General features: G+C 57.7%; 8 protein-coding genes across 14 annotated transcripts; 5 read left to right on the forward strand and 3 right to left on the reverse strand.

The window, feature by feature from the left end:
- Positions 1-1,748: 1,748 nt before the first annotated feature.
- On the reverse strand, positions 1,749-17,359 carry PGPEP1 (pyroglutamyl-peptidase I). 3 transcript variants are annotated; one of them, XM_054805622.1, is made up of 5 exons: positions 17,301-17,359; positions 14,734-14,786; positions 9,129-9,245; positions 8,399-8,631; positions 1,749-8,055 (listed from the first exon to the last, which is right to left on the reverse strand). In XM_054805622.1, the coding sequence occupies exons 1-5, from the start codon at positions 17,332-17,334 to the stop codon at positions 7,863-7,865; spliced, it is 630 nt and encodes a 209-aa protein (XP_054661597.1). In that variant the 5' UTR covers positions 17,335-17,359; the 3' UTR covers positions 1,749-7,862. The 3 variants fall into 3 exon arrangements, with proteins under 3 accessions (XP_054661597.1, XP_054661599.1, XP_054661596.1); XM_054805624.1 differs by lacking the exon at positions 1,749-8,055 and having other exon boundaries at positions 8,062-8,525; positions 8,607-8,631; XM_054805621.1 differs by lacking the exon at positions 1,749-8,055 and having other exon boundaries at positions 8,062-8,631.
- A 113-nt stretch (positions 17,360-17,472) lies between these two features.
- LSM4 (LSM4 homolog, U6 small nuclear RNA and mRNA degradation associated) lies at positions 17,473-25,099 on the forward strand. Of its 2 annotated transcripts, XR_008574289.1 has the most exons (6): positions 17,473-18,027; positions 18,170-18,211; positions 18,363-18,461; positions 20,939-21,122; positions 23,562-23,778; positions 24,627-25,099. XR_008574289.1 is itself a non-coding variant. In XM_054805626.1 (5 exons), exons 1-5 carry the CDS (start codon positions 18,025-18,027, stop codon positions 23,648-23,650), a joined length of 417 nt encoding a protein of 138 aa, XP_054661601.1. In that variant the 5' UTR covers positions 17,474-18,024; the 3' UTR covers positions 23,651-25,099. The 2 variants fall into 2 exon arrangements, 1 of the variants encoding a protein (XP_054661601.1); XM_054805626.1 differs by having other exon boundaries at positions 17,474-18,027; positions 23,562-25,099.
- Positions 25,100-29,559: 4,460 nt separating this feature from the next.
- Positions 29,560-30,943, forward strand: JUND (JunD proto-oncogene, AP-1 transcription factor subunit). The gene has a single exon (XM_054805615.1). The coding sequence runs from the start codon at positions 29,716-29,718 to the stop codon at positions 30,673-30,675; it is 960 nt and encodes a 319-aa protein (XP_054661590.1). The 5' UTR covers positions 29,560-29,715; the 3' UTR covers positions 30,676-30,943.
- Positions 30,944-32,260: 1,317 nt separating this feature from the next.
- On the forward strand, positions 32,261-35,277 carry CIST1 (colon, intestine and stomach enriched 1). Of its 3 annotated transcripts, XM_054805617.1 has the most exons (4): positions 32,261-32,377; positions 33,684-34,490; positions 34,940-35,085; positions 35,164-35,271. In XM_054805617.1, the coding sequence occupies exons 1-4, from the start codon at positions 32,320-32,322 to the stop codon at positions 35,209-35,211; spliced, it is 1,059 nt and encodes a 352-aa protein (XP_054661592.1). In that variant the 5' UTR covers positions 32,261-32,319; the 3' UTR covers positions 35,212-35,271. The 3 variants fall into 3 exon arrangements, with proteins under 3 accessions (XP_054661592.1, XP_054661593.1, XP_054661591.1); XM_054805618.1 differs by lacking the exon at positions 34,940-35,085 and having other exon boundaries at positions 35,164-35,277; XM_054805616.1 differs by having other exon boundaries at positions 34,940-35,266.
- A 737-nt stretch (positions 35,278-36,014) lies between these two features.
- PDE4C (phosphodiesterase 4C) lies at positions 36,015-46,093 on the forward strand. Of its 2 annotated transcripts, XM_054805603.1 has the most exons (16): positions 36,015-36,191; positions 36,765-36,985; positions 40,860-41,048; positions 41,130-41,166; positions 41,277-41,341; positions 41,475-41,524; positions 42,145-42,257; positions 42,406-42,499; positions 43,051-43,229; positions 43,313-43,411; positions 43,484-43,648; positions 43,740-43,839; positions 43,931-44,085; positions 44,188-44,310; positions 44,516-44,698; positions 44,771-46,093. In XM_054805603.1, the coding sequence occupies exons 1-16, from the start codon at positions 36,150-36,152 to the stop codon at positions 45,287-45,289; spliced, it is 2,334 nt and encodes a 777-aa protein (XP_054661578.1). In that variant the 5' UTR covers positions 36,015-36,149; the 3' UTR covers positions 45,290-46,093. The 2 variants fall into 2 exon arrangements, with proteins under 2 accessions (XP_054661578.1, XP_054661579.1); XM_054805604.1 differs by lacking the exons at positions 36,015-36,191; positions 36,765-36,985 and adding an exon at positions 39,759-39,956.
- Positions 46,094-47,736: 1,643 nt separating this feature from the next.
- On the forward strand, positions 47,737-51,564 carry RAB3A (RAB3A, member RAS oncogene family). The gene is made up of 5 exons (XM_054805620.1): positions 47,737-47,839; positions 48,831-49,058; positions 49,339-49,457; positions 49,582-49,706; positions 50,117-51,564. Exons 2-5 carry the CDS (start codon positions 48,831-48,833, stop codon positions 50,305-50,307), a joined length of 663 nt encoding a protein of 220 aa, XP_054661595.1. The 5' UTR covers positions 47,737-47,839; the 3' UTR covers positions 50,308-51,564.
- On the reverse strand, positions 49,484-54,669 carry MPV17L2 (MPV17 mitochondrial inner membrane protein like 2). The gene is made up of 6 exons (XM_054805625.1): positions 54,534-54,669; positions 53,904-54,107; positions 53,493-53,663; positions 53,100-53,176; positions 52,872-53,000; positions 49,484-52,776 (listed from the first exon to the last, which is right to left on the reverse strand). The coding sequence occupies exons 2-6, from the start codon at positions 54,076-54,078 to the stop codon at positions 52,711-52,713; spliced, it is 618 nt and encodes a 205-aa protein (XP_054661600.1). The 5' UTR covers positions 54,079-54,107; positions 54,534-54,669; the 3' UTR covers positions 49,484-52,710.
- A 142-nt stretch (positions 54,670-54,811) lies between these two features.
- IFI30 (IFI30 lysosomal thiol reductase) lies at positions 54,812-56,917 on the reverse strand. Its single transcript, XM_054805619.1, has 7 exons — positions 56,692-56,917; positions 55,750-55,929; positions 55,596-55,670; positions 55,420-55,515; positions 55,187-55,339; positions 55,031-55,099; positions 54,812-54,944 (listed from the first exon to the last, which is right to left on the reverse strand). The coding sequence occupies exons 1-7, from the start codon at positions 56,824-56,826 to the stop codon at positions 54,879-54,881; spliced, it is 774 nt and encodes a 257-aa protein (XP_054661594.1). The 5' UTR covers positions 56,827-56,917; the 3' UTR covers positions 54,812-54,878.
- Positions 56,918-59,016: the final 2,099 nt, after the last annotated feature.

The following is a 59,016-nucleotide window of genomic DNA, read 5'->3' on the forward strand; positions in this document are numbered from 1 at the left end:
AGAGCTCTGGGGTTGCTCTCCAGAAAAGCAGCACGCAACGGTGCACCCCAGCAGCTTCCAGACACGCTGCTCATCTTCTCACGATCCTCAAAGGAGCTCTTCCTCTAGAAAAGAATAAATGGCAGAAGAAACCTGGCTAGAAAATGCCTTACAGGGGGTTCCCAAGTGGCTTAGAAAGCCTGTGAGGGATTTGCAGGCTGCAGATCAAAGCCAACTGCGGAATCACAGCGGTCGCCTGGTGCATCCCACAAGTCTTCGTTGCCGAAACCCCCTTTGGTCAAGACTAGGTCTACAGAGAGGGGGAGCTGCTACTGCTGCCAATTAAGGCCATGTGAGAACAGTAAAGGGTATGTAAAGCAGAAATATTTTATTAATTGACAGATCTGGAAAAGCCTGAAAAAAGGTTTAGGGTTCACCGGGCAATGCAGACTTTGTGTGATGTGGCTACGAAAGTCAAACTAAAAAGGAAACCGAAGGAGTCAATCGGATGAGCTGTGATCACCAGCTCCTCATGCATCTGACATTGCACGCCCCAAAGTGTTACCAGACTTTAACGCCTTCCCCCAGGAAAGCGACTGCCTGTCAGGCCCTGTGGCACACGGGTATCTCCCAAGAAGTTTTGGGAATCCCTCTGAACCCTACCGGAGCATGCCATTCCCCTTCTGGTCTTCTGAACAGACCTGCTCACCAAGAAGCCTCATGGCCTGTTCAGCCTTGCTCTTCACCAACGTGCAGAACGCAGCCCTGACGCTCGTGCTCCAGCCGCTGCGGATCCCAGAGCATCAACATGTGCAGACTGGGCCATGCAGATACTTCATCTAAGAAGAAAGAAGAGGTTTTGGAGTTTTTGTGTTTAAAGTAATGCTGTGGGGGGTAAACCCAGAGTTAGTCTTGTCCTGATTCCAGGGAGGCAACTCCAATCGCTGGAGGACCGCAGCTCCAAACTCCACTCTCCAAGACCCAGGGAGAGCTTTTATTAAACCTTTCCTTGGGAAGAACAAGAATTAAAACCCCCAAAATTAGTAGAACTGGTGTTTTCAATGTGAGAAGCGTACAAGGGGGGTTATTAATCAGATCTTTTCACCACTGCCTCTGGGAATTACCCAGCTCGAAGTGAGATGTGTCTCAAGCTAGCAAAAAACTGTTAAGTGGTTTTTGTTCCCCAAAGTTTTCAGAATTACAGGGTCTCAAGAACTAACTGTGCTGCTGCACGCTTTAAAGAGTCTTCATCAAATCAGGGGAAGGACACACTCCCCGGGCCTCTGTATCTTCACACCAGTAATGTTGAACAATTTTTGCATAAATATTCCAGTGCAGCACTCTGTTTAGAAGAGTCTGTTGCTCCGTTAGGCTACACGGTCTAAGCTAAAGCTGGCAAATTTACCTCAAGGTACAAAGAAAGAACAGAACGGATAAAAAGAAACACACATATAATAGATGATGGTAAGATAAAACTTCCAAAGACTCTTCTGAATAAAATGATACACACATCTGAGATACGCAGCTGAGGTCTAAGAGAACGAGCCTAGATTGCATCTGTTCCCGTGCCAAAAAACAGCCCCACAGGACAGGGCAGGGGACCCTCAGAGTCCAAGGGCTCTTCTCCAGCAGCAGCAGGTGCTTAGGGGATGGTAGAAAACCAAATACGCTGTTATCTGGTCAGTCCACGATCGCCAATATGTAATTACTACCCTAAAAAACCATCTTTAAAAATGACTTCTTCTGCCGACTGTTAATAACACCAGGAGTCAGAGTTAAACTCTTTATTTACTTTGAAACATCGGTTTAAATTTTCAGTTACAAAGTCCAGTCTAGCAATAGCAAGCTGAAAGTATGTTAACGGTTCTTTATTACACAGCCCTTTTGTGACACACTAGATTGTTTGGTTTTACAAGGCACTGCAAGAACACACTGAGAAAACCAGAAGCCCCAACAGATTTAGAATTGTAGCTCCAAGAGTCCTGCTAAGCGTGACATCGGCAACACCTGAGATACCCAGACAGACAAGTTATTTCACCACAATTAACGAACAGAGGAGCCAAGAGGCTGAGTGATGCTGTAACGTGCACAACAGAGTCCAAACAAAACACCTAACCTTAAAGAAGAGACAGAATAACCCTCACGGATTTGGCCAACCTAATTGAGAGCGACAAGTAGGAAATATTCTGGTTTTTCCTTTGTCGGGTCCAAGAGTGTGTCAGAAAAGCTCGAGAACCCAATTCAGTGCAGTTTCTGAAGAGCATCCTTGGATAAAGGGGATACTGACCAAGTTCAGCAGTTTCTCCCAGCACCGAAAGCCCAGCCTTTCCACCCACCTCACGCGCAGATGGCTTGTCCGTCCCCATCACCACCACTCTGCTTCCCAACCGCGAGCCCAGCACAGGACAAGGCACTCCCTGTTTAATCAAAGTAAACATTTGCAATTTAAGAAGCTGGTGCAATAGAAAACCTGAACGTGTATTTAAGTAGCACAGAGTTTTATTTAAGGGCAGTGTATAGTTTAATTTCCTATATTTAATTCCTACCTATGTGGAGGCATTTTCTTCTCTACTTTGTCTTAAAATAGACTGAGCAGAAGCGAATCTCGGGTTTCAATTAATACGATGAAGAATCAACAATATCCTCAGCTTTGGAGGTTTGGCAGAATATCACTTTCATCACATAAGACACTAATCAGACATGAATACAAGTTTTTGTTTTTTTAAGAAAAAGTGCACTTCATACTACAAAACATTAGGGTTTCTGGTGCAAAAATAACAAATCCATCTACATCAAGATGTGTACTTATGGTATCAGCTAGGAGTATTTTATCCAAGCCAACAGATACAGTTTGAAAGAAAGCCTTCGCAACTCTGAAATTTCTCTCCTTAAAATATTATCGGATGGCATATTAAAGAAAGGAACGGAAACAATAGGAAGGAAGTTACTTTGTGAAAGTTTGTACAAATCAATTGCCGACAATTTTTTTTATCTGCGCTGCGGGATCAAATCTGAAAATGGTAATTAAAAAAACCCAAACAACAAAACCAAGAACCCACACCAGTGTACATTCTACATCTGAACATACTGGTTTCCAGTCAGCTTTCAAACACTACCACTCACTCTTAAAGTAGCTTTAGTGTCTGAGCATCAGCTGCACTGTGAGTTAAAAAAGATGCAGGAGTCACAAGTTCAACCATGAAATAACACGGTCGGACCACAATTGCTGCTTTAGTCTAGCACTAGCTCTTGTGTTAGTGGGGAATTACCAATTCAACTCATTTACATGGTTTTCCCATTTTTGCTTTTAAGAAGCTCCTCCTACTGTAATTCCTCTTACACATTTCATTAGAAAGCCTGCACACGAGGTCAACAAATCACACAATCAAACGACGATTATTTATTAGAAGAAACTTTGGTGGATTTTAAGTTTTTTAGCCTTTTAATTAACAAAAATAACAACACTGGGAGTCTGTGCTGCCCATTTGCAAGTCTGCAGGCCTGGAAGCTCTTCGGCTTTTATTCCAGGCATGGCACTACGTGACGGTGGCCCGGAATAATCCCCTTTGCCAGCTGACTGAGGCACTAAAAGGTTAAATATTGCCTGCATGACCAGCAGAACAGTGAGAGACACACTGGAGTTTGAATGCTACATCTAAGCGTGACTGTCTAGGCAAGTAAATACAAATAGTACAGTTTCCTACCAAACTTACCACAGTACGTGCAGTACAAACCCTACAGAGATATATTAGATCAGAGCCCTGGTTCAATGAGTCTGTTTTCCCCGCTGTGGGCAGCAAGCAGTACCCAAAGCATCAGGCTACGCTTCACAACGTGATGCTGCGTGCAAACGCCTTCTCAATTTCCGCAAGGAATCAGCCAGGAAGCATTTCTCTCAATTTTACTCTTGCCTGGCCTTTGAATTTCCCTCCTCTTCGGGGTGAAAGCAGAGCAATCGGTTAGTTTTCATGAAGTCTTAAACTTTTGAACGCCCTCAGTCAGGTCCCTCCTGGAAGGACTCTTGAAGCTCAGCAGTTCTCAGCTGCAGTCTCATGTCACAACCACACTCAACACCTCTAACCATCTTCATGACCTTTTCATCCTTTCCCACTACTACCACCTTTAGGAGGAAGCAATCAGGTTGGGGAACACTCCAGATAAACATAAACTGCTCCAAAATCTTACAGATTTTGGCATCCTTTCCAAGAGCTGACAAAAAAAGAAAAAAACCCAAAACAAATAGCTTCTGTAGAATGGGCGTTTACCTTCAACCATACCGTAAAATCATAGAATATCTCAAGTTGGAAGGGACCCAGAAGGATCAAGTCCCCCATGAGTCTTTAAGGTACAGAAACTTTCAAGCTCACAGTTTCTTTTTTGCTATGTTTTATAAAGCAGATTACCATGTTTAATTCAAAGGAAACATCTCACAACATCACAGTCACCAAATGATGAAGGAGTTTACGAGTATCCGGAGTCCCTCAAAATCCTCCGCAGCATTTAATAACAGAAACAATTAAGTTGTCACCAACAAACTTCACCAACACGTTAGCCAGTCCCTACTCCAAGCTGTTGGCAAGTAAATAAAATGACATCAGACCCGATACAGTGGAACCTCCCTAATTCTCTCTTCCACACAAAATATTCTCTCTCCCGTTTCTCCGTAAAGCGTATCCCCAGAGACAATTTTGCAGTCACAGGATTCTAAAACTCTACCAGTTTTTACATTTTACAAATTGCAGGCACAGTAATTAACACTAAACCTGGACTTCCTACACTTACTCACTAGCATGGAATTTTTTTGTGGTTGGCAACAGGTTCCCCCAGTCAGTGCAAATTAGCAAATTCTATTTATTGATGATCTGGAAGAGAAAGCAGACAGTAAGTATTACACAAAACATCGGCTCTTTGAAGCTCTGCATCGGTTTGACGTCATATTTCCAAAGAAAATATGCACTTATAGAAAAGGCATTATGAATTAATGAGTTTAACAAAAAGCTTTCAAAAAACAAAAAGTATTTAATTTAGGTCAGATTAAATAAAATTAGTTTAATGCCATTTTTAAAAGTTTCACTATACAAAACTTCTCTACCACCAAGACACCCTTTACAAATACAATCTCTGAGGACTAATTCTCAAAAAACCCCAAAAGATTATAAAATAAATTATGTTTTCTAAGAAACTGATCACATGGAAGCTTCACAAAAACAGACTATGAGGAAACATACAGCTCAAAGTGACACCCAAAGCAAAATTTTTCCCAAAATGAGATTTTTAACACTGACATGTAGAAGGTCAACCACTGCAGTCCTTAGACAAACAGCAGTCGCAGAAATCGGCTCAAGATTTTCCCCTTGAATGGCAGAGAGCACCCAAGAAAGAATATGTATAGGTGTTGAACAGGACATATACCCCACAGGCTGAATAAACTAAGGCGGAAAGCCGTTCTCCCCACGCAGCCACCGCTGTCTACCTTCCCTGCCGATGAATTTGGAGCCACTTCTCCTCAGCCACGTCCAGTGAGGATCTCTGAGGCTGTCCGCTCACACGCTCAGAGGAAGAATAAAGGTTCGACAGACACGGACAGACGGCCATCTCGCTTAGAGACATTTATCATCCAGAGAGCCTGACCGGCGACCTGCCTCCACACCTTCCCCGGGCATCGCTGGGCCAACCAGCCCTTCCTACGGCCGCTTGGATTCCACAGTTAGGTTGGTTTTTTTTTGTTATCACCTCACTAAGCTGTTCATCTTCCACTCCCATTTTATTCACAACTACATTACACGTAAATTAAATAGCATTACTGAAAATTACTTAAATCAATTGCTGAACTTAGCTTAATATGTAAATTACTCCTCTCTTAAAAGTTTAGCAGCTAAGATACACTGATGACAAAAACTTCTTACCAGATAAAGGAATAAACCTACAAGATAAGTAGCTCAACTATTTGCAAAAATGCGTCAAACCACGAATATTTAAACAAAATATTAAATATAATAAATTACTAATCAGAAAGTCTGCCTGCCTGCTGACAATCTGACAAGTGCTACTTCGTATCTGAATGCAAAAGAGAACATTTACTTTGAAGGCAAATTCTTTTGATCAGGAAAGCCTGTAGAGTAAATACAGCGGTAATTTCCTCGGTAAACCAGAAGTCTATCCAAAAATCTTAGTTATTACAACTGCAGAAGTCTTCGTCCTCTCTCAAGGGTTACAAGGAGAAGCCTTATTTCCTTTGTCACTAGACTTCTACTGGAAAACAGCAAGTTAATGGCAGCTCTCACTGAGAGATACTATAGCAGAATCATTCATAATTAGAAAAATTAAAATAATGGTATTTTAAAACGTTTCAAAATGTTGTTTTATATATATCTATATATATTTGTAGAAGTATTAGAATCAAATCACAGACCTCTTCATTTAAATGGCTCCTCAATGAGACCTACCGGTCATCAATTACCCATTTTGCATCTGTTCCCACTGTAACATCATCTGTCTTTCGCTGGAGTCTTGTCATTTGGAAGCAAACCTACACGCAGGACTAGCGTCAACCGCTTCTAAAGTCCTGCTTAGAACCTGCATGTACACTTCCCCAAATTAATTACTGGGGAAAGTTCACATAAGAAGCAGCTCTTTGTACCCTCCCATTGGGAGGGGGACACTAATGAACAGCCCAAAATACTCATTCTAAGCAAAATTCCTAGTTTTCAAATAATCGCCTCTGGATTACAGACAGTGGGAATAGGTTTAAGATTTTAGATTTGATTTGGCAGAATGTCTTCAAATCCGCACGTTCGCATATTTACGCCTATAATAAATCAAGGTGGCAACTTAAATTCTAAGTCAAACATTACTCTTCACCTAACCCTTAACGAGAATGAAAATTTATAACCAATGAAGTTATAAATTACTCAACCTTCACCTTAAAAATAACAGCTAGCACCAAAAGTCTAGGATAAAGATCTCCTGTGGAGAAAGTGGCCTTTAGCAAAGCTATTTAACTGCTAACAATCTGCTTTATACACATATGAAACAATGTGTTTTGTACAGGAGGTATATGGTTGACTTGAGTGAGGAAGGTGGCATCGAGAACATAATAAAAAAAGACATTTGGAAATATTAGGCGCAAATTAGGCTTATACTGTTTACAAAAAAACCCAGAAAAACAACGACCAAAAGCCATCTCCTGCTCCACAACAAAAGGAACCCAAAACACATCCCTTCTATCTGCAGCTACCAGTTAACCAGCACATTTCAGAGGACCCTACGAATATTTGGACCATGCGGGGTGAGAAATCAGTGCCTAAAATATTTTTCCATTTCAGCAAAGCAATTTCAAAGACTCCTTGTCTCCACCAAGCGCTGTTTCACCACAAACCCACACCACTCCAACTCTTTTCAGTTATACTTCTACATTATAACCTCTAATTTGGGCCAAAGAGGAGAAAAAAAAAATAACCAACAACCCAAAACAAAGCGAAAGCAAACCTTTCAACTTAAGAACTAGTCATTAGAAGACTGGGTGATCAATTCCCTGCACCTGAACACCAAGTCCAGATGAGAAACTTTCCATCTGCGCTGTATTAGACCGGTCAGTAGCTGTCACTTGGCTGACAGATAAGCTCTGGATAAAGCACAGCACACACACTTCAGTCACTTCAGAAATGAGTAGTTGCAGGTGTTTTAAAGAAGAGATTTTTGAATCCTCTGTTGCCTAGGCTGAAATGTACACATTTGACAAAAAAACGTCAATTTCTAGAAGTGGAATTTTCCTTTTTTGAAGTCTCCAATTCTGGGTCTGTAGGTTTCAGACTGTTTTCCCCAGTACTTCAGTAACAGGGAAAATTTTGGAAGTGCAATACTAGAATAGCTTCTGCCTGCTCTCAGTGTTCATGCTGACAATTGATTTTGTCTTCAGAATGCTCCAAAACATCAAGCATTTCTTCTATTATAGCCTGTAGTGCCCGACCCAGCTGTTCTGCGGTATATGGTTTTCCCAGCGGAGGCACATGAACAAAAGCCGACCTCCCGCGGCTCTGGTATAAGGAAGTGTAGTAAGTGAAGTCACAGAGGTATCTGAAATACAAGAATAGAGTTTATTTAGCAACAAGTGACAAAATACAGGACAGGACGAACTGTATTCTTATTATTCAGCATTGCAGCAACATCCTGCAATAGAGTGGAATACAAGCCAGGTATTGTGAGTCCGTTGGATCGCTTTAATCAAATTGAGGACAATGAAACGTAAAGATCTCTCGTTTTCCCCTGATATTTGGTTGAGCAGTGGAAAATAAATGGCATTGCCAGCCCTATGAGAAGCGAAAAGCTACGGATCATATGGGCCTCATGAGTTGAGCACGAAGGGAACGTACATTGCAGCAGGAGTCTATTTTCCCCATCGATACCTGGCATCCCATACCTGCCAGCATCCTTAGATATAGTGACCGTGACATCCAGCCCCAGCGCTGAGACTCTCTTGCAAACCGTGTCCATGTCAATAATGGAATCGATGCATTCTGGGCCACCTTCTACGCAACACTGAGAGCCTGGGCAGAAACGGCAGTTGTCTAAACCTTTATAACCTACGTTATGGCCACACTTCTCCAGAGTTACAGTCGTAGCCATACCCGAAACACCTACATGAACCACCAGCTAGAAGAGAAAAGAAGCAAGTTAGATCAACCAAAATACAAATGGTGGAAAACCAACAGCCTGCTATTCCCAACTAAAGACCGATGGAGTTGTTACAGGAGTTCTTGCATGAACATCACAGTACCAAGTCATTTTCTCAATGAACTCGTGGGTCCAGTTCAGAACAATTCTTCTTGTTTCGGCCTCTCCTGGCCTAAATTGTAATTTACTCAGGGCAAAAACAAGCGTTGGAACAGGCCAGGTGGCACAAACTAATGGCGAGCTGTCTAGACAGCCCTTTGCAGTGGCCTCTTCACACCAACTGCTCCCATTAATCGGGGCGCTCTGTTCTGAGCTATGAAATTCACATGTTCTCATGACAAAAGAGGAAAAGATCTAGCGAAGGACTACGGGTCTGAACATACATTAAAAATGGGACTTCACATGATGCTTGCTGCTGTAAGAATGGCAGATTTGAACCATTTGCCATGTCTTTTCTCCTCCCTTTACTCACTCACTTGCGGACTGTGCTTTTTCCACAATGCAGGAATGAGCCTTTGCACTGTCTGGTATTCAACTGGGACTTCATAGACGTGCAGATCCACGTCATCTCGCAGTCCTAGCTTCTCCAACTCCTAAGAACATAAGGAAAGAAACAAAGCCAAGATGGTCAGACACGAGCTCAGCAGAGGATATACTTCTGGAAAGTTTATTAGCAGAGCGAGTCTGCTGTGAGGGACTAACATCAGCTTACACTACCGGCTGTATAATCTTGTAAACAGCACTGTGAAAAAAAAAACCAAAAACAAACCCCACGTAACGGGGAACGAAAAAGGCATCTCTCCACCTGCATTAACAGCCTTTACCCACAGGACCGTTTGTTTTGCTCTGATGTGTGTATAACAAAGAAATCAACATTTAACTGACAATAGTTATCAGCAACACCCACACTCAAAAGAAAAGTTGGCTACATTATTTATAGAAGTATATAATCATATTCACTTCTTGAAAGAACTAGATATTACGTAGGGAAAGTAGAACTGGCAGGATTATATTCATCGACTAATTTCTCCTCTCTTAGGACTGCTGGCCTGGAGAGCAAATTCCCATTTGTTTGCAGGGTGAGGTGACAGTACTACCGACAGCAATTCTGTGTCTGTGAGTCTCCATAAATATTAGCAAACACTCATACAAGAAACTGAAGCAACACTGGCACGCCCTCCTCAACATATTTGTTTTATTTTGGCAGAATCCGGAATACAATACAGCCTGTTTCCAAAATGTAAAACGAGCTTCCATCGCTAGCTTTACCTATAGGTAATATATTGTACTTAATTTTGCAAAATGAGCTGTTACCGTTGTAGTGATTCAGCTAATACAGTAGATTATTTCTCCCTCTGTAACATTAACTAAAGCCATCCCAAATATCCAGGCAATAAACTTAGCCAATTTCCTTTAAACCTTTTAAAACACAAAGTGCCAGTTAAATACCTGGCAAAGACTTCTTTAAAACCAGGAGGAAGAGGAAAGATCTTTCCCCACACCGCCCCCCCACCCCAGTATACCTGACTGGAAAGCACACAGTTTCATCCCATCCCTCTAAATACAGCCCATGTCCTGGAAACTTCTCCCTCGCTATTCTTTGGTCTCCATTTCAACGCACTCTAGTCTCACCAGAGCCATCAAACCCAAACTTGCAAGAACTCAAGGAAAGGATACCTCTGAAAGGAAGCCTCTGAAAAAAAAAATTAAAAAAATGTTCTTAAACAAAATCATCAGCTGAGCTCAAACTTAGGAACTTTGTGCAAGCTTACACCAGGAGGCACTTTTCCAGCAACTGAAGTGACTTCAGCTATCATGTTTAATGAGTTTCAACAGCATCTAACTTGGATCAAGTTTCCCTCTGATGAAGACAAAATTTTTTGGCACACTGAAAAACTTTACAGCTGCTTTTCAAGACTGCTAAGTGACCATACATGCCATAAAGCTAACAGCCTTCATCAGAGTCTTCCCATAGCTCTGTCTCCTCTGGAAAGAAGCTGCAAGTGCATCTTTCTCTGAAGGCAGAAGCAGCCGTGTGCTCCCACATCTCTATCACCAGGCCTGTATTTCAGTTAGTAGAACCAACTCCAGCTTTTCACAAGTTAATACACAGCAGAAGCTTGTCATCTGGTGCTGCTCTTCTCCTCCAAGATATATGTCAGTTGAAAAACGCAAGCTTTCTCGCGCCGAAAGCTTGAAATGATTACTTGTGCTAACATCAAAGGGCCGCATGCACGGCAAGAAAATAACCTGCAACTCTCACATCCATGTGCCGGTGTAGTTGTTCTCATGGAGCTGAGGTAGAAACAGCAATGTAAGTAGCCATCAAACTATCAAAGGACACTTTTAAATATTCTTCAACGATCACGTTATCTCTATTTCAGGTTCAGTTCAGTGATCAGAGCCAAAACCTGCTCTTCCAGGTAATTCTTAGGCTTTCTTTTCCCATGCACAGAGACCACACTTGCAAACTGCAGGCTAAGAAGTGCAGATTAGCTATTTTCGATGAAGCTTACTCAATTTCAAATCTTGTATTTCCTCGGGTTTAAAATTCTTCCAAATGAGACAGTTGAAAGGAGAAGACAAGTTGAGGTTTTTGGACTCCCCCATTACAATCCTATCTCCTCTGTATAAACGTGAGCAGTATCTTAGTACCCTTTTTTCTGTAGCTATCAGTAAGTCATGTCTTTACCGAGAAAAAAAAACCAAAACAAACGTTTCACACTTGTACAGACCACAGACAGTGCAACAAGATTTAAGATAACTAAAACACGCAGCAAAGGCAAGAGTAAGACTTTCATGGACCAGCAGATATGAGCAACAACAATGATAAATCACTTGCTCTGGCTCTGAGGGCAAGTCTGATATTAAAGGCTTGCTGTATTGATTCGTGTCTGGCACACACAGACATTCATTACCAGAGATGGATGCTAAGTGATGTTTCATCACATCTTCTTTACACAAATCTGCCTTCAAAATGTTAGCTGGTTTATGTGGTGCATAAATAAAGTAAGTAGTTTACAAATGAGAGTATTCAAATCCAAGTCAGTCTTTTTAGGAAGATCTCCAGAGCGTTAATTGGTAGGAATTCATCACCACTTCTCTAAAGAACGTGAAACAGCTCCTAAAGATGAATTTGACCGTGGAAAGTTTTACTGGCTGCATAGAACGAGCATCTACAGCGAGCAGGAAACCTCGGGCCACGTGAGCCACACCATCTCAGTGACAGCTACCTTCTCTAAACGCAGGCACATTAAACCTTAGCTTTACAAATCCACCACTTTCTTTTAACCAAACGCAGCGTTCACGCGCTTCCATTCAATAATAAAGATGTACGCTGGCCCCCAGACAACTTATTACCCACAGCCTTGTATACCTGACAAATATAGAAAAACGAACATGTTTGACCGATTCCCTGACCCCTCAACAATGGTCGTCTTTGTGAGCCTTTAATATCCTTATCAGGTCTGTCTAGACACCCTGACAGCAATTGTCCTTAGTAATGTCAAAACGCACTCTGACCTCTCTCCTCCTCCTCCGGCTCAGCCAGAAGCACTTCGGGGGGATGAAGGCAGGAGCCCATTAGCTTCACAGTCCACGGGGCCCACCTGTGTCTACACCTAAGTCACATCAGGGAGGCCAGAAAATGCACTGAACACAAAGTCTGTTTCGGTAACAACTTCTTTAAAGGAAGGTCCCTTACAAGCAAAAATAACAGCTGAAAAATATTCCTCAAATGAAATATTAAAACAAAGAAAAGGTGGAACGGCAAATCCACATTAACACAGAATGTTTTTACTGTAAGCCTCGAAAAAGAAAACAGAGAGAAGTTATTGTTCCTTCTGAATTTATAGGAAATCTCTCCCCCATGCGTAAAAATCTCCAAACATTTCATCTTCACATTAGTAGATTGCTACTGCGCTATTTAAGGTACCCTATATGTTAACTATGTGTAGAGGTCATTTAGCTTTCAAAAAGATGCAACTATACTAGAAATTCACTGCAGTCAGAGGGAAAAGATGCGTATCCGTGTTCTAGATAAGAAGCCAAATAACACCAAAAAGAGGACTGCAAAGAAAAGCAGAGAATTTTATCCTCAGGATGCAGGATAATAAAAGATGTAATAAACCAGAACTAGCTTAGCCCTAAAGCTAGGAAGGATTTACAAAGATTGTTTAATTGATTTTTCTTCTATTAAAATGCAGATCACACTGTCTGGGATTCAGAAACTCAGACACGCCTTTGTGTCCACTCAGCTCCATGAAGTCCCCTGTCTGAAACTTGCACAATGCCCAACTCGCATGTGCTCAAAGACATGCTGTTCCTTTTTGTCTGGGCCTCTCAGGGCTGAGACGGGGTAAGGAAAGGCAAATCCTCCCTGCTGCCTGAAAGTTTATGTTTTTAGTTAGAAGCTAGCGCAAGCTATTAAACAGGACTTGGAGGAAGATGGGCTCCAATACAGCAGATCGCGCACCGCCGACTGTAGTTTCATACTCCTAAAACACCCCCAAGCCCATAAAACAAATTTAAAATGCATGTGATTACTTCATCTATCAGCCACACAGCTGAGGAGCCATCAGTGCCTCGAGCTGCTGGCTGAAGCAATGACACGCCATTTCTCTTTACAGGAATTATACGTTAGGTTTGTTTTTGTAAGCAACATCAGGACACCCACCACTCTTCCTGTCCCAGAAGCACAATACCCTTTTGTCTATCACCTCTAGAATAAAAGTAGCTTGTTTACAATAACTGACATTACATGACTAAGAACAAACCAAATCAATTAGCCTCACTGCTAAATTTCAGTAATGTGCAATTTTTTTTTTCCCCCCCAACACACACAGCTTGCATTTTTCCCCAAACTTAATCCGAGCAAACCCTAACTCAAATATATTCATTTCCAAAAGGCTTCTTGGAGGCAAAGGTTTCGTCTTCTCACACCAGCCAACACATTAGACATCTGGACATTAGTTGACTGTAATTGATTAGAGTTTGTGATTTAATTTAAAAGCATTCTAAAGAAGATATTAATCTCAGAGCTCTGAAGGGAAGAGAGATGTGTTGGGGAGAAAAATAGATTTAATTCCCTGGGCAACTGTACTAAAAGGTACCCTTGAATTCCCAGTAGCTTTGTCATAAACCACATCCAGAAGTGACAAATAAGGAAGAAGCGGGATAATGTGGCAGCACTGTCGCTAGCTAATGTTTTTACAGCAAGCAACCTTAATTCCTTAGTTTAGCTGGGCATCTAGCAAAAGTTTGATTTCTATTTCTTGCCTTGTTCATGAATAGATCAGCATTACACAGACGAGTGTGTTCATGTAGGTATCCAGCTACAAGTGGCATAAACTTGATTTGTTCGAGCGCGTACGATCTGCTTGAGCAATGATGCTCTGCCAAGCACTCCTGTCTCCAGCAAGTTCCAACTCAGTCAGTCAAGCATCATTTGGAGCTGCTTCTCAGCAAGAGAGGAGGCTGGCTCTGGAGCAACAAACACTGCCCGATCCCCCTGCCGAAAGCAGGCGCCGCAAAAGGAACTGAGGGGGAGAAAGGAGACAGCAGCAGCCGCTTTGCTTTAGAGTCAGAGTCCTGATGTTCAGACCCATGTTGGACAACTCCACAGTACGCTTGACTCCACAAGACTACCAGGTGGAAGTCTCATCACGGATGAGACTTGGCTTAAAGGTTAACCAACTTGCCCAGATTCAAGCTAGAGCCGAGAGAAAACATTAAAATTCTTCTGGGTCTGTTTGTTTATTTTGAATTATCTACTGCAGAGGAAGATTCCAGGCTCCCTGCCCCATTTAACATCTTTCAAACCTAGGGAGTTCGCCTATGAATTCCTTACTTGCCTCAGCTACATTAACTCAATCTCATTAAATTCTACTAGCTGAGGGATTGTTTTCTGAGAAGTGAATAAAACATTATCCAGCTGACCATCTGGATATCTGGAGTGAGCTGGTCTCAGTTAATAAACTGGGAAGACAAAGTTATAAAAGAGCTGCAAACTAAAATTTCTACAGATGTGTTATCAGCACAGCTCTCTGTTTTAACTTGTTAAGAATGGAGTTACAGTGTTACCTGAACTGCAATCCAACTGGCGTTAACAGCGTGCTCTCCAAACGGACCAAACCCTGGAAGAGAAGTAAAAATCCACAGTGATGAAGTCATCCTTACAGGTCTGACAAACTTAAAGTTGCAAAGCGGTCTGTGCTTTCCTTGTTTATATATTCTGAAAGAAAACCCACTTCTTCCAGTGCTCAATCCTTATTTACTTCACATCCAAGTACTAAAAAAGAGACCGTCACAGAAACGTCTGAACTATACACCTTTTACTCTGAAGGAAAACAATAGCTTGCCTCAAAAGAAACTCTTTTATCCCCAACAGACACCAGGGAAGCATATTTTTTCCTTCCTGACCAGGTTAGAAAAACTTGTTATTAACAGATAAGTTGACCAATGTCATGGAATGAGAATCATTATTGGATTTTCTATTCCCAATTGTTTTAGCCCCCAGCGGATGCTTCCACAAATGCAGACAAGCCTGCCTCAAATATTTCTTCTCCGCTCAGGTCTTCACCAAGATCTCTGTTAGCATTAGTTACGCCGTATGAGGAAATAAACAACCCACCTACACCAAGCCACAAAGGTTATGATAGCATTATCAAAAATACTTACTCACTGTGTCCAAATTTCCTAATGAATAACTTGGAGTTAACTAGTAATCCATAACATCTTTTCCTGAGCAAGCACACAAAGGTTAGGCCATTTATCTGGGTGTAACGTCAATATGCTTTAATTTAAAATGTCAGAGTTACCCTATGAGCCTAATGCAATTAGGAGACATAAATTTTGTCTACCTCGTGAAAGGGTTTGAGAGGGACTACAAATATTATATGACACATTAATGGAAACATTCTATTTGCTATCAACACTAAGTCTGAGGTTATACTGTACATGACGACGTAAGGAATTTGCACAGCATGGGCTCGTCCACAAAATCAAAATTAGGTGTGTTTTCCTGTAGGCAAACCTCCAATGTCACTAAGACAATCTACCACTGCAGCACGGGTGAACAAGCTGAATAACCAAATGCCTTTTCAGATGCTTCTGCAAGTCAGCGAGGTCCTACACGACTCTCTGGAAACAAACAATTGTGACCTGCTAGGCTTCATTCCTAAAGAAACAGTAATAGAAGAAGAAATAAAATACGTATATCTCTTAACGATTCAGCCACTGGAAGGCTGAAATTCTACAGGTGCCCACGCACGTAACGTAAACCTCTTGCTCTGAAGCCAAACGCAAACTGGCACAAATACAACTGTGGGCTATTGCTCCTCTGACTCATCTCCTATATAGATCCCTCGTGTTATCTCTTTCGCAGAAGATAAGCAACTTTGTCGGCAGCATGAAACTCCACCGAGCATGCCCAGGAGTTTCTCTGCATCCACAATAGGGCCCTCCAAGGCTCGTTAGCAGTAAACCAGCTGTAGAGATCTTTATGGGATTATCTCCTTAGAGTTCTAAAAAAGAAATTGTGCACAAATAATACTTATCCTCAGCGAGCACGTGCTCCTAACTGAATGGGAACACAATGCCATTGCTAGTTTTAAAAAGGAATTTAGCGTGACATCGATGACAGATTATCAAATATGGGTAGAACCGACCAGATAACCACTGCATTTTAGAAACAGGCTTCCCTGAAAACAGGGAAAAAAAAGAGCGGAGAAGTGTTGCAACCAGTAGACTATTTACTGATGCAAGTTTTCTGTTTAGTCACGACCAACTGCATCCGCTCAGCACTAGATAAGGGTTTGGGAAAGCCAGAATTTGCCACCTGCTTCTTCGCTCTCCGCAACTGTTCTCTGCAAAGACACTTGCCTCCAATTAAAACCGCTCCAGCGCATCGACAACAACGAACCCCTCGCCCCCATGCTCGCTATTCAAATGGCCTCAACTTCAGCTGCTGGGGTGGGGGGGAATAGTTTCACCGAGTTCCCCATTTGTCACAGAACTGCCTTCCTCACAAATCAAGCCATCCGTCCTTTGTACCCCGGGGAAAGGAGCCTGACAAGCTCTTGCCTGCGATGCCGGGGCCTTTCATTCCCTCGCTTATTCTTCCCTGAGGCGCTTCTGCCGTGCTGCGTGGGTTATTTTGATAACGGCTTTGACACCTTGACGGCTCAGGATGGGGTGGTCAGCAAGCAAATCCCCACCACTACCACGCTCTGTTTTTCCTGCTCCTTGGGAGATTCAGTCCCCTTCTTTCCCCAACCAGCAAACCCTTGGGGAGGATCAGGGATGGAAGAGGGGGATCCCAAAGCCCCCCCTCCCCATGCCTGGCCAAGCGTTAGGAAAGCCACTGCAGTGCCCCTCACCAAACCACACACCCCTCAGCTCCTGACACCCACACCACCACTGCAGCCCCCCGTTCCCCAAAGCCCCCCAGACCCTGCCCCCCCATCCCCAGGGCTCCCGCTTATCACCCCACACAGGGGACACCCCCCGAACAGCCCCCCAAGGGGACAATCCCCACATCCATCACCTCAAGAAAGGGGTCCCCCACCTCCCCCCCTCCATCTACCCCTCCCAGCCCCCCCCCCCAAGACGCCCCCCCCCCCCCCCGATCTCCCCCCGCTGCCCCGTACCCGTCACCACCACCGCCCGCCGCGGCTTCTCCATCGCGGCTCCGGCCCGTCCCGCCGCCGCCGCCGCCGCCGCCGCCGCCGCCCCTCACTGAGCGCCCAGCCCCGCCCCGCCACCGAGCTCGCTCCGCCCAGCCGCCTAGAGCGGCCCCCCGCGAGGCCAGAGCTCGCTCCGCCCAGCTGCCTAGAGCGGCCCATGTGAGCCGCTTCCGACGTTAGGGCGGAAGTCGCTCGGCGGGAACCGCTTCACCGTGAAGCGGCGTTCTCCGGGCCTGGGGAGAGGTGGGGAAGTTTGTAAGGGGCTCCCGGTTTTGCCGCCTCAGCACGGGCACGGTGGGAGTTGGTTAAACCGTTACAAAACGCTCAGCTTGATCCTGGCGCGGGGCTCTCCTCCCTCCCGGGGAGGCTGCGAGCGGCCTGGGTTGAGCACGAACCGGGGCCTGCATCCGCGGGTACCGGAAGGGGCCGTAGAGGACGCCGGGAAACCGGCGCGCGCACCGCGGGGCACTGTGGGTACGCCACCGCTTCCCGCCCCGCTCCTCAATTTGCGTCGCTGTCGTAAAGACGCGGACTGGGCGCCGCGGCGATGCTTTACGGCCGAGGCCGAGTTCCGCGCATCTGATTGGCTCCGCCGTGGCCGCGCCGCTTCCTGATTGGCCCCGCCTGGGGCCGGGGGCGGTTTGAGCGGCAGCGCCCGGCGCGGCGGCGGCTCCGCGGCTCAGGCACGATGGTGAGTGGTGGCGGCGGGGCCGGCCCAGCCCGGGGGCTGCAGCTGTGGGGAGGGCTTGGTTTGCCTCTCCCCGCCGCCTGGGGTGTCGTGGTCGGTGTCCCGGTCCCCGGCGGTGCCTGAGGCCTCTATCTTTCTCTCGCAGCTGCCCCTGTCCCTGCTGAAGACGGCGCAGAACCACCCCATGGTGAGTACTGGCAGCGCGGCCCAGCCCCGGTCCCGCAGCCCTCCCTGGCCTCGGGCTCGCCGGTACCGTGCAGGTGACACCAGGGCGGGTCCCTGTACCGGCCGGTGCCCCGGGGGCTGGGCTGGCGCCCTGTGACTCCCGTCTCTTACAGCTGGTGGAGCTAAAGAACGGGGAGACGTACAACGGGCACCTGGTGAGCTGCGACAACTGGATGAACATCAACCTGCGGGAGGTCATCTGCACGTCCCGGGTAAGGCCGGACCCCCTGCCGCGGGCAGCCGGTTGGGGTCACACACACACACCACCACCCCCCCCCCCCGCACCCCCAGTGAGCCCTTGGGGTGCGTCCCTGCGGGTGCCCAACCTCCTGCCATGCAGCTGGGCTGGCTCTGTTGTAGCTCAGAGGCCGTCGCTCCTGTGGAAGCGTGACTTCTGCCTGAAACACAAATTTAATATAGTTATTTATAATATCCACGACAAAGGAAGGCACTCGGGCGCACGCTCAAGCGGGTCAGCTCTCTGCACCACACAGAAACGCTGTGCGAGCATTTCCCCCGTGAGAGGGTTCTTGGTGTGGGGCTGGGGGCTGCGGGACGGGGTGCGATAGCCCTTGCTGTGACACTGAGCTGGGTTTCCTGAGAACGGAGCCTTCATCTGTCACATGCTGTCCCAAGAAGCGAGATCTGTTTCACATGCTGCGCTAACTTTTATTAACCTGCTTGTCTCTCCCCCTCTAACTCTCCACATCAAAACGGAGGAGCCTGTTGTTTACCCATGCCGGGGCTCTGCGCTGTCTGGTACTTTTGCCCTTGGCCAAAGGTGCTCCAGAAGATTGTGATCTGTGTTTTGGGCTTTGACCTCAGTCAGAAGTGTCTGGTCTTGTCCTTACCCGTGGGAAGCGGCAGCCGGACGGATGTTGGCTCTTGCTGTTCTTTCCCTGCCTCAGAACATTGGAGCTCTGCGTGAGAGACTGGCAGAGATCCTCGTTGTTCCAAAAATCTCTCTGCAAACCCCCAGTACCTGTTGTTTCTGCAACAGGAAAGCTTTGAGCGATGTTGCTGGGGTGCGGAGGCACGTTTGCATGTCGGTGTGACTGAGTAAACATCTTGAGTGAGGTTTGAGAGGGATCTTCGGGGCGGAGCGGTGGGGTTAGAAATTCATGGGCACACCTTGGCTTCTGGCTGGACAAACAGGGAGGAAACGCTGTCAAATTTAGCAGGAGGGGGACTAAGAAGAGGTCATGCCCGCGACTCGGGTGATATCATCCTTCTCCTAGGAAAGTCGCTTCCTACAGCTCGGTGCTCTGCTGCGGAAGAGCAGTAGCTCGGGTTTTATTCCCTCTGAGTGATGTAGAGGGATTCAGATCACACAGAAAAAGCAACCGGGCTTGTCAGCGGTGCCTCTGCCTGCCTTAAAACACCAAGACACCTCCAAACCCTGGGTGAAAGTGGAGCTGGAGCCGCTGTCGGGGTTTTACTGGTGGCACTGGTGGGGACTGGCCGCTAGATGGCACGGAGCGGCGGTGGACGGGCAGCCCCGGGCCCGGGGGGGGGCCGGTTGTTTACTCCGGGAAGGCCGGAACGAGGAAGCAGGGAAGCCTGGCTCCATCCCTTCCTGCATCCCGAGCCAAGGAGCAGCCAGGCAGATCCAAGGCAGGGTGGGGTTTGCTGGGTGTCTTTTAGAAGAGGACTGTTTCTCTCTGTCTTGTCTTGTGCGCAAAGAACTTGCCTGTACAGGCAGAGTTGCCCCAAATAACTCCCGGGGTGGAGGGAGGGAAACGACTATTTTATCCCAAGAGAGGAGGAACGAGGCATTCTTGTTTAACCTCCTCTTCTGGGACATGACGGACGCCTCATCCACATGCTGCCACTTGAGAATCGCTGGGCTCCAGCAATCCCATCTGCAGCCAAACGCTGACAGAGTCGGGGCTGCGGTGGCGGAGCGGGACGAGGCGGGTCCCTGTCCCTCCTCCCAGTTACATCATGGGCAGCCGAGTTGTTGTTCAGCTTCACTCCGTTCCTATTCCCACAGCTGCCCTTGGTACGCCATACTGAAGCTCCGATTGATTCCATCCTTTGAAACCCCTGAAACGGCGTTAAACAGCTAACAAACAACATACAGAGATGGCTGCTCTGTAACTGGCCACCTGAAAACTTTCTTTTTTATATAGATACAGAATCTGTAAGCTCCTTATTTTCCACACACCCCGCAGCCAGCTGGCTCTGGACCTGCCTCCCTGCTCCATCCACACCCCAGAGGAGCGAAGGAGTGAGGTGACTCCCAGCTGAGGCTGCTGGAGAAGAAACCTGGCCACGCAGCTGCCTTTTTCTTGCCAGAGTTGGTTGTTGGTAGCTGTTGTGTGTAACTCGCCACCCTCATCTCTCTCTCGTCCCGCTTTTGATTCCCTTCTTGGATGGGAAGGGAAGGTGCTTGTTTCCTCAGCCTCCTCTTCCTTCATTTTGTGCAAGTGTTAGAGGCAGTTGTGGAATAAATTGAAATTACAGTTGCTCGTGGCAGAGTGCCCTCCCCCCCCAGGTTGTAGGGTTATGTGTTTTGGAGGGGGGAAAAAAAAACCCAAAACACCCTTTTTTTGCGGCTAATTACAGATAATGCTTTCAGAAAAGATTGGTGGAGCTGTCACGCTCTCCGGAAGTAATGGAAATGCCCCCAAAGTGATACAAAAGCACCTGAGTCTGTTAGTAACCTAACGCATTGCTTCCCCGATAGGATGGAGACAAGTTCTGGAGGATGCCGGAGTGCTACATTCGTGGCAGCACGATTAAATACCTGCGTATCCCCGATGAAATAATTGACATGGTGAAAGAAGAGGTGGTGTCCAAGGGCAGAGGCCGTGGCGGGATGCAACAGCAGAAGCAACAGAAGGGCCGTGGTGTTGGAGGTGCTGGACGAGGTAATGATCCTGTTTGTTTTTCAGCTCAGCGAGGGATGAGCGGGATTCCTGCCTTTAAATTTCACCTCGTACAAGGAATGGCTCTCGCTTCTTGGCTTTAAACCCGGAACCGTGTGTCTGGGAGAAGCTGGAGCCACTCCTGTGCCGAGATCTAGTGGAGTGAGTGTGTTGCCTCCCTCGTAAGGCAGCCTCTGCCAAAGAATAGAAAGGATTCGTGCCAGGGATGTGCCTCCCTCGTTCCTGGGGTTGGGCAGGAGCTTAAGAGAGTCTGAACTTGAGTGTTTCTACCCTTCCTGGGTAGTTCAGGAGTGTGGCCCTACAAAACTGGTGTCTGTTAGCTTAGCAAGTCTGGGAGGGAAACAAATGGCTATTCTGTTTGAAAATAGACTGGGCTCTGACCATGGCAGTGATAGAAAAACATCATCTTTTTCTCCCATTATAATGGGGCTTTTGATCCCTGACTTGTTGATTTTTTTTATTTAAAAAAAAAACCACATCTGAGGGTTTGTGTTCCCCCTGCTCGACATGAATAATTCATGTTTCTGATAAAAGGGGAGGTTGCCACTTATGAAAGAAATAGGTCACCAAAAGAAATCTTCCTTCCCTGTCCCACTTCACAGGGTTAGGTGATCTCGGAGCACTTCACCTGGGGGATATCTTGCTCTTTTCTCCCCAAACTGTCCTGCTGGAAGCCCGAGAGCCGTTTCTCTCCTTTCCAGCTCACCCTTCCTGCCATGTCTCTGCGATTCGCTTTGCGGTCACCTTGCTGAGCCCTGGGGTTGCTCTCAGTACAGGCTTAGCCTGGAGTAGGAGCTTAAAATCCTGAGTGCGCTCACTTGCTACAACAAAATTGGGTTTGGCCTGGGAAATCTTAGGTTTTAAAAGGAGCCCTGGGGACTGAGACATCTACGGGTGCAGGCTCTTTGCGGAGCACCCTTAATGAGCTGCCTTCGATTTGACTATGCAAGGAATCCTGGTAGGACAGCTGGGATCTACCCGGGGCCATCACGCCACGCTAGGACGCGTGACGTGCAGCGTCTCCGACTCCCAGGGACTTCTGGAGGAAAAACCCCTGCGATTTCTGCTACCTCCTGGAAGCTCCAAGCATGCAAAAGTGACCTTTACAAATATGAAGGCGCCTTTATTTTTCCTCCTTCCCTTTTCAGTGTCCAAAGCACTTGGCATAACAGTTTTTTTGGATATGGTTATTTGGACAAACATTTTAGTTGAAATATTTTCTCTGCTGTAGAAATATCCACCTTGTGGAGAGCAGAGCTGAGCTCTGTATGAGGTGGATTCCCTGCTGTTTTGATGTGCAGCTTAAATTCGCTGATGGAATATTTTAAAGGGAAGCTCCGGCATTTGCTAATTAGCTAAAAGGTTTGGCTCTCATTACTGAGACATGAAGGGAGGAGGAAAGAAAAAAAAAAAAAGGCAGGACAATTTTGTTGAGAGGCCGGCAGGCAGAAGTAAAGCTATAATTGTGCACGGTTGAAAGGATTATTGTTTCTGACCCTGGTAATCCTTTGTCTTTTACTTCTTGGCTTGCCAAATTCAGAAGTACAGCAGTCTTTGCTCAGCTTCGCTGGGAGCAGCCAGAGCCCTGCGAGCATCCCAAGGACTGCAGGGTTAGGAGCAACTATTATTTCTTTTTTGCTGCTGGTTTAGCAGAGCAGAGGGCTGGAGCGAAGCTCTTCCGCCTGGTGCCCAGCCTGGGTCTCCTTCGGTTCTGCCTTTTGTGCAGAGGTGGCTGGCAGGGTAGATCCGCAGTCTCTTTATCGCTTGCACGCCGAGATAAAAATTACTGCCTGGAATTGCCTTCTGTTTGGGGTGAATCTGAGCAGGGAGAGGAGGGCTCAGCGGCTCCCATGACACAGACGGTCACAGCTCTTGGGTCTCATGGCAGCCCCTCAGTTCCTGCTGCCTCCCCAGCAGCGTGCAGTACCCAGTGCCCTCTCCGGAGCAGTCAATCGCCCTGTCCAGCAGTGAGGCGGTGACTGAGGGATGTATTTTTTCTGTTTTGTAGCTGAACGGTCATCAAACCGAGTCACCCTTGTTGTCGCTTTTGGTTTGCCCTTACGGTTTTCAGGGGACACGGTATAACCTGCTTATCCCTCTGGATTTAAAATGTGGTGTCTCTTCCTTGCTTCCATTTTTCAGAAGTTAGCTTCGATTTACGATGATAGCATGGCTAGCTGGAGGGCACGTTAACGTATCACTGAACTTGCTGGCGAGGGGGGGATAAATTTATGCACTTTGTAAATACGGGGTCTGGAATTGGCAAGGGAGAAATCTAAAAGTCATGGTTCTCTTTCAAAGACTAGAAAAAGGCATGCATTTGGGTAAAACAGAAATAACTGTAAAGCACCAAGCGGTTGGGAGATGTTGGTGGCGTACACTGATGCTGTCACATCCGTGCTCTCTCTTTCTGCCCCGTAGGTGTGTTTGGTGGCCGTGGCCGAGGAATACCAGGCAGCGGAAGAGGCCAGCAGGAAAAAAAGCCAGGCAGACAATCGGCAAAGCAATGAGAGGCTGTCTGCACCCTGGCTGGGGACAGTGCTGCGATGCCGTTTTGTTTTTTATCACCTCAGGATTGCCACGTGTTCAAAAGCGTTACCTTTCTACTCTTCCGTCAGTTGATCAGTGCCCGAATCATGTAGGTTGGAAGCCCCTCACAATGTAATCTGGTAAAGTGGAGTTACTCACTCCTGGTAGTCAGCAAGTCATTGAAAATATTTAAAAAAAAAAAAATCATTCATGGTTAAGGACCTAAGTTCTGCCTTCTCCTGAGAGTGAAAGCACTATTTAATTTTTCAGGGTCACCAGGTTTAATTTAAAAGATTAACCATGTGCAGTGGGATAAAAATGAAGGCAAACACTTTCTGGGTTGTTTGGATTTTTATTTTTTTTTTTATACTTGAAACTTGGGAAACTTGTTGCATTTGTAACTGATACAAGTGTTTTAGTTTAAAAACACTGATCTTGAGGATATTGTATCTTTATGTGAGTAGTCTTAGAGGTTTTTTTTAAAAAAAAAAAACAACAACAAACTTTTAAGCTATTGCTTATCTTCTATTTCTGGCCAGTCAGTTCTGTCTCTCTCCTATGGCTTAAAGGAGAACTTGGGATGAACGTTGCATTGGCCTTCAAGGTTTGTTTCCAAGAGAGCTTTGTGATTAACGACGGTTTCCCAATTAGTGTATTACTAATTTGACTTCAGATTTGAAGTTTCCTTTAAAGGAAAGGATTTTCTGTGTTTTCTTGGGGAAGGCTGGTGTGCCCCTTACTCTGTGTTTTGTTTTGGTGGGGTTTTGTGGGTTGTTTTTTTTTTCTGAAAAGCAACCGAGCTGTTGAGTTGAAGTGATTTATTTCCCCGCACACACTTTGAAAACTCTCTCCCTTGCGCCTGTGAAAGTCCTGAACTCTGACAATATTTCTCAAGCTTATTTCTTCTGGTACCTAGTGACTGACTTCACTATAAGTACTTGTCGTTTCCTTTTCTAGTCACCGATTATCTTTCCTTGGGGACACAGACCAGCGTGCGAGCGTGTCCCTCCTGTAGGTTACGAAAGCTCCTGTGAATTCCCAGGTCGGGTTGTTCCAGTCTTCCATCCCACGGGGTGCAGGGTCCCACAAGCAAAATGCACCCACAAAATATCCTGGCTGATCTGAATTGAATGTCTGCATGGAGGCACGACGGGGAGAAAGAGGCTCTGGCTGTGCCTCAACCCCCCGAACGGATGAAATTGCTTAATTTTAGGGGAAAAGCTGATATTGTGACTTGTTCTGAACAGGTTTTTTGGTTTTGGTTTTTTTGGTTTTTTTACAACCGAGTCCTGTATCGAAGCCTACTCTCTGCCATCACCACTGTATTGAAAAATGAGTAAAGAACATGCTTTTATATATACTTATTTTTTTAATGTTTATAGAACTTGTGCGCAGTGGTGAGTAGGAATAAATCACCAACCTGTACGAAACGACTCCCTCTCTGTCTGCAACGGCGCCGAGCCCTGCCTGACCCCGCGTGCTCCTGCAGCTTCGCCTAAACCCTTACTCAAGCCTAAATCCCCAAGCAGACAGGCTAAACCTTTGGTTTCTAACAGCAGCCACGTGTTCTCTGCGGCCGCCTGTCCTCGGCGAGGCGTTAACCAGCACTGCCAGCACTCGATCTCCATCCTGGGCAAGCTGGCTTCTGCCAAGGAGCCAATTCCAGGCGATGGGAACGGGGCACGCATGTTCCTCCCTCCTGGAAACTCGGTCTCACCGTAAACACCCATGTGGCATTTTAACAAAGCCCAGGCTGAGCCCTGTGTCAGACTTTCCCTTCCCAACCTGTTCCCTCCCTTTCAAGTCCCTCCAGCCACAGAAACTCCGTGTGTTACAGCTGCCCTGGTGAAAAAGGAAACGACTGCAGTGCTGTCTGGATTTAAAGTCTGTTCTGGCCAGATAAATCTTCACCGCAACAATGGGACCTTTGGCTTTGGCTCAGAGTCCTCCAAGTACGCCTTATCTCCTGGCAAAGCTCTGGGGTGAGGCGTCGGTGCTCGTTAAGTTCTGCTTTCGTTTAATTACAACCACAGGCTTTAGCAGTCTTCGCTGCTTGCCTTCCCCCCCCCCCCTTCCTTTTTCCACCTCTGTAGGAATATTTTTGTCTGGACCTGTGGCGCAGCCCCTGCGAGGGCAACTGGCAGCAGGTTGGGTGGAAGATGGTTCTGTGTAAGAGTGGCATCGAGCCTGGGCGTCGATGCAGAGCTCATCAGTGGCTTTGGGCCTTTCTGCCCCAAAACCGGGTGTCTGGGGCTGTTTGTGTGCTCCAAACCTGCCCTGTGGCAGCGCAGGGAGGTGAGGAGGAGGAAAAAAAAAAAAAAAACCAAACAAAAAACCCCCAAAACCAAAACAGGGAGGAGCAAGATAAAAGCAACAACCAGAGAGGAGGAAAAAGGTCTGAGCCTCGCTGGCGGCGTGGGTGGGTGTGCGCAGCCTGGCAGGGCCAACGTGTCCCGGCCGGAAAGACGGGCTGGGTCGGGCTGGGGGGGGACCTAGCAAAGGCCACCGTGGAAACCCTCCCTGCTCCCTTCCCGTGACATTTTGGTGGTGATCGGACCCATGGCAGCTCTGGCAGCTGTGGGGCTGTGGCTCTGGCGCTGCAGCACGGTGCTGCTGGCCGCCCCGCGGTGACTCATAACTTCTGTGCCTCGCCGGGGAGGCAGCACAGGAATAGTTACACACCAGCCGCCTGCGACGCGGAGGGAGTGGCTGCTGAAATATTTCAGGGCTGCACTAAGCAACTAAAAATACACGTCAAACCCTCCTCCTTTTTCCTTTTTAAATGTGTTTGCTTTCTTTCAATTTTTTTTTTTTTTTTTTTTTAATTCTTGGTTTGGATTGTTGGAGGCCCCCACGGGCAGTGTGGCCCCTTGGGGCTTCCTTGGGGACCGGTGTGGGTTTGGGGGCAGGCGCTGGCAGCCCACGACTTCTTGTATTCCCAGCTCGGTTCCTCTCTCCCTCCCTGTGGCGATGACTAAGAGGCGGCTTCCCCTGTGCACCCCATGCCTGCCGTGCAAATCCCGGGGCTGTAAACGCTCTCCTGCTTGTTCCCTTTTTGGGGGGCGGCTCAGCGTGCCGGGAGGGCAGAGGGATGTGGGTGCATCCACGGTAGCTCGTGGGCGTCTTGGCATCTTGCTTTGGGTCCGGCCTGCGTCCTCGGTTGGATCTGTGGGTGTCGAGCGGCAGCGTGGCACCTTGTCTGGGATCCCGGCCGGAGCAGCAGAGCAGGATCAGGCACCACGGGGGTAATGGAGCTGGTTGTGCGCAGGGAACGTTCCTCTTGGGGCCAGGGAAACAGGGAGAGCAGGAGCCACGCGGGGACCCGCCACGCTCGGAGGTGTGAGGATGCTCTGGTGAACACGGTCCTGCTTGAGGCTCGTTGTGCCTTGCCGAGGTCTGGCGGTGGCGTGGATTCATCTGAAATCCTCACCGCCTGCTCCGGGGGTAAATATAGCCCGGCTGGCAGGTGGTGAAGCGCAGCGTGACTCAGTGGGTGCTCGCGGGGCCAAGCTGGGCTCCGACGCCTCCGGGAATAGCAGCTTCGGCCACCAGCCCCCAGCCAAGGTGCCACTGGCCAGGGACCGCCCTACTCGTGCTCCCCACGGGTCTGCCCTCTCAGGAGGCGGAAGGGGCTGCTGAATCACGAACCTCATTAAACGCTCATTAAGAAAATGAAGCTGCCGGCTCCCTGTGGGCATCAGGCTGTGCCACCGGCAAGACAACCTGCAGCATCTCTGGTTTGGGGACAAGGGATGTGAGGGATGAGCACCCGTGGGGATGGGGCGGGAGTGTGGGGGACACGCAGCAGGATGAGCCCCAGGGTGCTCCGACCCTTGGAGAGGAACGAGGCCAGGGGAGGGTGGCAGGGTTTTGCCGGCGGCAGGGCCTGGTCAGAGCGCAGCTCATGGCTCGCATCCCTGGCTGCTGGCCAGCCGCTCTTCCAGGGAGGCCCCGGGGCTGGTTCGTTCCTCCCTGCAACTGATTAAAGCACCTTTCAGCCAAAGCTGGTTCTCATTTCATCCCGCTGCAGCCCGGATTGCGATGGGAGAGGGGGGGACACGTGGGGGTGCAGGCAGGAGCACAGATGCGGATGCCCGTGGGGCGCAGGCAGCCATGCCCATGGGTGCGTCCCAGGACAGGGGGTCCCCAAGTGGTGTCGGGGCAGGGGGAGCTGCCCACCCCCCTGCCATCCTTGTCCCTTGTTGGCCCGGTTTCGTCAGGATGGAAAGTCTGAACCTGCCGGTCCAGCCGCCGGCCGCGCCCCTAATGACGGGTTTGCGGCGGAAACACGGACGGCGGCTTCACCTGGGAGCCCTGCGCCGGCCCAGCCCGCCGAGCCCCGGGGACACTGGCGGCACCGCCGCCTCTGCCACCATCCCTGGGCCGGGACACCGGGGCTGGCAGGGTGGGAGGGGCACAGGCACAGAGCTTGGTCCTGCTCTGGTTTATATGAGGTTTAATCAACTGGGTTTATGTGAGTTTAATTAACTGCAGCTGTGGGGGGAGGGTAGCTCCCCGTTGGTCCCAGCCCCCTCGTGCCTCAGTTTCCCCAGTGCCAGCACCATGTGTCCTGGGCCTGGAGGCTGCCCCAGCCCTGTCCTGGATGTCACCACGTCCCCTGTGGCCTCCCTGCAGCCAGGGCTGAGTGTCCCACGCTCTGCCATGCCCTGTGCCGTGCCTCGTGCTGTGCCCTGTGCCATGCCGTGCCCTGTGCCGTGCCCTGTGCCGTGCCATGCCCTGTGCCATGCTCTGCCATGCCGTGCCCTGTGCCGTGCCCTGTGCCGTGCCATGCCCTGTGCCACACTCTGCTGTGCCTCATGCCGTGCCCTGTGCCGTGCTGTCCCCACGCCCCATGCCGTGCCTGTCGGCAGCCGGGGCAGGGACTCCCAGCTGCCCTTGCCCACTCCAGGCGGGCAGAGGGCCCGGGACGGCACCGGTACAGCCGCCACTCCGGCCTGGCACCGCCGGTGCAGGGTCCCCCCGGGCCGCCTCCCGCCCCCCCCCGCCACTGCCGGTTTCTGGCGCTCGTTAGCGCCGGCCCGGGCCCGTCTGGCTGCAATGAGGGGCGGCTCCAGCGGCACCCGTGTCCCCGCCGCGCCCCGGGTGAGCGGGGCCGGGACCCCTCGGTCGGTACCGCGGGGGGTTATCGCCGGCCATCGGCGCTGCCTCCCCCCGCGCGGCGGTTCCACGCGGGGACGGGTGACGTCAGCCGCTGACGCCGATCCACCCCCTCAGCCGCCTGCGGGCTTGGCCGGCAGTGACGTGCGCTGCCGCCGCCACCGCCACTGTTTAACTCCTTCCCCGCTGCCGGTGGAGCAGGGACCGGGGAGGGGGGGTGGGGGGGTGTCCAAGCCTGGTTGATGACCCACCGTGCCGCGGCCGGAGCCGTGATGGCGCGACCCCACGCGTGAACCGCGGCTGGCTGCGCACCGGTGCCGGCTAGGCAAACCCCGGTGCCACCGGGACACACCGCCGGGGCGGGGGGGGGGGGAACAACACGACGGGCACAGGGATGGACTGCGACAAGGGCGGGACCGGGGGCACCGCCGTCCCGCGGGGCAGGTCCCGGTGGGCCCGGGCACCGCTCCGCTCCGCTCCGCCCCGCCCCTCCCCTCCCCTCCCTTTGTGCCCAGCCACGTGACCGCCCCTCCCCCCGCCCTGACGTCAGCCCAGGGGCCCTCGCGCTGTTGTCCCGTTTACCCGCCGGTTTCCCCGGCGACGGCGGGGGCCAGGAGTGGGCGTGGCACCGCCTCCCGGGGCGGAGGACCCGCCTCCTTATGCAAACGAAGGCGGGCGAGGACGTCATCTGCAGCCAATGGCGGCTCGGCGAGGTGAGGTCACCGCGGCGGCGTCCGCGTATTTAAAACGGCGCGGGGGCCGCGGCGGCGGCAGACGCGTGTGTGCGCGCGCGCAGGAGTGGGGCCGTGGCCGGTGCTACCGGCGCCTTCCCCCGCCCTCCCCTCCCCCGCCGGCGCAGCGCTCGCCCCGTTCCTTTCCTCCCCCCCCGCCCCGGCCCCGTTCCCCCGCAGCCGGGCGGGGGAGGAGGATGGAAACACCCTTCTACCATGATGATGTGTTGAGCGGCCTCGGCAGCGGCTTCGCCCCGTCCTCCGGTAGCAGCGGGCTCCTCCTGCCCTTCCCCGGCGGCAGTATGATGAAGAAGGACGCGCTCGGGATGGCGTTACCGGAGCAGGTGGCGGCGGCTTTGAAAGCACCGGGTGCGGCGAGCGGTGAAGCGGCGGGTTTGCTGGGTTCGGCCGAGCTGGGTCTGCTGAAACTGGCGTCCCCCGAACTGGAGCGGCTCATCATCCAGTCCAACGGGCTGGTGACCACCACACCGACCAGCGGGCAGTTCCTCTACCCCAAAGCGGCCGCCTCCGAGGAGCAGGAGTTCGCCGAGGGTTTCGTTAAAGCGCTGGAGGACTTGCACAAGCAGAACCAGCTGGGCGGCGGCGCGGCGGGGAGCGGCGGCGGCGGAGGAGGAGGCGGCGGTGGCGGCGGCGGCGCTGGAGGAGGCAGCGGAGCGGGCGAGTTGCCCGCCGCCGGCCTGGCCCCGGAGCCGCCGGTGTACGCCAACCTCAGCAGCTACCCGGCGGTGAGCTACGCCGCCGATCCCGGCCCCTTCGCGGCGCCCCCTCCGCGGCTCCCCCCGCCGCCTCCTCCACCGCCGTTAAAGGACGAACCTCAAATCGTCCCGGAGGTGCCGAGTTTCGGGGAGAGTCCGCCGCTTTCCCCCATCGACATGGACACGCAGGAGCGTATCAAGGCGGAAAGAAAGCGGCTGAGGAACCGAATCGCCGCTTCCAAGTGCCGCAAGAGGAAGCTGGAGCGGATCTCCCGCCTGGAGGAGAAGGTGAAGAGCCTTAAGAGCCAGAACACGGAGCTGGCCTCCACCGCCAGCCTGCTTCGGGAGCAGGTCGCCCAGCTCAAGCAGAAGGTCCTCAGCCACGTCAACAGCGGCTGCCAGCTCCTGCCCCAGCACCAGCACCAGGTGCCGGCTTACTGACCCACGGGGGACCGAGGGGGCTTCCCCCCCCCGCCCCACGCTGCCCCGGGCACGGACTGAGGGGGCCCGGGCACGGACTGAGGGGCCCCGCGGAACTTGAGGGTGCGAGGGGGAGGGAGCGGACGGTGTTCCTGGGGTTGGGGGGTGCTGTGGGGGCCGCCCTCCCGCCCCGCAAACGGACTGAGGGGGAGCCCGGGCCGCCCCTGCCGGGACACGCGGGCCCCCGCGCCCGAGACATTCCAGTCAGGCCCCAGTAAAACCCCACGACATGGAGACCCGCCTCTGGCTGTCTGCTGCGCCGGGGGAGAGCGGGGGGGGGGTTGGAATGGACGGACGGGGTGGTGGTGGTGGGGGAAACGGATGGGCCCGGCGCGGCGGCGCGGGCAGGAAGCGGCGCGGCCGGCTGCCATCTTGGGGCGGGGGGGGGGGGGGGGGGGGGGGGGGGGCCGGGGGGGTGATGGAGTGGAGGGGGTACCCCTGCGGGGCTGCGAAGGGGTCCTGAGGGGTTAGGAGGGTGATGGGGGGTGATCTTGCTGGGTGATAGGGGAGGGTTTGGGTCTTGGGGGCTCCCTTGGGCTGAGGGGTTTACTGGGGCTCTCTTGAGGGGGGGTGGTGGGGTGGTCTGGGGTTACTGGGAGTCCCCTGGGCTGGGGGGGGGTGGTGGGTGGATCTGGGCTCTGGGCCTGGTCTGGCTGTTGTCCTGCCAGACCCCTGGGGTGGCTGGTGCCCCTGTGGGGTGGGAGGTCACCAACACTGCCACACACTGTGCTGGCACCCTGGGGTCCCCCAACAGCGCCTGACTGGGCCCTGCCAGGGCGGATGGCAAGGCTGGGCCTCTGTGGAGCCTCCATGGCTCCTCCCTGGCTTTGGCAACCAGCCTTGACTTCCTGGCACTGCTGTCGCTCCTCCTCTGTGTCCCCACCTGTGGGGCATGGTCCCAGCTCTGTCCTACAGAGCAGCACCCAAGGGATGGACCCTCTTTCCTGGGAGCGTTTGGGGATGGTGGCACCGATGGCAGGAAGGTTGGACCGGCTGCCACTGGGCTGCTCTGGCCTGTTCCAGCTGCGGCGTGCTGAGCTGTGCTGTACCATGCCAGCACCAAGGATTGTCCGGCACGACGGGGCCCTGCTGTGGGCGTCAGCGGGGGGAGCGTGACCTCCCTGGGGACCCGGCACGGTGCTGGGCTGGCTGCGGTTTGCTGAAGGAAGCGCCCTTCCCCGCCGTGCGGAAGCAGCCCTGGTGCGGTCGTGCTGCGCCCCGGATGTGCTGCTGTGGCGCAGAGGTGGATGGGGTGTCCCCCGGTCCCCATGGCAGAGCCAGTTGCAGCCCCACGGCTGCCACCAGCAGTGGGGTCCAGTGTCGCTGTGTCCCCAGATTCCTTTGTCCCTGCACCCCGCGTCCCCACACCTCCATGTCCCTGTGTCCCCACCCGGACCCTTGTCCCCCTCGGGGTGATGCAGACAGGGGTGGCTCCCAGTTTGGGGTGGCGGGGGGGATCCTCCCGGTGGCCGGGGGTCCCGGGGTGCGGCGCGGCCCGGTGCCGGCAGGGGGCGCCGCGGGCGGGGTCCCCCCTCCCGCCTCCCCCGGGGCGGATAAAGGCGGCGGCGGCGGCGGGCGGTGGCAGAGCGGGCCCGGGGCGGCGGCATGGCCCGGGGCGCGCTCCGCCTGCTGCTCTGCTGTGCCTCTGCCCTGCTTGCTGCAGGTACCGGGGGATGGGGGGCACCGGGGAGGGGCCGTGCGCCCCGGGGGTCTCCATGGGGTCCTGGGGGCGCTTGGGGTCTGTGCACCCCCGCAGTATGGGGGGGCTGAGTGCTTCCCGGTGGAACCGGGGAATGGGTCCGTGGCTTCCCCCCGCCCAGCCCTGCAGCACGGGGCACCTGGGGAGGGGTCCGCATAGGTCCCCAGGGTTGGGGAGCACCGGGGGTGGGGGGGTCCTGCCCATTAAGCCCAGCCCCAGGGATTGCAGCGGGGCTGCATCCAGCCCTGCCCGCAACAGCTGGGGCCCCGTGGCACGGGGTGGGCTGCACCCGCTCCTGGGGGTCCTGGGAGGCTGTTGGGGACAGTCTCCCCCTGGGGCTCGCAAGCACCCTGCCCCTCCTGCAGCTGGCAGCACCACGGGGCAGGATGTGGCCCCAGTGCTGCCAAACCGGCTGGGCCGGCTGGAGCTCGTGGTGATGTGGGTGCTCCGGCACCGCCTTGGCACTCTGGGGGCAAAGGGCCCCAGTTCCCTGTGCCTCTGTGGGCCATGCTGCGCTGTGGCTCCCCCGTTTCCAGCCTGGGCTGCCGGCAGCCCCCCCCCCCCCCCCCCCGGTGCCTCCGCTTGTCCATCTCAGCATGGAAGATGGCACCCAATGCTGGGTGCTTGGCCCTGGGCTCACCTCCATCCTGGCATAGGGTGTCGGATGGGCGGGAATGGCCCGTCCCGGTGGGCCCAGCGGCTGTGGGGTTCCCCAGCACCCAACCACGCTGCCCCCCCTGGGTGCTGGCACTGGGTGCTGGCTCTGCCGTGGGGCATTTTGCTCCAGTGTCCCTTGTGGGGCCAGGCTGGACCTGCTCCTCCTCTTGTGCAAACAGGACTTTGGCGGATAAGGGCATTGCCGGTACTACCCGGCAAATGCTGCCACTTCCCACGTGACCACAGTGGAGCACCCCGTCATGGGTCGGCCCAGGGGTGTCTGGTGGGTGCCACGAAGGCCAGGCTGGCGCATTTCCCTGTGCTGTGGCACATGCCTGCCACCACTGAGCTGCTCTGCTCATCCCTGTGGCACCGTGCCCCTGCTGTGACAGCTTGGATTCCCGACCCTGGATTTCTGGGATCCAATATTGGCTAAATCCTGGTTTTCTGGTCCTCTGTGTATGGTGAAACCACCTGGAAAATGAGCGCCGGTAGCTGGGGCAGGCGCTGTTGCCCTTCCCGGGGCCCTGCCTGTTCCCCCCCGGGGGCCCTGCCTGCCCCTGCCAGGGCCCTGCCACGTCCTTGCTGACCAGCTCTCTCCTCCACGCTTTAGAGACAGGACATGGCGTCGATGCTAACAGCACAGTGTCTCTAAGCAGCTCAGGGACAACTGTGTCACCATCTCCATCCAGCTCAGCCGCAGCCACCAGCTCGGGGATACCCAGTGTGTCTCCATTCGTCTCTGGCTCCAGGGTGGCCAGTACGTCTTCATTCAGCCTGGCCACAGCGTCATCTCCATCCAGCGAAGCAAGCACAGCGGCACCTACACCACCTCCTTCCAGTCCAGCCACAGCACCGTCTCTGTCCGGGACACCAGGCTTAGCGGTGTCTATGACACCTTTGTCCAACACAGCTCCAACATTGGCTCCAACAGCACCGACATCTTCATCCAGCCCAGCCACAGCATCATTTACCTCCAGGATAACAGGATCATCAGCACCTCTGACATCTCCATCCAACACGACCATGGCACCACCTCCATCCAGCACAGCAGGCTCGGCAGCAGCGACATCTCCATCCAGCAGGACCACAGCACCCTCTCCATCCAGCACAGCAGGCTCGGCAGCAGCGACATCTCCATCCAGCAGGACCACGGCACCCTCTCCATCCAGCACAGCAGGCTCAGCAGCAGCAACATCTCCATCCAACATGACCATGGCACCACCTCTGTCCCACCCAGCTACGGGGCGTCCATCCAGCTCGACGGCAGCGCCAGCCCCATCCTCACCTGGGCCTTCCGGGTCCCCTCCTGCTCCCAGTTCGCCAGTGCCCACGGTGAGCCCGGGTCCCAGCAGCACCTTGGCTGCCAGCTCCAGAACGACACTGGCCATTGGCACCATCACCACGGCCAGCAGCTCAGGTGAGAGCCAGGCTGGGGGAGCACTGTGCAGGCAGGGAGCCCCCAGACCTGCCCATGGCCATGGGCATGGCAGCAGCCCTGGGTCCCCCCCTAAACCCCCTACTCAGGGGCTGTGCTTACAGGGTGGGGCAGGGGGCTCTGGGGTGCAGGTTCCTGCCCATCCACCTCGGGGTGGGGGGGGGTTGTGAGATCTCCCCCTTTCTCCCCCAGCCTCTGTGTCGTGGGACCCCAGCCAGGGAGGGTGGGAGGGCCCCGGGCTGGTCCCCCACAGGTGGAGGTGACACAGGAGCTGGGTGCTGAGTCCGTGAGGGGTGGGACGGCCGCAAGGGTGGGAGCTGGAGCTGGTTTGGAGCCTTCTCTCGCCCCAAGAGCTGCCATGGTGCTCGGAGACCAGGCATGAGGTTCGATGGTGCCACGAGGGTAACGGGGTGCCCGTCTCGCCCCTGCAGCGCAGCCCCTTGCCAAGCCCAGCCCTGCCGCGGTTGTCATCATCTGCCTCTTCGTCTGCGTGCTGGTGGGGGGAGCAGCGGTGCTGCTGGTGTGGCTGTGCCGGCGCAGGACCCCCCGCTTCCGCCACCTGGACGAGGTGCCCATGGTGCGTGGAGGGCCAGGGAGCAATGGGGGGTCACAGCACCGGGCTGCAGGCGCTGAGCCCCCCCCCTCTCTTCCCTAGAGTAAGGTGACGGAGGGGTCCCCCGTCACCCACCACGCACCCAGGTGACCTCCCCGCCATGGCCCCATGGGCTGCCCACGCTGCTGAATAAAGAAGCTGCTGCCTTGGCTCCGGTTTCCCGTCTGCTGTGCGCTGTGCACCCTGCCCGGGGAAAACCCCTGGTCCCAGGGGAGGCCCCGACCGCTTTTGGGGTCCCCCACACCAGGCTGGAGGCCCTGGGATGCCCCCAGGCTGGGCAGAGTGGGTGTGGGGTGCGGCGCGGCGGTGCACAGGGTGGTGGGTGCTGCGCAGCCCCCCCGGCGGGGTGGGATGGGAGGGAGCGCGCAGCCAGGCACGCACGTCGCCTTCCTTCTGCTCCGCTGCACTTGGCCAGGGCCGCGGCACGCTGCGAGGACCGCGGCACACCGCGAGGACCAGGCACCGGTAAGGGGCTGGAGGCGAGGGCACGGGGCTGGCGGCAGCATGGACCCCCGTGCCGGGGCCTTGGCGTCCCCCGGGCTTGGGCCGAGGCTGCTCCCGGTGCCAGCCAGGGCGTGGGTGGCTCAGGCCTGGGGGTCTGGGGGGTTCCATGGGCGCGACCAGCCGAGGCACTCCTGGTGCACCCCGGTTCCCCGGGGACGGTGGGTAACGGGTGCCCATGTTGATCATTAATGTGGCGCTGGTGGGGTCATGGCTTGGCAGGGGCTGGGGGCCATCCCCGTGGCCTCGGGCCCACGTCCCCCGGGTGGCCCGGCCTCGTCCAGCCCTCGGCGGCACTGTAGGGAGGGGGGAGCTGAGCCGGGGGCCGGTGCGGGGGCCTGAAACCCGAGGCGGGGGCTGAGCCTGGGCAGCCGCCACGGCCGAGACCCGGCGCCCATAAATCACGGGTGGGAGGAAGCCGCGTGTCGCGGCCCCTGGGCGGCCCTGGCCCCGGGGGGGGGGGGGGGTCCCGCCACCGAGTCCCCACCGGCCGCGGCTCCCGGAGCTCCCCCCCCGCAGGGACGGCGATGAGACGGAGCCGGACGGCGCTGCCCTTCCTCGGCGCGGAGGTGAGACCGGGACGGGGACCGGGACCGGGACACACCGGGAGGGACGAGGGGTTGTCCCCGGTACAAGCGTGCGCCGGGGCGGGGGGGGGCCGGGCCCCCGGGCAGCAGTAACCGGCGCTGAGCGGGAATTAATTATCCCCTTAATGGGCGGTTAATTATTATTCACCTCTGCGTAATTGCGCGCCGGCTCCGGGGGATTTTCCGGCGGGGTCCCCGGGGAGGCGGGGGGGGTCCCCTCCGATGGCGGCGGGAGGAGAGGGGGGGTGTCGCGGCGGCTCCGCGGGCTGCGGGCCGAGCCGCTCCCGGTGCACTGGCTGTGCCCTTGGCCCCGTGCCGCCTCCCCGCCCCCCGGTACCCCCGGGGTGCAGCGCAGCACCGTGCCCGGCAGGGGGCGCCCGCACGCTACCGGCGCCCGGTGAAGGGGGGTGGGGGGGGTGGGGGCTGCCCCAGGGGAGGGACCCCCGTGCTGCTGGGGGGGAAGGGGGACACCGACATCAGGCAGCGCCCCGGGAGCAGCGCCCTGCAGAGCTCCCCGGTACCCGCGTCCCTCACCGCCGCTCCGTTTCCCCGCAGCGCTGCCGTGACGCCGTCGAGGCCGCCCCGTCGGGACCGGGACCGGGGTCGGGGCCGGCGGTGGGCGCCGTCCGCCGGCGTTTCTCCGGGAGCCCGTTGCTGCCGCCGCTGGGCTGCCGGTTGGCGGAGGCGGCCCGCGGCCCCGAGCCCGAGGGCGCCCGGGTGGTCTTCACCATCGAGGAGAGCGGCCCCAGCAGCGGCGACGAGTCCGAGCCCCCCCGGTAAGAGTGAAACGGGGGGAGGTTTGCTTGCCCCGGTGGCACCGGGACGGGGTTACCGGGCAGGGGGCTGCCGTCGGTGCCGCTCCCGGTTTCAGCACCGTCGGGCGGACAGCGGCCCCGGGGTACCGGCACCGGTGGAGCACCCGGTGTCAGCGGCCGCTGTGGCACCGCGGGGCTTGGGACAAACCCCTCTGTCACCATCCCCGCTGCTCCGGCCCCGGGATGTCCATCCCGCTCACCTCCGTCCCGGTCACCCCCATCCCCGTCACCCCTGTCCCCATCACCTCTGTCCCTGTCACCCCCATCCCTGTCCCCCCACCCCCAACAGCCTGTTCCTACCCTCGTCACCTCCATCCTCGTCATCTCCATCCCCATCACCCCCATCCCCTGGCCCCATCCCCTGTCCTCATCTCCCTCACCCCCTCCTCATCCCCATCCTCTGTCCTAGCCGGGTGCCACCTCAGGGCTGGCCTGTCCCTGCCCGGAGGTGACCTCGGTCCCTCTCACGGTGGCTGCGCTGCTGCAGGGTTATTTTTGGGCTATTCCCCCACCCCGTGCCTGCCCTCAGCTCGGGGACAGCATGGGGCTGGCACAGCTGAGGGACCTGGCTCCGGTGTCACTTGCTGTCCACCCCCTGCACAGACATGTGTCCGGCGGGGACAGCCGCAGCCCAGAAGGGGACAGGGACTGGCTGTCCTGGGGATGGGGACTGGCTGTCCTGTGGCTGGTCTGGCTCCGGCTGTCCCAGGGGCTGCTGGCTGCCAGGCAGCTGGGGGGGACAGCTCGGCCCCCACCCCAATGTCCCCTGCTGTCCCCCTGTCCCAGCATCCCTCTGCCCTGATGTGCCCCCCCCAGCTTGTGCTCGCAGTCCCTTGGAAGTTGGGGGGGACCCTCCACCAGGAGCCCTCCTCTGGCAGGTTTCAGGGTCCCCATGGGTGCTGCTGGGTGGGTGCCATCTCCCATGGCCGGGCCAGCGACTCCCCCATGGGTGCCACTGCCACTGGCCAGGTCTCATCTTGCTCCTCCCTGTCCCCACCAGGCACAGCCCCACTGGGCAGCGAGGAGGGGCTGGGGTCACGATGTGAGCCCCAGGGCGGGTTTGGCTCTCATGGGTCCCTCGGTAGCACTGTGGCACAACCACGCTGTGTGTCCGGGATGCGCCAGGCTCAGACACGTCACCTGGTGGCACCGTGGTGTGCCCACACTGCATGTCCAGGGGACTCCAGGCTTAGCCGTGTCCCTCAGTGCCACCATGGCACGGCCACACCATGTGCCCAGGATGCTCCAGGCTGAAGCGTGTCCCTCGGTGGCACCATGACACATCTGTGCTGTATGTCCAGGATCCTCCAGGCTTGGCTGTGTCCCTGGTGGCACCGTGGTGTGCCCACACCACGTGTCCAAGATGCTCCAGGCTCAGCCGTGTCCCTGGGGAGCACCGTGGCACAGCCACTCTGTGTGCCCAGGCCGCTCAGGGCTCAGCGTGGCATTTTGCCGTGTGTCCGAGCAGAGCGCCCCTGCCCTTGCGGGAGCAGCTGCCACCTCCGGAACAGCAGGGTGGCCGGTGGCACGGGGCCAGCGAGGGGCCACGTGCCTGGGCAGCTGGGCGCACACCGGACCGGCACGGCCGGAGGGGACCCGCTCCATGCGCTGGCTGCCGGAGCCAGACAGTTGTTTAATTTCCCAGGCGCAGGCGGGAGGGGGATGGAAAGTTTCCCGGGGCCGCCGGGGCCAGGGCTGGGACGGCCGCGCGTTTCCTGCTCCGTACCGGCGGGCAGCGTGGCCTTGCCGTTGCCGCCGTGCCAGGGGTCTCTGAGCTGTGCCATGCTGCCCACCGCGCACTGCTCGCCGGGGGCTTCGCCAGCAGCGTCCCCCTGCAATTCCCCCCGCAATTCCCCCGTCCTCTTCAGGAAGCTCCTGATGAACCAGAGCATCCGCCTGCAGCGGCGTTTCACCGTGGCGCATCCCCTCTGGTAAGGGGGGGACGCTGGCCGGTCCCTGCGCTCGACCCTGGGTGGGCGGGAGGAGGAATTGGGCTGTGTTGCCAGGATGGGGTCGGCATGGATCCCTCCCACCATGCTGTGGTGCGTCCCCTGGGGCCACGGGGATGTGGGGAGCAGGCAGGGGACAGCGGGGGTCCCCATGCAGCCGTGGGCTGAGCTGGGCAGGGGGGAGCTGCTGGCTGAGCGTGGCTGAGCATGAACGCACTCATTGCAGCGATGGCCAGGCAGGGAACCGGCAGGTGCGACAGGCGTCTCGCCCCATGGCGGGGCGGGGGGGGAGGCCATGGCGGGGAGAGCAGAGGGGCTTTTCTGGGCACGGCAAGGCACCAAACCACCCACCGCAGCACCGCCAGGCACCTCGTTGCCCCCACAGCCCCCCCCCTTTAAGCTCTATGGGGCTTGTTTGGGGGTACCCCCCTGCCCACACTGCAGGGTGCCAGTGGGTGTTGGCCCCACCTGCGTGGGTGCTGTGGGGATCAGCAGATCCCTCCTCAGCAGCAACAGCATCTATTTATAGCGGCCCCCGGCCACCCCCCCGCCATCCGGCACCGTTCGGCGGTTATTAATGCCGACAGCCCGTCAGCAAAACGAAGGGCTTTAATTCGGCACCGGCCCCTCAGCGGGGGCTCGTGTGTGTCCCCCCCCCGCCCGCCCACCCCAGGGTCTCGGGGCTGTCCCCTGGGGTGGTGGCGGTGGGGTCAGAGGTGGTGGCACAGGGCCGGGGATGGACGCGGGCATCACCCGCGGGGCCGGCGGAGCCACAATGCGGCTTTGTGTCCCTGGTACCATCGGGGACGTGAAGCAGAGGCAGGAAAACAAGGGGCTGCGGGATGGCATGACGCGGTGGCTGGCCGGTGCTGCCGCTACTGGGGATGGCCACGCCGTAGGGACCAGGGCTGCCAGCGGCACTGCCGGAGCGGGGCGATGCTGGCGGGCAGCCGGTGCCCGTCCCGGAGGCACTCCTGCATCGGGTAGGTGCTGGGTTCCCAGAGGCGTGACGGGGACAGGGTGACCCCAGCAGTACCCGAGTTTTCCCAGTTCACCCAGCGCTCTGGGGTGGCTCGTCCCTGTCCCCGCCGTGGTGGTGGCTGCGGGAGGGGACAGGCACCGGGAGGCCCTCGCCGCGTCCCCGTGCACAGCCTTTCCCATGACCCCGGGGCCAGCGGAGCGGGGAGGGGGGGGTGAGGTGGCCATGGATGCCATGGGGACACCACAGGGTCACCGTCCCTGTTCCCACATCTCCTGTCCCCCCCATGGACCTGCACGGCTGCCAGGTGGCTCTGGTTGGGGTGTCCCCAGGCTGCCACCAGCGTGTCCCTGAGGGCTAGGGCTCGGCTTCCCTGGCCATTCTGTCCTTCAATGTCCCCTGGCTCCGTGCCGTGGCTGGGACACTGTCCCCACTGTGGGACATGGCGCTCCGAGCCGAAGCTGCTGGAGCCTTTGCAGCTTTCGAGGACTTGGGGCAATCAGGGACCATGGCTCTGGGGATGGGAACGGTTCCTGGGGGCTCCGGAGCCGGGGGCTTCAGGGCAGGGGGTCCTGTCCTGCCTGGTCACATGGGACAACCCGCCTTCGCTAGTTGGTGTCCCCAGTCCCAGACCCCGCTGTGCTGGCAGGGTACCCGGGAGGGCTCTGTGCACTGAGTTGTGCCCGTTCTCAGCCCTGGGACAAAGGAGCCAGCGGGGCCAGACTGGGCGGTGGCTGGTGTCACCACAGAGGAACCGAGCCTGGGTGTGCTGGGCTGAGCATGATGATGGCACGGAGAGCCCGGCAAACCCGGTGGCATCCATGCACCGGGCTGTGCCCCCGTACCTGTGGGCTGAGGTCCCTGGGCCGCCCGCCCCATGCCGGCCTTGTCCCCTCTCCCCTCGCAGCTTCGACCTGGAGAATGGCCCCCCGGGCCGGGGCGCGCTGGACCCCCAGGCCAGCCCGGGTGCGGGGCTGGTCCTGCAAGGCACCTTTCCCCATGGCCAGCGCCGCGAGTCCTTCCTCTACCGCTCCGACAGCGACTACGACCTGTCCCCGAAAGCCATGTCCCGCAACTCCTCCATTGCCAGCGACCTGTGAGTCTCCCCCCACCCCGACCCCCACCCTGAGTTCCCCCGTTCCCCTCCCTGAGGCTCACGCTCCCTTTGCTCCCACAGGCATGGAGAAGACATGATTGTCACGCCGTTCGCCCAGGTAGGTGCTGTCTCCGTGCTCTGGCAAGGAGGAGACATGGCCCTGCACCCAGCGCTGGGGCAGGTGTCCCGGGAAGGTCTGCCCGGCCCCAGCCCCCTCTCACCCCCCAGGTCCTGGCCAGCCTCCGCACCGTCCGGAGCAACCTGACCCACCTCCAGGACCGCGCCGGCATCAAGTGAGTCGGCTGTGGGACGAGCGAGGGTCTCGCTTGGGTGGGGGGCTCCGACCCATGGCAAGGGGGTGACACACCCCCCCACCCCCCGCCCTGGGCGTCCCAGCCGCTCAGCCCCCCCCCCCACATTTTGCAGGCGAGCGTCAAGCAGCAGCCTGCCCTCGGGGAGCAAGGCCAGCCTCACCGGTGAGTGCCGGGGGGGGGAAGACGGGGAGACGCTTTTGGGGTGAGCTGGCTGTCCCTATATCCCGGGGGATGGGTCCCGCTGGGCCCTAGGGGGTGCAGGAAAGCCCCCCCCGAGCCGGGGCAGAGCTGCGGCTTTGCCCTTTGGGATCCATGTCTGGTTTTCGGCAGCTCCTCCCGCCTGGCCGCCCTTTGCGCCGCGGCGGCGGTGGAAAGGCTCCCGTTGACGTCAAACCTTCCATTAATAAAACCCCAGCAGCGAACGGGGCCCCGTGGGAGCCCGGCTGCCCCCAGGGCTGGCTGTCACCCCACGGGGATGGCGTGGCACGCTGCCTGCCAGGGCTGCCATGGGATGGGGACGCTGTGACGGGGCTGACCCCCGTTGCCCGGGGATGCTCGGCCCTGGGTCCCGGCCCCAGCTGGTCCTCTGCATCCCCCTGCGCCCCCGGCCGCCCCGCTCAGGGGGTGATGTGAGCAGCCAAGTCGGCGAACCCCTGGGCTCGGTGCGGCACAGCCACCCATCAGGGCTCGGGGTGCCGCGGCCAGGATGCTGTGTGTGCCCCCGTGCCGGGTCGCCGTGGCGCTGGCAGGTCCCTCGCCAAGCCAGTGGCTGCCCCTGGCAGAGGATGCCCACCAGAAGCTCTCACGGGAGACCCTGGAGGAGCTGGACTGGTGCCTGGACCAGCTGGAGACGCTGCAGACCAGGCACTCGGTCAGCGAGATGGCCTCCAACAAGGTAAGGGTCCCCAGCACGGAGCTCCCCCATCACCCCAGGGAGCACGGAGACCCCTATGCTGCAGAGCCCCCCCCTGCCCCTCCCCGGGATGGGCAGACGGGGGTCCTGCCTGCCCCCTGCACCACTGAGCCCTGCGCGCTGCCCACAGTTCAAAAGGATGCTGAACCGGGAGCTGACGCACCTCTCGGAGACCAGTCGCTCGGGGAACCAGGTCTCCGAGTACATCTCCAGCACCTTCCTGGGTAAGGACCCCCCCGGGACACCGCCTGGTGTCACCTCTCTGCCGGCAGCAGGGTGGGCTTCGTGCCCACAGGGACCTGGGCACCAATCCTGTGGCACCTCGTGGCGCTGGGTGCCCGCGGGGACGGTGCCAGTGGCTGGTCCCGCTTGCTTCTTGCAAAGAAATTAAATGGGAGGAGTGGGGCGGGGGGCTGTCCCTGGTGTCCCCGTGGGATTTTCTGCCTTGGGGATGTCACAGCATTTGTGCTGTCTGGGAGCACTGGTGTGTATTGGTGCATACTGGGGAGCACTAGTGCACTGGGGCTGGGGCTGTTGGGGCCGTTCCTGCGACCCCGGGGGGGTGCCCAGGGCAGGGTTTGGGTCCCACAGCCGGCAGACGGCCCAGTGCAGGGGTGTGAGGGAAAGCGCCGGGCATCCCCCCATGCAGCCCCCCCGCGTTGCCATGGCGTCTCGGTGTTATCCGCGCCAGCTGACGTCATCGGTGTGACCAAGGGGGTGCCGCTGGGGGGAAATCAGGCTCCTGCCCTGCTCACGGCCCCCTATGCTGGCCCAGACAAGCAGCATGAGGTGGAGATCCCCTCGGCGCTGGCCAAGGACAAGGAGAAAGAGCGGAGGAAGCGCCCCATGTCCCAGATCAGTGGCGTCAGGAAGCTCACGCACGGCTCCAGCCTTGCCGCCGCCAGCATCCCCCGCTTCGGGGTGCAGACGGACCAGGAGGGGCTGCTGGCCAAGGTGGGCCCTGGCGCGGGTGACCCGGCCGGCTGCGGGGTCCCCGGTGCTGGCCCTGCATGGACCTCTGTCCCTCTGGTCCCCAGGAGCTGGAGGACACCAACAAGTGGGGGCTCAACGTGTTTAAAGTCGCCGAGTACTCGGGCAACCGCCCGCTGACGGTCATCATGTACAGCATCTTCCAGGTGAGCAATCCCAACGGGATGTCCCCGTCCCCGTGCTCGGCTGGGGACAAGCCACCTCCTGTCTCCCTGCAGGAGCGAGACCTGATGAAGACCTTCCGCATCCCCGTCGACACCTTCATCACCTACATGCTGACGCTGGAGGACCACTACCATGCCGACGTAGCCTACCACAACAACATCCACGCCGCCGATGTGGCTCAGTCCACCCATGTCCTCCTCTCCACGCCTGCGCTGGAGGTGAGCCCCAGTCCCCTAAGGCCACAGAAGCCACCAAGTGTGTCTGGCTGGGCTGTAACACATCCGCAATGTCTTTTTTCCCCATTCCCAGGCTGTCTTCACGGACCTGGAGATCATGGCTGCCATCTTCGCCAGTGCCATCCATGATGTTGACCACCCTGGTGTCTCCAACCAGTTTCTCATCAACACCAGTGAGCTGGGGTGCAGGGATGGAGCTTGGGGGGGGCATGGGGGAGCCCAGCGTCCAGGAGCCACCCTGGGGTGACCAGTGCCATCTTGCAGACTCGGAGCTGGCGCTGATGTACAATGATGCCTCGGTGCTGGAGAACCACCACCTGGCTGTGGGCTTCAAGCTTCTCCAGGAGGAGAACTGTGACATCTTCCAAAACCTGAGCAAGAAGCAGAGGCAGTCACTCCGCAAAATGGCCATTGACATGGTACGGGGAGGGGGGCCTGGACCACCCCAGGGTGGGGGGTCTGGGCTGGGGGACTTTGTGGTGGTGTCAGGCTGAGCCCCATCACCGGCTCGCCCTGCCCAGGTGCTGGCCACGGACATGTCCAAGCACATGAACCTGCTGGCGGATTTGAAAACCATGGTGGAGACCAAGAAGGTGACCAGCCTCGGGGTGCTGCTGCTGGACAACTACTCTGACCGGATCCAGGTGGGCATGGGGACACGGGTGGGGAAACCTTCCTGGCATTGCAGGCGTTGGTCCTGGCTCCGGCCAGGGCTGCCAGGATGTCCTGTTTGGTGCCACCACCCCTTCCAACCCCAGTTGGCCATGGCCAAGCGAGTACCAGGCATGGAGGTGGCAGCCCTGGGGGACAAGAGACTTCGGGTGAGCGACGCCGTGTCCGTGTTCACAGGTCCTGCAGAACATGGTGCACTGCGCCGACCTCAGCAACCCCACGAAGCCGCTGGAGCTGTACCGGCAGTGGACTGACCGCATCATGGTGGAGTTCTTCCGTCAAGGTGACCGGGAGCGGGAGAAGGGGATGGAGATCAGCCCCATGTGCGACAAGCACACAGCATCTGTGGAGAAGTCCCAGGTGGGGCAGCGGCGTGGGGCCGGGGTGGGGGCCACAGGGCCAGACCAGGGGCTCAGCTCTGCCTTCCCACAGGTGGGCTTCATTGACTTCATCGCCCACCCACTGTGGGAGACATGGGCCGACCTCGTGCACCCTGATGCCCAGGAGATCCTGGACACGCTGGAGGACAACCGGGAATGGTATCAGAGCATGATCCCACGCAGCCCGTCCCCACCGCCCGAGGGACCTGGAGCGTCCCCCACTGCCACCGACAAGTTCCAGTTTGAGCTGACGCTGGAGGAGGAGGAGGAGGGTGAGTCAGACACGGAGCTGGAAGGGGCCGAGAGCCCCTTGGATGAGGACAACAGCGGCTCCAAGACACCAGCCACGGATGACTCGGAGTTGGCTGACACTGAGCACCTGTCACCCGACCATGGGGACCGGGACTCGCCTGTCACCCGCCCCAGGGACGTGGACAACCGGCAGGCGCTGGAGGGGACGCTGCCGAAGGACGGCGGTGGCGGTGGGTGCTCAGCGCCGGGTCCCGAGGGCAGCCAGGGGCTGTGCCTGGACACGGAGGGCAACGTCACATTCCTGCCCCTGGGCACGTAGCAGCACTGGGCGGTGGGTCCCCTCGCTGCTGCAGGGACGTGGGACTGGGCGCTGCCCCGCTGAGTGCTCCCTGACTGTGGGCTGGCAGTGGAGACCACCGGCAGTGCGGGGACCGGGGCGGCCGCTGGCACGCAGAGAGACCCAAAGCGTGTCCCCGTGTGGGAGCTGGGCAGGTCCTGATGGGCATAAGGATGCTGCTCGCCCTCTCCCAGCGACTGTCCCCTGCTCCCACCTGGCGTCCCCACATACTGCTGCTGGGAAAGGGCCCTGTCCCCTTCAGAGAGGGCTTGGGGACGCTGTGCTCCTGCCCCAGCCCGGCCCTGGGGACGCCATGCCCCACAGGGCTCCAGGAGGAGGTCCCTCATGGGGCCAGGCACAGCCAAAAGCATTTTGGCGTCTCTCCAGGTGGCCCCTCGCAGAATAGCAAGCCCCACGGCGGGACACGAGGTGGGCAAAAGGTGCTGGTGACAGCCCCCAGCATGAGGGACCTCGGTCCGGCCAGGCACTGGGACACAGCACGGGCACGGTCAGCGGTTTATTTATTTGGGGACGGGTTCACTTTTTAAAGCCTTTTGTAGCTCACTTTTCAATACACGCCTCACCTAGGCGTGCTCACACGCGTTCCTGTGGCAGAAAGATGCATTTCTGCTCCACGATGAGCGCTCAAAATGCTGCGTTTGTACTTTGCACTTTGGGCTCCGGCGGGCACTGCGACCCCCCGCTGTGTTTCCGCAGGGACTGGGGCAGCCCCCGGGGTCCTTTCGGTTTCTTCCTTCACCTTCCAGAGATTAAACCTTGTTTGTATCCCCCCAAAATATGAGCCTCGTAAGTGCCTCTTTACCGTGATGCTGCCACAGCATCCACGGTCGTGCCGGTTGGACCAATGTCCCCAGGGACCGGCGTGGTTGGTGGCCCCGTCTCCTGCCATGCACCGGGGAGGGCCCTGCTCTTTGTTTGAACAAAAGTGAGCTCCTCCCTGGAAAAGTCGATCCATCACTGGCAAACACAACCAGCTAAGGTAAATATTTAATCGCCGGCTTGGCGCGGCGCAGAGCCTGTTCCTCTGCTCTTCCGCATTGCTCCCAACGGTGATTTATATCTGCAAACACGTCCCCACCCGCGGCACTGCCCTGGCACGCGGGGCCCCGCCAGCTTTCGCCCACCGCACGCCCCGTGCTCCCCTGTCGGCAGCGGGGCCGCGGGAGCCGGATGCTCCTTTCCCAGCCCAGCCGGTTTCCAGGGCTTGGCCGGGAGTGCCGGGTGCCGCACAGGCTGGCGGGTGGCTCTGCAGCATCCCTGCTCCATGGGTGGGTGCTCGGTGTCCCCCCATCCCTCCTGACAGAGCAGGGCCATGTGCCAGCAGGGTGGTAGGAACCAGACGAGGCTCCGTGATCGCAGAGCTCCTCAACGGCCTCATGCTGCACCCAGATCTGGGCTCTGCACCAGGCTGGGGCTGGGAGCGCAGCAGGAGCTGGTTGAAAAAGCCCTTTTCACCCCTTGCTGGCTGAAGGGCTGCAGCATCCATGCACCAAGGAGGGTGGTGGCTCCAGGCAGAGCCCCAGAGCCCAGCTGGGGTGACTGGCTCTGTCCTCCCACGGGCTGCAGCATCCTTGGCGAGTCCCCGCGGTGGCGAGGAGCCGTACTAGGACAGAGGCCCTCGAGTCCCCAAGGTCCAACACACTGCCACAGGAAAGGCAGGGCTGGCCTAGGAGGCTCCTGGGGCCTGCTGGGCTTCGGGCAGGGCAGGGGCAGGCCCGGGCAAAGGCAAGGCCAGCGGGCAGGGGAGCGCTGCTGTCCCGGGGCCTGCAGAGCCCCTGGCCAGGCCCCCGCTGCCCTCCCACGGGGTCACCATATGCTGCCTCCCCCTAATCCCCGATTGCTGCAGGGCGAGGGAGGACGAAGGGGCCCGGGCAGGACATGGCCACCCACTTGTGCCCCCTGCCCCCCCAAGCTGGCCTGTGCATTGGGGGCACTGGGGGCACTGGGGGCACTGGGGCTCACCGTAGGGCCAGATGCCCGTCAGGGGATGGGGTCAGGCTGCCCGTGGCTGCAGGCCTGAGGGGGGCTGCGGGCCGCGCTGGCCATCCCGATAGAGGGTCATGTCGTGACAGAGGAGGCTGTAAGGGCTCGCCCCACCTTGAGCGGAGAGAGCTCGCCCTTCCCCCCGCCCCCCCCCGCGAACAGGAATGGTCCGCCCCGCGCCCCCCGCCCCGCGAGGGGATGGTTCAGCCCCCGGCCCCCAGGGCGCCACCGGGCCGCACCACTGCGCGCTGCGAGGGGGGTCGGCGCCCAGCACCGCGCCGGGAGGGGGGGTCTCTTCCCCCCTCCCCTCCCCTCCCGCTGTGGCACCCGCCGGCTGTCCATCACAGCGCGCTGCCGGCCAATCAACGCTCCTCCTCCGGAGCCCGTCTGTGACGTCGCGCTCTTATTTACATGCCTCGCCCCGCCTCCCCCCGCGGCGACGTCATCCGGGTCTGCAACCGCCGGGGCGGCGCGCGCCGCTGCTGCAGTTGCTGCAGGAGGAGGCGGCGGCGCGAGCGCGGGCTAGAGGTGAGCGCGCGCCCCCGCGCCCCCCCCCCCCATCCGCGCCCCCCGGGCACCCCCCGGCACCGGGGGCGGTGGCAGCGGCTGCATCGCGCCGGGGGCAGGGAGGGGCAGGCGGGCGGGCGCTGCTCGGGGAGGGGTTGCACGGCAGCTGGCTGCCGGGGATGGCGGCTGCAGCGGGGGGGCCGCACTGCCCGCTGCAGAGGCGGGGGGGGGGGGGGTTATCCCGGTGCACCGGGGTGCGGCGGGGACCGGCCGGGTGCATCGGGCTCGGGCCTGTGGGGAGGGGCAGGGGCTGAGCCCCCTTCCCTGCAGCACCTTGCACCTCCTCCCTGCAGCACCCTGCAACACCCTGCTCTCCCCTCACCCCCCCCCCCCCGCAGCACCCTGCGCACCCCCTCCCCAGCAGCACCCTGCACCCCGCAGTGCCCGCTGCCCGGCATTCCCGTGCTCCACCCTGCAGCACCCTGCATCTGCAGCACCCTGCACCTCCGGGCAAACACCCACCTCTGTGCACCCCTGCCCGACATCGCCCCCCCCCCAGCGCTGAGCACCCTCCCCGCAGCACCCACAGCACCACACTGTGCTGCCGGGCTGGGCACAGCATGTGGGGGCACCACTGCAGGTGCCATTTTGCGGGGAGATGCAGGAGAGGCTGCAGCACCCCGGCTGCCAGCTTGCACCCCTGCCAGGGTCAGCCCCCCCCCCCCCCCGCCCCCGTGCCAGCAAACACCGGGGTCCACACGCCCCATGTTTGCTGTGGGCACCGTCTTGGGGTCCCTGCGTTGGGGGTGACAGGAGCCGGCCTGGCAGAGCCCTTCAGGGCCGAGCAACCTCACTGACGGCAGCACGCCTCGCCCATCCCACAGCAAAATGGGACTTAACCGTGCCCGCACCGGTGGGAAACGGCTCCAGACTGCGGCACTGGTGTCACCCGGGGCCCGGCATTGTCTGATTTTGCAACTGTCCCCGTCACGGCCTCTTCTCCGCCTTGCAGATGGCGTCTGCTACCGACTCCCGCTATGGGCAGAAGGAATCCTCGGACCAGAACTTCGATTACATGTTCAAGATCCTGATCATCGGCAACAGCAGTGTGGGGAAAACCTCTTTCCTCTTCCGGTACGCCGACGACTCCTTCACGCCTGCCTTCGTCAGCACTGTGGGCATCGACTTCAAGGTCAAGACCATCTACCGAAACGACAAGCGCATCAAGCTGCAGATTTGGGTGAGACCCCCCAGGGGTGTCCCTGCTGGTCCCCATGCTGGCATGGGGGTGCGTTGCACGGAGGGGGGAACGGTTGGTGTGGGGCTGCTCCGCCATTTGCTGGGGCTGGAAGCGCCGGGGGGGGGTGATGCCAGGGGTGCCCCCGGCTGGGCTGCACTGCTGGTGGGGAGGGACATGTCCCTGGGGACCCCGCTGTCCCCCGGAGCACCCCGAGGGGTGGCTGGACCCTGCAAGCTGCCGGTGGCCCCAGGGGGGGTGACGTGCTGCTCCCCCCGGCCAGGACACAGCCGGCCAGGAGCGGTACCGCACCATCACCACCGCCTACTACCGCGGCGCCATGGGCTTCATCCTGATGTACGACATCACCAACGAGGAGTCCTTCAACGCCGTGCAGGACTGGTGAGCACCTGGGTGGGCTCCAGGGACTTCCCCCCCCTTCTGTCTTTCACGGGCATCCCCCCCCAACGCGGTGCTCTGCCCCCCCCCCCCCCGTGTGATTTTTCCCCCTTTGCCTCCCCTGAAGGTCCACCCAGATCAAGACCTACTCCTGGGACAACGCCCAGGTCCTGCTGGTGGGGAACAAGTGTGACATGGAGGACGAACGCGTTGTCTCCTCGGAGAAAGGCCGCCAGCTCGCCGAGCACCTGGGTGAGTTGGGGAGGGGGGGCAGCAGCAGGAGCCACCCCAGCGCGGATAATTTAGTTAGGGGTTCAATTCCCTCACCGTAATTCTTCTGCTTTGATAGCGATGACTTATCACCCAAGGGGGGGGAAAAAGAAAATTAAAAAAAAAAAAAAGGTGTAATTAAGCTGCGAGCGGCGGGGCGGGGAGATGGCGGTTTCTGTTACTCGCCGGCAGGAAAAATCGGGCGCCTGCGGGTGGGTGCAGGGGCAGGTTGCAGCCGGGTGGTCCGGGCGTGCGATACATGCAGCCCTTCAATATTTAACGAGGGGAGGAGCAGCTGGAAAAGGTTTCCGATGTTGGGATGCAGGGCTGCGGTGGGGTGGGGGTTTGCGGCCCTGATGGCCGTGGTCGTCCGTTCCCCCATCCCCCCCCAGGTTTTGAGTTTTTCGAGGCCAGCGCCAAGGACAACATCAACGTCAAGCAGACCTTCGAGCGGCTGGTGGACATCATCTGTGAGAAGATGTCAGAGTCACTGGATACGGCCGACCCGGCGGTCACTGGCGCCAAGCAGGGCCCCCAGCTCACGGACCAGCAGGCCCCCCCGCACCAGGACTGTGCCTGCTAGGGCCAGCCCCCCCCTCTACATCCCCCAAAAATCGGTCAGTGCACCCCCCCTCCACCGCTGCTCCCCCCCACTCCCCGAGCCCCTCTTCTTGGGGGTCCCGCAGGGGTTTTTGCTGCTGATACCTCCGAAAGGGCTGCGGCCCCTCTAGGAGCCTCCCCCCCTTCAGTTAGGCGGTGCCCCCCCCCCTAATTTATTTTTAAGCCTGGGCTGGTAGAAAACTCCCCCGTTCTGCTTTTTCTTGCTCCACGAGCCCTGCTCTCCAAGGAATACTGTTTTCTCTGCTCGCAACCGCTGGCTCCCATCGCTCCCCTCCCCGCCAGCCCCGTCCCTCTCCAGGGGAAGCGGGGACAGGCCCCCTGCTCGGGTGGGGGGGTGCGATGGGACGCCAAAACCTCACGTCCTGGCTGAGACTCCCCGTGTCCCCCTCTCCCCAGCCCGGCAGATGTCCTGCCTAGGGCTCTTTGTGCCCGGCTCTCCTTCCCTGTCCCCCCCCCCCCCCGTGGATGGATATTTCCTAACTCTTGTTTATTTGTATAAATAGATGCTAATTTATGCTCCCGCTGTCTTCCTCCTTGTACATAAGAAAAATTCCTTGTAAATAGGCGTAGGAAGTGACGCTGTGCGCGTGACCTGCAGTGCTGTGGCTGTGTTGGTGCATTTATTATTATTATTTTTTTTCCCTCAGTGTGGTAACCTTGCTTGTGAATATCACTTTTAAAAAAAAAAAAAATCTATTATTTAAAGGTTTAAAAGAAAAATAAAATAATTAAAAAAAAAAAAAATACATGAGCGAGGCCAGCCAAGCAAACTGTAGCAAATTAGCCCTGGTTTGGGGCTAAAATGATTTAAAAAAAAAAAAAAAAAATCTTTGCAGAGCTCCCGGTTTTGGCGAGCGAGGGGGTGAGTGGGGCTTGGAGGAGCGTGGCTAATTTGCTGCAGGGCCTTCGGCTCCTCGTGTGTTCCTGTAGTACCGTGCTTCTGTGGAGACTGTGAATAAGTGGATATTCCTGTAGCGATGACAGACCCGGAGGTCTTGCTGCCCTCTATTTATTTTTCTTGGAGCGCTGTGTCTTTATTTTACAGATTTCCCCCCCTCCCAAGGGCGACCCTGTTTCCCTCCCTTCCCCTTTCCTATTTTTTGTGAAGTTTACTTATGGAAGTTACACTGTACTGTACAAATGTCAAAAGTGTCAAAAAAAAAAAAATACAATTTCCTAAAAATCACGGTATATTAAAGAAATGTTGTGAAGAAATAAATCAATGCTCATCACCGGTTGCTCGGGGTTGTTGCAGGTGGAGAGGGGGCAGCGGGCTGGTTCTCTGCTTGGCGTTGATAACCTCGTGCTGTCGAGCTTGTTCCCAGAGGAGCAAAACTGATCTGGTTTCTTAATTAGCGTTTATCAAATGGCTCCTGCAACCTGGCTCGCTGCAGGGGGAGGGCTGGTGTGTCGTTTCCCCCCACCCTGGGGCTGGGTGGCAGGAGGGATGAGGACAGAGCAGCTTTAAACTTGAGGGGGGAAAAAAAAAAAAAAACATTTAGGTGATTTTCATCAATGCTGGAAATAAATAATTTCCCAGTTTGGGAAGTGGGTGTCCAGCTTGCCTGGAGGGGGTGGGGGGGGGGGCATTGGGACACGGGGAGCTTTGCCTTAAACCCCCCCCGCCGCAACTGCCTCCGGGTTGACTCTGCTGCCGTCAAACCTGCGATCGCACCGCTATTTTTATAAAAATTGGGTGGCTGCAGCCCAGCAGAGCCCACGCGTGGTGCCGGGGGGTGGGTGCGCGGTGGAGCAAAAGGGAGACGAGGCAGCCAGGGGGGTGGGGGTGGGGGGGGTGAGGGAGTTCTTTTGGCTGGAAGACAAAAAAAAAGGAGCAGGGAAAGGTCTGAGGAGTGGCACTGAGAGCGGAGAGGCAGCCGCCAAAGCAGGAGCAAGGCAGAGACTGGAGTTGCTGCTTCTCAGAAGAGCAAAGGAGGTTGTTGGAGGGGAGCAAAGGGCCAGCCTTGCCCTGGAGAAGGGGAAAAAAAAAACCTGGCTGGAGCGAGGGGGGAGCACTGTGGGGACTTTCCCTGGGGCACTGAAGGCAAAGCGTAGCTGCGGCAGCTCCTCCCTGCCCCGGCAGCTCAGGCTCTGTGAACGAATACAAAGAAAGAAATCAGCTTTACAGGCTAGCCTGCAACACCAGAGTCGTTAAAAATACCCAAACTCATCATTGCAATCAGTAGATGAGTTAATCAGCGAGATCTGCACAGGCTGCAGCGAGTCACAGACGGTGGTGGCGGTGGTCTCTGGCTATCATGTTCCTTGGGTGGATTGAGCCGTGCTGGCCAGGACACCCAGAAAAATCATTTGCCATGGGCAGGAGCCTCTGAAAACGTCGCAGTCGCTGAGAGCAGCTGCCTCTTTACCTCCCGACACTGCACTGGTTCTCATGCGGCAAGTTGTGCTCAGCACTCGGGGGGCTGCCAGGCTAGAAAAAAGGAGACATGGCGCATGTTTGGCGTGAGCCCGGCTGGCCGTGGCGGTGCGGCACGGCTGCGTGGCTCTGTGGTTGCTGGCGCTCACCCTGTGCTTGAGGTAGGAGAGGTAGGTGTCCCAGCCCAGCGTGATCACGTTGATGTAAACCACCCGGTACTTGGGGGGGACGAAGAGGAAATTCATGAGCTGAGCCGCCGGCCAGACACACCAGTCAGCCTGTCGAGAGCAAAGAGCAGCCGGACACTCCCTGCCAGAGCCCAGTTCCCACCAGGGGTGGGAGGGAGAGCTTGGGGCGGGGGGGGGAGGGGTATTTACCTTGTAGAATTCCCAAAATTTCTCCTTCAGCTCCTCCCAGCTCTCCTCTAGAGACTGGCCCTCCAGTGTGCCCATGCCTGCGGGGACAGATGGCCGTCAGTGGGGACTGGAGCGCCCACGAGGCTCCACACTGGGGGGCGCAGATGGGAATTACCAGCTCAGCTTTGCGGGATGCCGAAAAATGCCAAAAAAAACCCAACCCCCACTGTGGGAGGGAAGGACAGCGGTGGCACCAGCTGGAGGGAGGGAGCCCCGAGAAACCCACATCCACCCCACCAAGGGAGGGTGACAGGCGTCAGGCCGGCACCCCCCGATGCTGTAACACGTCACTTGTCAGCTCGGACCACGCTCACTCCTCAGCGACGCTGACAGAAGGTGGGTGCTGCTGCGTACCGAGGAAGTACCAGGCGCCCAGGGCGGGTGATGCCACCAGCTGGTCGATAAGGACTTTCTTCAGGACGGTTTTCAGCCCCCGCACGCCCCGCGCCGGGAAGGTGACGTCCAGCCAGAGATACCAGTAGTGCATCAGCGGGCCCATGCTGCAGCCTATGGCGAACATGCGACCTGCAACACAACACCGCCCCGGCGACCGATGCATTATTTATGTGACACCCCTGCCCCCCCCCCTCCTCGGGCTCCCCCAAAAGCAGGTCCGGCCCTGGGGAAGACACAACGGGAGTGTGGCTTTGCACGGTGCCAGACCCCAATTTCCCGCCCCGTGATAACGAGGATGAATTAAACAACGTGTCAGGCTGCCCCTCCCCGGTTGATGTGTACCCCCAACTCCCCCCTTCGGGTTGTCACCTGTGCGTGCCACCTGGGGCTCAGTGTCCGGGTGCTGGCGGCGGTGCCAGGCCTGCTGCAGCGTGTCGCCGGCGGCCAGCAGCACGCCGCAGCTCGCCGTGTTGGTCAGCAGCAGCAGGCGGCCGGTGAAAAGCGGCTTCCAGCAGCGCAGGAGCCACCGGCCCCTCGCCAGCATCCTGCAGGGACACCCCCCCCCCCCGCGCCCTGCCATGGGGGTCAGTGGGTTGGAGCCACCTCCCCCTCCCCCAGCCCCCCCGATGTAACGTCACCCCGTCACCCCGTGCCCCCCAGTCCCTCCTGCGTCCCCCCAGTTGTCCATCCTGTGCTCCCCAGCCCCCCCAGTTAGCACTGCTGTACCCCTCTCCCCCCGTGCCCCGTCACTCCTGCTGCACCCCCCGTTCCCCCTGCCGAACGCCCTCCGCTCACTCCTGCACCCCCCATTTACTCCCCTCTGCCCCCCCAGTTCCCCCTCTCGTGCTCCCAGTCCTCCCAGTCCCTCCTGCCCCCCCCCCCCAAGTTGCCCCCACCCCCCCGGACACCCCCCCAATTACCCTGTGCTCCCCCCGCCCATCCCGGACCCCCCAGCCGCCCCCCCCCCGCCGCGTCCCCCGTTCCCCCCCCCCCGCTTACCGCCGCGCGCTTCCGCCACCGGCACGCGGAAGAGGGGGCACGTCTCGTGACGCTACGCCTTCCGCTTCCGGCGTCCGCCATGACACCTACCGAGGCCTAGGTGGCCGCCATGACACCTACCGAGGCCTAGGTGGCCGCCATGACACCTATCGAGGCAGCCGCGTTTCCGCGGGGCCGGGAGGAGGCCAGGCCCGGCGCCCCGGGGCCCAGCTCCCGTTCCTCCCCCGTACCCCCCGGTCGCCCCCTCCCCGCTGCCCCCAACACACCACTCCGGAGCCTTTTGTTTTTCCATAAAAAACCCCATCCTTTTTATTTGCTGCTCGCTCGGTGCTCCCACGCCGTCCCTCAGCGCTTGCAGCCGGCCGGGGCCTTCCGGGCTGCGGAGCCCTGACAGGCTTCGGGCTTCTCCCCCTGCCAGAGAGCGGCGGGTAGAGCCATGGTAGGGACGGGGACAGGGACGGAGACATGTCCCCCAGCCCTGCCGGGCCCCAACCCACCTGGTAGAGGCGGCAGATGAGCCCCAGCAGCGAGGCCTCGGCCTGCGCCTGCAGCTCGTCCGTGTGCTTCTGTGAGGGGAAGGAGATGGGGCTGGGAAAGGGGGTCCCTGTGGTGCCCCCCTGCCCCACCTGGCACCCTGGTTCCCCTCCTCGTACCCCATTGATGACGATCCAGGGCACGTATTGGTGCGGGGGGTCCAGCGCCTCGGTCAGCTGGGCGTTGTGGTGCATCAGGGTGGCCCCCGTGTCCCCCTGCACGCAGGCGGTGATTCGGCCCCCATCCAGCTGCGGGGCGTAGATCTGCAGGCACTGCCAGGGAGAGGGGGGACGCACGCACGGTCAGGGGGACGGGGACATCCCTGCGGTGGGGGACGGGGAAGGGGACATACGGCTTCCAGGTTCTTGGTGACGGAGCTGCCTGACTCCAGGCAGAAGATGACAGGGAAGTAGGTGCTGAAGTTCTTGGCCTCATGCATCACGCAGGTCTACAGGGACAGGACGGGTGGTGAGGGGCTTCTGGACCCTCCAATGCCACCACCATGGGGACAGGGACTGTCGCCGTCACCTCGATCATGTTGCCCAAACACTCCTCCGGACCGTGCTGGCACTGGAAGTGCCACTTCCCGCTGACGTTCCTCTCCTGCGGGACCAACCGGTTCTGAGCGGGGCCGGCAGCACCGGGACGAGCGCCCGCAGCACCGGGTCGGGCCAGCTCCTACCTCAGCGTTGCCATAGGGCACCAGGGTGATGCTCACGGCGTCGGCGGGCAGCAGCAGCCAGGAGGTGAAGAGCTCCTGGATCAGGAACCAGCGACAGGCCGGGCACAGGCTCTCGTAGTACAGGCTCACCTCTACGGGAGCGGCCGCTGAGCGCGAGAGGTTGGTGCAGTGGCTCTCCGCCTGCGTGCGGGAAGGTTTTGGGGTGCATGGGGAGGTATGGCTGCAGCATCCCCCCCATATTTGCAGGGGATGGGGTAAAGCTCCTGGGGTGTGGGGCAGGAGGGGGATGAAGGGGTGCAGGGCCAGGAGGGAAGTGAGAGCAGCCAGGGGCCTCCCCCAGCCGCAGGATCCCATGTGCCGCTGACACGCAGCGCTGGGGCTTTCCAGGGGAACTTCCCCAAAATATTTTGGGAGAAAACATATCCGGCAGGGCTGGGATGCACCTGGGTGGGGGTACAGCCCAGCACCCACCGCCGCGTGGTGGCTGCAGCCCTGGGGGGCTCTGCCGGACCCACTGTGGCAGCAGTGTCACCGTCCGGGGATGTTCAGGGCGGAATAAGCTGAAAAGCCGTTTTATGCTGAAAAAGCAGAAGTGCCAGCAGCGCCCGGGGAAGGGTTGGGGTCGGGGTCTGGCTGCAGCACAGCGCTTCCCTGGGGATGCCAGCGATGCCGGGGAGTGCCGTGGTGCCAGCATGGCACTGGGGCTCTGAGCATCGCCACGGCCCGCCAGTCTGTGCCGCAGGGTTGCTCAGAGCCCGCACTTGCACCAGGTACCGCAGTTGGGTGATGCCCTGACACCGTCCCCGCACACCCCAGCCCCGCTCGCCGGGCAGGCAGCCAGCCCCGCATGAGCCGTTTTGGTGGGACGCGTTCCCGCATGCCGGGCGGCCGTGCCCTGCATGGGTGGGTGGCCGGGGTGGCCCCGGCACCGGCAGCTCTGACCTGGCAAGCGATGGCGATCTCCCGCGAGCTGCACCAGAGGTGGGCTGGGTAGTCACAGCCGGGAAAGGCCACCCCGAGCCCCGGGGCCAGCAGGGCGACCAGTGCCAGGAGAGCCAGTGGCACCATGGGGGCCATGGGGACAGCGGGGTGGCACGGAGGCGAGTCGGTTCCCGCAAGGACTTTTAAAGCCCGGCTGCGCCCGCCTCCACACACCCTTCCTGCCCGGCTCAACCAGCCTCCTCATGTGACACTGACGCTGCTGACTCACGCGGGGCGCCTGGCTCCAGCCACCTTGTCCCCCCTGGTTCTGGCCACCCCATCCCCCCTGTCCCGCCGGGGACCGCAGCCCCGAATCGTGGCTTTGGGGTCACAAGCCTTGGCCCCAGCCCTGCGGGTTGCAACAGGTTGGGGGACAGAAACCCAACCCTAAGCAGCCCACGCTCGGGTGAGGGGTGGGTCCCTGCTGGACCCTGCCGGGGTGTGCCGAGCCCCCGCAGAGCCCCCCCAGGCTGGGTACAGGTGCCGAAGCCCCCCTGGGCTGGGAGCTCCAGGTGCGGGCAGGGGGTGCTGCCCAAAATACCCCCTGGGCTTATTTCTGAGGCTGCGCGTGGAGGAACCTCGTACTTCCCCTGCTGTTTATAGCCGTTTCTGGCTGTTTCTCGCCCCTTTCGGGCTCAGTTGCCACCTCCTCGCTTGCCTGGCCTGCGAGCTCGGGGCTGACCCCTGCGTGCCCCAGCCCAGCAAGACCCCGGGGGCAGGGAGCAGAGCCCTGGCACAGCCCAGCACCGTCCGGTTGATGGGTCACATCCTGCACCCAGCCCAGGAGCTGGGGTACAGCCCCAACGCCCTCCCACCTCCACTGCCCTAGTGCAACATCCCTCCCACAGAAATCCCTGCACACATTTCCTTAATTGTGTTTATTTCTTTTTTTTTGGTAGTTGTTTTTTTGTGGGTTTTTTTTGAAGTACCGTACAAAAAAAAAAAAATCCTCTTACAGTAACAAATACTGGGTTTACATTAGTAAACATCAACAGAAAGAGCATAGAGAACTACTGCTGGTAATGAACAGCTGAAGTGGCAAGTTATTTATTATTGCATATACCTAGGAACTAAAATCTCAGGAGCGCTCAGGCAGCCACCATGTCCTCTTCGAGCACAAAGCTGCCAGAGACATGAGAGCCCTGGGGGGGGGTTACAGGGGGAACATGGAGGGACAGGACCAGAGCTGTGCCCCGGGGAGCAGGAACGGCCACGTTGCACCCATGGGACACGGGTGCATGGCTTAGGTGGGAGACACGGGGTGTGGGGGTGGGTCACAAGCGGCAAAGCAGAGCTCGGGGCCTGGAAATGCATCGCTACCAGGTTCATCCAGCGGCACCAACAGCACGAGCAAAAGCAACAAAAGGACAAAATCACGACTAGCTTATTCCGGGAGAGCTGCACTGCAGAGAGCTCAGGGCCTGGGCTTCGAGGGAAAAGCTGTGTTTCAGAGAGCCAAGTCAAGCACCGTCAGGGAAAGGCAGCCCTGGCAAAGGGCATTTTCCTCGTTGTACAAAGGGCTTGCGAGCAGAGCCCCATCGGGGATGGGATGCGGTGAGGGGTGCCGGCGGGCAGGAATGGCAGTGCTGGAAGCTGCAGATGGGCAGCTGTGACCCCCACACTTACGCCGAGCTGCCCGCGCTCCTGGGGGAGGAAGGGATGGCATGGGGACAACAGCAGAAATTCAGTCAAAAGGGTAAAAAACCCCACCATCGTGAGAAGCTGGAATTTCCCTGGCCAGCAGAGCCGGGGCGAGCACTAAGGAAGTGTCAACAGGTGATGGCTTGAAGCTGAGACTCTCCCAGGTGCTCGGCAGGCCCTGGCGTGAGCCAGGAGCAAACTCCCCTGGCAGAATGATGGTGGGGGGGATGTGGCCTCTGTGGAGGGAGCAGCTGGAGGATGCCACCCGCCTGCGGCCTGCCTCATGGCACAGGGATGTGCTGGAAGCACAGGGACCAGCACGACGTCCTTGTACTGAAAATGCACCGGTGCGGGAGTCTGGCAGCTTTGGGGTGTTGGCACAACCCCCCCTGGCCACCCCACAGACCCTGGGAGGCCACTGAGCACCAGGGCTCCCTGCCCCACTCCCGTCTGCCCCCATTGTGTCCGAGCCCAAACTATTCCCTTAATTATCCCTGCCAGCTTTTCCCAAGCGATCCCCAAAGCCAAACAGCCTCTCCCGGGCTGTGTGCCCTGCAGCTCCCCCAACCCATCGCCTGCCCCTTCCGCAGCATTTTGGCGCCCGCCCGGGCTGCGATGGGTCTGGGACAGCACCGCTGCCCCGCG

This window comes from Grus americana, chromosome 28 (genome assembly GCF_028858705.1).
Source record: "Grus americana isolate bGruAme1 chromosome 28, bGruAme1.mat, whole genome shotgun sequence".
Taxonomy (NCBI): domain Eukaryota; kingdom Metazoa; phylum Chordata; class Aves; order Gruiformes; family Gruidae; genus Grus; species Grus americana.

Excerpts from the sequence above, each read along its gene's own strand:
- PGPEP1 (XM_054805621.1), bottom strand. The coding sequence starts at position 17,334 with ATGGAGAAGCCGCGGCGGGCGGTGGTGGTGACGG. Across the intron at positions 9,246-14,733 it reads CCAGTTGGATTGCAGTTCAG|GAGTTGGAGAAGCTAGGACT; the intron begins GTAACACTGTAA and ends TTATGTTCTTAG. Across the intron at positions 8,632-9,128 it reads GGAAAAAGCACAGTCCGCAA|CTGGTGGTTCATGTAGGTGT; the intron begins GTGAGTGAGTAA and ends TTTCTCTTCTAG.
- LSM4 (XM_054805626.1), top strand. Across the intron at positions 18,462-20,938 it reads AGGTCATCTGCACGTCCCGG|GATGGAGACAAGTTCTGGAG; the intron begins GTAAGGCCGGAC and ends CTTCCCCGATAG. Across the intron at positions 21,123-23,561 it reads TGTTGGAGGTGCTGGACGAG|GTGTGTTTGGTGGCCGTGGC; the intron begins GTAATGATCCTG and ends TCTGCCCCGTAG.
- JUND (XM_054805615.1), top strand. The coding sequence starts at position 29,716 with ATGGAAACACCCTTCTACCATGATGATGTGTTGAGCGGCCTCGGCAGC.
- CIST1 (XM_054805616.1), top strand. The coding sequence starts at position 32,320 with ATGGCCCGGGGCGCGCTCCGCCTGCTGCTCTGCTGTGCCTCTGCCCTG. Across the intron at positions 32,378-33,683 it reads CTCTGCCCTGCTTGCTGCAG|AGACAGGACATGGCGTCGAT; the intron begins GTACCGGGGGAT and ends TCCACGCTTTAG. Across the intron at positions 34,491-34,939 it reads CACCACGGCCAGCAGCTCAG|CGCAGCCCCTTGCCAAGCCC; the intron begins GTGAGAGCCAGG and ends TCGCCCCTGCAG.
- PDE4C (XM_054805603.1), top strand. The coding sequence starts at position 36,150 with ATGAGACGGAGCCGGACGGCGCTGCCCTTCCTCGGCGCGGAG. Across the intron at positions 42,258-42,405 it reads GCGAGATGGCCTCCAACAAG|TTCAAAAGGATGCTGAACCG; the intron begins GTAAGGGTCCCC and ends CGCTGCCCACAG. Across the intron at positions 42,500-43,050 it reads CATCTCCAGCACCTTCCTGG|ACAAGCAGCATGAGGTGGAG; the intron begins GTAAGGACCCCC and ends ATGCTGGCCCAG.
- RAB3A (XM_054805620.1), top strand. The coding sequence starts at position 48,831 with ATGGCGTCTGCTACCGACTCCCGCTATGGGCAGAAGGAATCCTCGGAC. Across the intron at positions 49,458-49,581 it reads TTCAACGCCGTGCAGGACTG|GTCCACCCAGATCAAGACCT; the intron begins GTGAGCACCTGG and ends CCTCCCCTGAAG. Across the intron at positions 49,707-50,116 it reads CCAGCTCGCCGAGCACCTGG|GTTTTGAGTTTTTCGAGGCC; the intron begins GTGAGTTGGGGA and ends ATCCCCCCCCAG.
- MPV17L2 (XM_054805625.1), bottom strand. The coding sequence starts at position 54,078 with ATGCTGGCGAGGGGCCGGTGGCTCCTGCGCTGCTGGAAGCCGCTTTTC. Across the intron at positions 53,664-53,903 it reads GCCCCAGGTGGCACGCACAG|GTCGCATGTTCGCCATAGGC; the intron begins GTGACAACCCGA and ends GTTGTGTTGCAG. Across the intron at positions 53,177-53,492 it reads GGGCGCCTGGTACTTCCTCG|GCATGGGCACACTGGAGGGC; the intron begins GTACGCAGCAGC and ends CTGTCCCCGCAG.
- IFI30 (XM_054805619.1), bottom strand. The coding sequence starts at position 56,826 with ATGGCCCCCATGGTGCCACTGGCTCTCCTGGCACTGGTCGCCCTGCTG. Across the intron at positions 55,930-56,691 it reads AGATCGCCATCGCTTGCCAG|GCGGAGAGCCACTGCACCAA; the intron begins GTCAGAGCTGCC and ends TCCCGCACGCAG. Across the intron at positions 55,100-55,186 it reads CCTGGATCGTCATCAATGGG|AAGCACACGGACGAGCTGCA; the intron begins GTACGAGGAGGG and ends TTCCCCTCACAG.